At 35.1% G+C, this 63,617-nt stretch overlaps 1 protein-coding gene across 4 annotated transcripts; it reads left to right on the top strand.

The window, feature by feature from the left end:
- The first annotated feature begins 3,019 nt into the window (after positions 1-3,019).
- Positions 3,020-58,690, top strand: LOC134844633 (protein still life, isoform SIF type 1-like). 4 transcript variants are annotated; one of them, XM_063861412.1, is made up of 21 exons: positions 3,020-5,393; positions 13,599-13,663; positions 13,932-15,273; positions 16,137-16,344; positions 37,358-37,565; positions 38,784-38,996; positions 39,310-39,436; positions 41,279-41,425; positions 41,608-41,962; positions 50,178-50,397; positions 50,715-50,801; positions 51,430-51,810; positions 52,057-52,243; positions 52,551-52,790; positions 55,114-55,382; positions 55,555-55,623; positions 55,862-56,096; positions 56,232-56,713; positions 56,912-57,064; positions 57,502-57,650; positions 58,027-58,690. In XM_063861412.1, the coding sequence occupies exons 1-21, from the start codon at positions 4,808-4,810 to the stop codon at positions 58,529-58,531; spliced, it is 6,228 nt and encodes a 2,075-aa protein (XP_063717482.1). In that variant the 5' UTR covers positions 3,020-4,807; the 3' UTR covers positions 58,532-58,690. The 4 variants fall into 4 exon arrangements, with proteins under 4 accessions (XP_063717482.1, XP_063717483.1, XP_063717484.1 ...); XM_063861413.1 differs by lacking the exon at positions 3,020-5,393 and adding an exon at positions 13,220-13,262; XM_063861414.1 differs by lacking the exon at positions 3,020-5,393 and adding an exon at positions 13,491-13,515.
- The last annotated feature ends 4,927 nt before the right edge of the window (positions 58,691-63,617 follow it).

The raw sequence follows: 63,617 nt of genomic DNA, 5'->3' as shown, positions 1-63,617 counted from the left end.
CCACATCATTGCTACTTTACTTTGACCTTCTTTGCTGTTATGGATTCCACAAAAAATACTTAAAACACTGTTCCGCTCAAAATCGCTCCAAAAGTAGACAAATTTGCGGAATCCGCAACCGTATTTGAGGAATCCAAAACAGTTTGTGTAGTCCACAGGCAAACAATAAGACATGTGTATTGTTAAATTGAGCTGTTGCGGAATCCGCAACTGTAAGTGGAATCCGCAAATTGTAAGTGGAATCCGCATTTTGTTTGCGGATTCCGTTTACATATATGTATATATGAAGTAGCGTTTAAAATTATATCTTTCAATTACGTGATTTGATTTCACTAGAATAGGAAATTACTAGATCAACGTTTGTAGTTAAAAAAATCTCAATTACTGACCAGTATTTCGTATCGATGAAATCCCAAACACTGAACTAATTCGACGATTTGCTATGCGTTGGGTTTCTAATCACTCTCAATCTAATGACACCAAATAAAGAATTTCTTCCATATTTTTTTTCATATTATTCCAGTTTTTGGGATTCTATCAATCCCAAATACTGACCAGTATTTGGGATCGATGGGATTCCAAATACTGACCTAATTTGGCAATATCCTGTGTGTTGTGTCTCCATTAAATCTCAACTCAATGACTCCAGTTATTGAAGTTATTCGGTGTTTTGATTCCAATATACTAAAAGATGATATCCACCGATTTTGATAACTAATGTCTTAAGACTTGTTCATGCGTTCCGCTGACAATGGTTAAGTCCTTGATTTTAAATTCCGCGTTGCTATAGATAAGACTTCCAGCTCTAGCTTTTAATTTTCATATGCAAGTTTAGTATTGAACAAAATTTGGAATCCACTTACAGTTTGCAGAATCCGCTTAGATGCGCGGATTCCGCTTACATTTTCAAAAACAACTAGCGATTTTCGCGGAATCCGCGACACAACAAGTGTGTCGACAAAATTTTGCTTACACTCATATGTACGCGGAAACCACGAAAGTTTTGTAAGTGGAATCCCCTTACATTTTGGAACATATTTAAAGATTAGTTTTTGGAATCCAGGAAGTTACAGACACAAAATTGTGCGTCTATCCAGTGCACAGTTTGGCCTCGTAATGATTTTTTAATTCTGTCAAATTTTGTAGAGTTTTCTTATTTCATTTTACTTTTTTGTATTACACTGTTCTTCATGAAAAGCTTTGGCCATTTTAACTAGCCTTTTTCGGCAATAATTTTATTTATCATTCGAAAGTTATTGTTGTCCTGAGCTCAAATTTGAAAAGATATTTTACCTGTGATCATTTTTTGTAAAGTTACGGGGGTTTAAATATTGCCATTTTGGGACAATTAAGGAGCGATATATTTCGCGCTATTAACGCGTAAGCGGACAGTTAATCCGTCTTAGAAATCATTCCAAATTGGTTGAAAGAAGCTTATTTGCCATAATCTATTTGTTACAAAGAGCTAAACCTATCCTTTTGTACTTTATATGGCAAGTGGAGAGATGATTTTCATAAATATTTTCAAATTTTAGAAAAAAAAATTTCATTTTGTTTTATCTCAATTGTTTTTTAAATGTTATTACTGCCCCATAAGCCTTAAAAGACAGTCGGAACATTCAGGGCTTTGTCTTGATAAGAGCAGTTTTGTTTTTTGTTTGAAGTCAAACGATATGAATTTTCAAATGACATAAATTTTTTTGTATAACAAAATTGTATAACGCAGTTATTTAAGTAAACACTTTATTAAATAATATATAGCTCGTTCTTGTGCAAGTAGCACAGAGTTAAACAACCGTAATCATAAGAGGACTATGCAAAAAGGTAAAATATTTTCAATTAGGCATACGCGACAACAATTGTCTTTAAAAAAGAATAACAAGCAGAAAAATGAAAATTGTTTCTTAAGTTTGCAATTTTTTTTCGGTCTCTATTTTTTTGTGCCAGGAAAACTCTAAAAAAAGCTTTTCAAGCAAGTTTTCCTTGAGTAAAATTAGGTTTTTCAATAGGTTTTTCACTCTTTCAAAATTAGAATTGAAATTGCACTGGTTTTTCTTGAGACTGGGAAAAAATTTTAAAGTTATGTTTAACGTCGTTTGAATTATGTTTAACGCATAACTAAAACCGCTTTAATATAGCATATCTCTTGTCCCATTTAAATGATTATTTGAGTTAGCTTTTTCAAAAACGTAATAATTAATTTTTAAGTAGATTAATTTTTAAGCATCAAAGCATCGTAGAATAAGTCTTTTAATTTCAGGAAATCTTTTTTTTCCAATTTCATTGCAACAACTAAAATTTACCAATTTTTGTATTAATTTTTTGTTTTGTTGCGGTTGATTTTTTTTTCTCATTTAGTAAAAAAAAAATGAGTTTTGTCAGATTGAGCTCTTGGATCAGTTGGCCAGAACGGGATGGAGTTTAAGACCATTTTATCCACGGGGGAAAGGACCAACACAAGAGCTGTACAGCTCATCACGGCGAACCGCTGTTGTGCCCCTGTTTAAGAGCTACATGCAATTTTTTTGGTTATTTTTCTGGGCTGGGTTATGTTGCTTCACCCTCAAGTAACGAGCACGGATCATGGTGGGCCTCGAACATCCGACCTTTCGATTGAGAGGCGGAGACGTAACCACTTCACCACCGCTCCCCTGAACCGCTCCCCAGAACCGGATGGAGTAATAATTTTTTCATGAAATTTTGAGTAGAAAAAAGTGATCATAATTGAGGGGAGAGTGCGAGGTCAAGCTCTCAATCATTTAGCAGCGAACATGCAAAATGCTTGATATCCTGCTGCTTAAACCCGTACAAGTGAGCTAGAATCGAATAAAAACCTAAACATCTTTTCTGATATCACTTTTGAAATTTACTCCCTTCAAACCGAGGTAAGTTTCTTTTATGTCCAATCATCTTTTATAACTAATCCTCGCAAAATCAACTTGTTTCAAACTCAAATCATCCAGCTATCTTTTATTTTTTTTTTCATCAATCATTTTTGAAAGGCAAGGCGGGATTGTTCCGACTTATTTCCGTTTTGAAATAAATTTTTAATTAATCACATTTGACTTTCCGTTTCTGTGACCACCAGGACATTTAGTTATTTCCGAATTTGTACTGTTTCATACCAAATTGAAACTGTTTGTGTGGTTTTTGGCTTCTGGGTTGATTCTCCAATGTTATGTTTTGTTTGTCTAGGGACCCCTCTTGGACTATAAGGAATCCTTGTCATCTCAAACTGAATTTCAGCATAAACCACTACCAATAAAACACCAATTCAATACACGATGTCATAATTTTCCTTATATCTCCCACCTTTTTCTATTTTTTATTTATATTTGCTGTTTTGCTCAGCCGCTTTTGTATCAACAAAGCCACTTTTCAAAATATGTCACTTTCATCGACCGTTTTAAACAATACTTCGGACCATATGGTGTAGTGTAGAGTTATTCGATCTTCGTTATGACGTATTTATGTTTTTATTCTACCATTTACCATGGCTTGTTTGAAATATGTCCGGCCCCTTTTTAAATAGGCGAAAGAAGGGGATTTAAAATCGAATATAGAAGCTCTCTTAAATTTTGCCCTGTAGGGTATTTGAAAATACGTCGCTGTTTTCTTAAATTTTAGACACTAGTAGCAAGTGCGTTTTGATACTGAATAACATTTACTAACGCGGGGATGAGTTTATTTGTTCAAAAAATCCGTATTTTGACCACCTTTTGACCCTATTTTCATGCGGATATTTTTCCTCAAATTGAGCTCAAATTGTTTACTTAAATATCACTAAGATAACAAAATGTGTATTTTGCAATAGAATAATAACTATCCAGTTGAAAAGGAGGAGAACCTTTTTTCTACCTCTTCTGAAAATGGTCTGCCTCGTTTAGATAGATCCGGGCTAATATTTTAAATATCGGAATTGCTTTTTGGGTGAACTTGCAAAAACTTCTTAGTCGCCAATGCAACTCTCTTGTACTTCCTTTATAAATTTATCATTTCATGATAGAAATCATTATCTTCAAATGAAAAAGTTATTGAATGAAGCAATAAAGCCCGGGGCGTCAGGAGTCTTGATGCAAACTTTCTTTCCAATAAACAGCTATTTTAGTCCAACACTGAATAAAGAAAAATCCGCCAGACAAGTGTTACGTATTCAATCAAATATCGACAAGAATCAAAAACGTCAGTTTTTGTTTTAAAAATTTTGAACTAGTTTGTTTTTTAAGCCATTTACCTTCCTATGTGACCGCTACGGTAATTCCTTATTAGTTATCATTTTTGAGTGATTTTCCCAAATTAATCTCCTTTTTAAAATTGGATTACGGTGTTAGTTGATTAGCTGTTATGGTCTTGTGCCACTATGTTACTTTAGTATCGATTTTCATATTCCAATAATAATTGGTAAAGTTGAGCTAAAAGGTATATGAGAATAAAAAAGCGTGAATACAAATGTTGTCTGCTGTTCTTCTTCTCCGCCCTTGTCGTCCTTAGCTCTTTTTACTTTTTACCTGTTCATGATTATGTTCACACATCATTTCCGGTCGGCAGTTGGAAAAGCTGTGCACTGTCCCCCAGAATTACTTCCTAAAAGCTCAAAACTCCATTAATTCTTCCCACGAATTCTTATCACACTGTTAAAGCCGTATGCACTAACTAAAATAACCACTGCTAAACGCCACCTACTCTTACAATGGTTTACCTCAGTCGTCGTTCCCTCGATAACGAGGCTTACATCAATTTTTACTGTATACTTGGTTTTCAACTGAACTCCACCTAACTGATCTAATTAGTACCATTTACGCAGACAATGTCTGATAAGGCTAAAGGAAGTGTTAACCAAACGAACAATAAATTGCCTCCAACATACGAACAATACCAGCAACAAATAAAAATGGCTTCACAAAACATTCAAAGTTACGGCCAAAGGTCAATTGAGTCCAATTTTGAGAATCACCAGGAATTTCAGAATGTCCAAGGGTTTCAGAATCGCCAAGAATCCCAGAATCTTCAGGAGTTTGAAGATCACGAGGAGTGTCAGAATCACCAGGAGTTCCAGAATCGTCAGGGGTTTGAAGGTCACCAGGAGCTGCTGAAACATTCCGCAGCTTCTCGAACTTCATCTTTTGTTGATAGTTCTAGCGCTCAATCCCCATTACACTCTCCGTCTATCCTTTCTTCGTCTCTCCTCGATTACAACCCCTACTTTTTCACCCCCATTAACAACGAGATTCGGTTCGAAGGAGATTTTAATTTTGTTCACACTCAAGAGGCGCGACCACAACGTACACCGGCGGGGCGCGCTGTCAGAGGCGGCGCTGTTGCTGCTTCATCCAGATCCCGTGCACCCGGGGAACAAAAGTCGGTATCTAGGTCGACAAGATGTCGCCGATCTCGTAAGTTAATAAAAAGAAAAAGGACTACAAACTGCTTTTCATTCGATGATTAGGTAAATTGATTCATATGTTTCTTATTACTCAAAGGTTTCATTTGACTCAGTTTCTCATAGCTTTATGGATCTAAAAGTTTTCTAACATATTGAACCCGTTGTTTCGTGTAGATTTTTTTCTGAATACTTATGAAACTCATTAGCAACGATTCAATCAAACATTTTTTACGCTGCTGGAAAAACTGAGGACCTATAGTAAAATTTGGCATTTTCTGACCTGGAATCATAATAGAAAGACCTTGAAAGTTATTAGTGGTACTTGCTTAGAGGTCATTTCAACTATTTTGCTGCTGCTGTCGGTTGCTGTAACATTGCTTAAGCATTGTGTGAAAATTTGGGAAAACAGCTCTTTGAACAGAGAAAATGAAGTGTAAAAGTTATTTTTGCATTTAATTTCGCATTTGAAATAATTTTGCTTTTATTTCAAATGTTTTGTTTGTATGATAAAACGAATACAATTTGAAATGTTAAACGCGATTTTTTTTTCAATTGGATTGGTTTTAAGAAACATGAAGAAAACAAAATTTAGTTTGATTTTCATTAAAATTAAAATCGTGCATTTTATTAAACAAAATCGGACCCAAACATTTATCCTGAAACCGATCCTTCTTGGATTTTTCTAGTCAATAAAAATTTACGCCGGAACTATCGCATCAGTTGCTGACAAAGTTATATAAAAGTGAGCCTCTTGAATAGTCCAACAAAATTTATAGAAAATTAATCTCAAAAAATAAACAAATTGTTATTGAAATGTTTTTAAATAAAAAATTGGTGTTTCTTAGAAGAAAAATGACACTTTTCACTTATTTAGCAAAAGTAAATAATTTAAACAAGTTTTAGAAGATTATATCCGTCTTTGTTGGAATATATGCATAAGTGGTTCGTTTTGACATATTTTTGTCAGCAATTGATCCGATTGTTCATAAATTTGTTTGCTGTCAAATTTTTCGACGTAACGAAACATTCCGCAGCTTCGTATGTAAGAAGGTCTAGTAAGAAGACCGAAACGTTTTTCATGGCTCAGTTTGTCAGCATTGCAGTTAATGTACCAATCGGACGATGCAAATCAAAAATTAAATACAAAAAATAGAAAAAAGAAAAAAGAGCCCAAAAAGGAAATGGAAAAACTGAAAGAGAACTTATAAGTTTTGTTCATTTTGTCCGGATAGTTTAAATTAGCACTGAATAACAAATTTTACAAATTTTTTTGATAGATTTTATCCGTGTCTTTTTTTTAAACAAATATATTTTTAAGATTTTTCAGCTACGCTTTTGTTTATATGTCATCAAGCAAGTCATCTTATGATGCATGGGTGTTAAGAGTCTATGTAAGCACTCATGATTATTGTCATCTAACCAAATTTTCTATTAATTTATTTCTATTTGATTCAAACGACTCGATATGTTTTTGAAAAATTGGTTTTTACAGGCGTCGAGCAAAGCTGGTTTGAAAGATTTATTTTTAGCACCAATTTTAGGCAAACAAGGCCAGCTAGTGAGCAGTGAACAAAGTTAATTAGATTGCAAAAATTGAGCTTAAAATGTGGAAACTGAGGTAGCAAAAAAAAATCAATTTAAAAACTTCATTGGCCCGAGCCTTGCGCCATTTGTATAGGAACTTGCTACGGTTGTTTGGCCTAATATCTTACAAAGTTTTTTTGTTCAATCTTTCATTTCGCTTTTAACTGTTATTAAAAACAGAAAGAAATATTCAAAAAGAATTCAATCTTATATTTGAACTTAGTTTTCTAGTTGAGGTTAATCTGAATCCGCTGACAGTCCACAATTTTATGTAGTTCAAGGCTAAAGTTTTGTTAACTTGATATGATTACTTATATGATTTCCGATTATTGAAAACTGAAAAACTGACTTGAAACCACCGAGTTTTTTTAAATTCCAATTCTGATAATAAGAAAAAATTTTCAGCCCTTTTTGCAAAAATTTTGCTCAATCGCTAATAAATATTCTCAGTATTAGAAATTTATTCGCTTGCCCAAACTTTAAACGACAAAAATGTTTTAAACTGATTTTATTGATTAAAATTTATGCATGCTTCATGAGTAGCCAGATGAGACTAAGTTATGCGCTTTTTTTGTTTCAAATATAGGAAAGATTTGAAATCAAAAAAGGTTTTAATACCTTTCTCTCATCTAGTCCCTCATCAAATTTTCATTAAAGTGTTTTAATACACGCAAAAAAGTTTGATATTGAACGCAGGGCTCTAAATTGTTGCACGGTGCTTTTATTTTGGTCATCGACCAAAGCTTTTTTGTAAAATTGTCCTATAGTTTGTTTTTTTTTACAATAAATTTTTTGCCCTCAAAAAGTGGTCATTGCTTAAAGCATTGAAGCATATTGAGTGAAGTACCGGCGACTTTTTTACCTTGGTTTTAAGGATGAAAAAAATATGCTTAAACTGACCCGTATATAGTTTTGGATGGTGCCTTTTCCTGTTTAGATTTGAAAAAACTTATAATTGCTTGACGATGCAGTAACTTTTCAGTTAGAACTTGGTCATAAAATTGAAATAATGAGGAATAAAGCTGTCAAGTTGCCCTAAATTACAAAAAGAATGCCTTGGAAACAAGACACATGATCCGATTTCGGATCTGTACCGCACAGAGATGACTGCCGCCTTAGCCGTTTGATTTATTCATGAAGCCGAGATTTCTTCTCGCAAAATGATCACAAATGTCAAATATAGAACTTTGGGAGCATTTAATTCCAAAAAAGTCGCTGTGTTAGAAAAAAAAAACTTTTTAAGAGCCTAATTGTTGTGATAAACTTATTCAATAGTTTCAGAGACAGAGATGTCTAACGCAAATCAACCAATTGGAAATGATGAACAGCTTGAGGTATCCGAGGAAGCAAATCTACCGAACCTGAGATACCAAGATCAGACTCCGATACCAAAATCATTATCAAACCCGAAGAGACCAAATGAAGTTATGAGTCCATTAAACGAGCAAGAAAGTAAGAAGCAGAGTATTGACATAGAAGAAGCTGTCGAAAATGCCATCAACACAGCACTCCCAAAAATTCTAGAAAAACTAAAACTTGATTTGAAGAACGAATTGCAGACAGTCATAGGAAATGCAATAAGAGCCGAATGCGCAAACCTTAAGAAAGAAATCTGCGAAGAGCTTAACGACGAAATGAAAAACAGCGAACTCAGAAGTACCTTAAGGACCCTGTGCGAGACTGAACAGCAGGAAACATACAACAGACGTGACAATATTCGAGTACTGGGAATAAACGAAACTAGTAGAGAGCAGCCTGAAGAGACAATCAAGAAGATTATATCCATCTCTAAGGAGATTAATGCAAAGGTAGAGGAAGGCGACATTTCAATTGCTCATCGATTACCAGCCAAAAATGTAGCAGCCCGCCCTATCATTGTGAAGTTCTCCAGGCGCATAGCCAAAGTGGAAATTATGAGGAAAAAAAAAACCTTGCGAGACAAGCCCACCACTGAAAATGTTAAAGTATTTGAAGACATCACCAGAGCACGAGTGAAGTTTCTGAAGCTTATGAAAACTGACAAGCGCATCGCATCAACATGGACCAGAGAGGGCATGATTTTATACACTCTCCAAAATAATGATCAAGTGTATAGATATCAAAATATTTTCCATGCTGCATCAGATCTTGGTTACAGTTACAATGACACCATGAATTGTTTTCGTGACTGATAATGTGAATCCCTCAATTGTGCTTAATAATGAATTATCCCAAATTACCTGTTATAATAATCAATCTGGTCATAAAGCGGATTTCTTTAATTTTTCTGTGCTACACCTAAATATCATGTCTTTAAAACCACACTATGAAAAATTGGAAGCACTTATTTTAAGTCTTGAGTCTCCACCTGATATAATTTGTTTAAGCGAAACATGGCTAAATGAAACAGATGAAGGTAAAATTTACCTGATAAATGGTTATAACCAATGCCTTATGCAAAATCGAAATGGCATGAGAGGAGGAGGAGTGATGGTTCAGGTACATAAAAACTGTAATTTACTGAAACAACGAGATGTCACATTTGAAGAGGCTTTATTCGCGGAGGTCGAAAAAAACAATTACAAATTAAAAATAGCCGTCATCTACAATCCACCAAGAATAAACAAGTTACTCTTTACTGACAAACTTGAACAGTTTCTTGAAGATAATAGCACACATTCTGACCCTTTCATTGTATGTGGCGATTTCAATATAAATACACTGCAAGAAAATCAACTCACCATTAATTACCTGAACGCTATAAACTCGAATGGGTTTGAGTATTTTGCATCAGAACCTACTCGTGTATCATTAACAACATCAACTTGTTTAGATCACTTCATCTATCAAAATATTGCAAATCCCAATTCCACGGTGTTAGAACAAGAAACTATATCAGACCACTATCCAATCCTCTTAGATTGGTCAATAAAGCAATGTAAAAAAGATATATCGATAACATTCCGTGATACATCTTTTCTGAGGAAGGCTTCAAAATGTAGAGAATTTGAAAATGAATTACAGCGTGTGTTAAGTGAACAGGAAGAAATTCTCATGGGTACCGAAGATCCCAGTGAGTCTTTTAATTTATTCAAATGTATCTTTGAAAATGTCCTAGACAAATTCGCTCCGCTAAAGGCAATTTCACCAAGAAGCAAAACTCAGCCACCATGGTTCAACAATGATCTTAAAAATCTGCGAAATAAGCGCAATGCAGCCCATCGAAGATGGAAAAATAATCCTGAAAATCCAGAAACCCTAGTGAATTTTAAAAAACAAAGACAAAAGTTTGAAAACGCCGTTAAATGCAAGAAAAGAACACATTACATGAATAAATTTAGACATTGCATTGGAGACTCAAGACAAACATATAAGTTACTCAATGAATTAAATTGTAAGAACTTAGCCCAATCAAATATTCCTGTTCTAGATTCATGCCTTCAAGTCCAAGAAAATCCATCTAATAAAGATATTGCTGACAAATTCAATGATTTCTTCACTAACATTGGAGAGAATTTGAAAAAAGAGTTGCCTAAAATAGATCCACCATGCTTACCCAAATTAAATCACTCCATGTTTCTTTTTAAGGTAACAGAACCAGAAATACACCAAATCATCTCTCAATTGGACGATAAATCGACATCTGGGGATGATTACGTCAGTAACTTAATTGTCAAATCTTCTAAAAATGCTGTTGCTCCTTTATTAACAATACTTATTAATGCGTCTTTTTCTAAAGGTGTTTTCCCTTCCGAACTTCGTAAAGCCAAAATTGTTCCAATCCACAAAGAAAAATCGCGGCGAGATGAAAACAACTATCGGCTAATTTCTTTACTAATAGTTTGGAGCAAAATCTATGAACGCGCAATGCACAACAGATTATATTCTTACTTTGAAAATTTATCCCTTTTATACAACAAACAATTCGGCTTTAGAACCAAACATAGTACAATAGATGCAGTAGCTGAATTGACAGAAAATCTAAGAATGAGAAGTCATACAAATGAAATTTATAGTTTTTTCTTGGATCTTAGGAAAGCCTTTGATACTCTCGATCATCAAATACTACTAAATAAACTGGAATCTTATGGTATAAGAGGAAATTGTAACCGGTGGTTTCAGACCTACTTATTTGAACGGACTCAACGAGTTTTAGTAAATGGACAATTCTCTGATTGGAAGAAAATAACATGCGGTGTTCCTCAAGGCTCGATACTGGGACCTTTGCTTTTCCTAATTTACGTAAATGACCTTCCATCAGCATGCAAATCAGTTGAAGTAACACTGTTTGCAGATGACACCAACCTGACGGCAATTGGTTGCCAAATAACTCAAATTAGAGAAGATATTGGCAAGCTGGATCGTTGGCTTCTCGCCAACAAGTTAATAGTTAATAGTGATAAAACAAATCAAATGAATATAAAAAGTGCTTCCAATTATCGCTTCAAGCTTAATTCTTCTAACATTATACTAAAACCCGTATGCAAATATCTAGGAATTTATATAGATTGTAAGTTATCTTATCAAACTCATATTAATAATGTTAAAATGAGACTCGGTAAACAATGTGGTATTATATCAAAACTGAGGCATTACGTGCCGCTTTCACAATTACTAGAATACTACAGAAGTAATGTTGTTCCTATAATACAATACGGAATTCTGATTTACGGTTGCTGCAGTCGAAGTTCACTGGAGTGTTTATTTCTTTTACAAAAGAAAATAATTAAATTTATGTTCTTTCGAAAGAAAATGTACTCCTGTAATGACATTTTTCTTAAATACAATTTTCTATCGGTTTTCGAATTGCATGTATACGAATTGCTCAAATTTGTTCTGCGCTCAATTAATTCCTTTCATTCAGAGAGTTTCCTTAACAATTTGTTTGTTTTTAATAATCGGCAGAGACAAACAAGAAACTCAAAATACAATTTACTATTAGAACCTCTTTGCAAGAAAAGATTTGAACGTTTTTCTATCCGATATCGTGCTTGCAAGCTTTTTAACTTATTGAGACTGCAAAATATAATTCCTGAAAATATTGAAAGTTTTTCTGAGACAAAAGTAAAAGTGTTTTACCATAATTTCAAAAATACATTTTTGTTGCAAAACGACGAACTAACAAAACTTATCTACGATTTGTAGTACTTTTTCCCTTTTTCCTTTTTTCTTTAAAATGATTATCGTTGGTTAAATGCTACCAGGCAACTGCTCTAGCTTCCGATTCTCGTGCTAAAATATGAAGCTCTAAATCCTTGTAGTTTAGGAGATATGGCCATTTTTACGATTTTTCGAAAAATATTAAACACTTAGTAAAAAAAAAAAAAAAAAAAAGGAGGAAGAAAAAAAAAAAAAAAAAAATTATTTTTCTTAAAAATTATTTAAAACTCACCTGCGACCGTGAACCTGGTTGTCTTAAGTTAAAGTTGATGGGCTCTTTCAGTAACGCCAACAAAAAATTTTAACTTACGGAAGTAAACCTACTTCAAAACTTTTTTTTTTTTTTTTTTTTTTTTTTTTTTTTTTTTTCAAATTTCGTTTTTTTTTTTTTTTTCATTAAATATTAGTGTTAAATCTTTATGTTTGAACAACTTAAGGGTAGACCCTGGAGGACCTTTAGGTCCCGTTGTCTATCCTCTCTAAGTCGCATCATTTAACTTAAATTATAAATATATTCAATGTTGTATTTAATGCTGACTAGAGAAATAAATTCTTTCTTTCTTTCTTTCTTTAAAATTTTGACAAAGACAAGTTTCTTTTAACAACCGCAATTTTAAATCAAGTAATATAAAAAAAGTGTAGTCAACTAGAGTGAAACTTAAAGAAAAGAGGCACCAAATGTTTCAATCTCAGACTAGATATTTCGGTCTCAAAGAACGTCCGTTCTGAATTCGCACCAACAATAGTGAAAGTGAGATTAAAAAGACAGGTCACTATTTGGGATAGAATAGAATAATTGTATATGGCTACAGTTTAGTTGCACCTGCGTAGAAATCATTAAATTTTTTATGATTGCTAAATTATTCAGAGCTGTTTCCTTAAATACAACATAACACTTCTTTACAGCCTCCTATGTATTATCTGCATACCATCGAGAGAAAAAAAAAGAAAAATATCCTTTTTCACGTAATGTCACAAGAAAACTAGAGCACAATGGGGAAAATAATGTGATGTGAAATAGCACCATAATAATTTCCTTTTTTAGTAGTTACGCCATATTTGTTTAGTTTTTTTTTACTTTTGTCCCTCTATTGATTGAACGTATTTCGATCTACCATTTCCTCAATTAGTGCACTTTCTCCAATATGTCAATTTGGTAAGTATTTTTGGGAACTTCAAACATTTTTCAAAACAAATTAATTCACTTAAATAAATCATCTAAGCGTACCCTTCCAAACTGCCGATGTAAGATCTAAAACTAGTTCGTTTTATATAATTGCGATCGACTGAAGTATTCTGACTGAAATTTGGACCATTTCACTTTTCAAAGTAGACTTTTCAAAAAAAAAATTGAAACTCGGAAAATGCAGTGATACTGCTGCTAGAAAGTATCACTTTTCGTAGAAAAAGTATGATGTTTTCCTCATATTATCTTTTGTTAATTGTTCCAGCTGACTGATTGTTTTTACGTGTTTATTTTGTTTGTTTACAGGTAGTGTCTGGGGTCTGGGATTTGGGAGTGAAAAAGACGCCCTAAGATTTCTCAGCTGCTGCACGGTAAGACAACTCATCCCCCCCTCATTCATCCCCTGCCCGAACAAGCTCTATGTATCTTGATTGTTGCATCGCACGAAAGTATTTTTCTTCAGATTACCCCTCCCCTCTGTGTCAAATATTTATCTGTTTATTAAAAACGTGGTACTTTTTATATAAATTTCCAGATTCAACTTGTTTTTGCTTCATTCCTAGCCAGTTCGATTTTGAACTAGAGAATCAAATTGAGCTAAGTGAAGAACAAAGTAGCCTGCATTTAGAATATTTTCAGCCTCCCAATTTCGTGCCCTCTAGAAACAACCCGCCTCTTCAACCCGCATCGCACCAAAGTAACCAACAAAAGCACCACGAAAAACAGACATGTTCAAACCCCTCAAGTAACAAAAAATCTTCTACTCCATCTGCAGACCGGCCTAAAAGCGTGTCAAATATGGAACACTTTTCGACCACGTCACACCAACAACAACACAACTCACAAAAGGCTAATATGAACCAACATCGACCGCATATTGTGCCGGTTCAAAAACCTCTTTCCCGCCCAATTACCGACGCTGTATCTTCAAAACGACCTGCCGGAATGTCTCCTGTTATGGGATCTTCGCCAAGTGGCCCGACGCAGCCTTCGACTCCAATGAAAGTCGCAGGAGGTCGGCAACACAACAACAAAGATGTGCACCAAGTTCATATCACGCCATCAGGTCACCACGGATACACGACTGCTGTTCGGGTGCCAGACGAGAGTCAGTACTCTAGTATCACAGTTGTCCCGGGCTCATCACAAACAAAGCGACCTTTAATGAACCGGTGCGGTGCTCGGGTGAACATGCAACTTTTGGACCAAGAAGCAGCATTGAAGTGTAATATACCTGATGAGAAGCTTCTTTCTGCACTCGGATTAAAATACACAAGTGACATCACAGAACCAGCGCCGCCTACTAGTGTAATACCTCAACAGCAGCAGCAGTTTGCCAGAAACCAAAATAATGGCCAGAAATTTGCTCAAAGTGAAAACACAAAAGCACAAAACATGAAAACACAAAAGCAGCAGGTGATTCCGGCTCCGATACCTCCTCGATCCAGAAATGTGAACCAGCAGGGATTTTATGAAAACACTGGTGACGCACTCTATTCCGAAATATTCACCGTGCATCAATATGGCCATAAATTTACTATACGACCCAATGAGATCCCGCGTGAAGTAAGTTCCGAAGATTCGTCTCCGACCGAGTCAGTGCTGATGTCGCCCGACATCCACGACTTGATGACTCATACCAGTCAGGCACCTGACAACTGCCAAGACTTCGGTGGGATACCAACATTACTAGAAACTGATTTGGAGGAAATCGGAGAAGCTGATAGCCCTTCAGATGATGATTTCGAGTTTCAGAAGACGTTGTTTTTCCCGACCACTCGAAGATGTCGTCTGTCACAAGCAGATATGAATGAGTTTGACCCACTTAGATGTCACAATGGTGACAAAGAGAAAAACAAAACTGAGGAGGAATTGTCGCCAGGTGTTGCGGCGTTACCTTCGTCCGTTACTTTCGAGGAGATTTCAATTAAGACCAATCAGAGAAGCTCTGTTTTGAGTCAGACTGACAGTGGTTTTGATGGTGAGTCCAGTATTGAAAAATTGATTTCAAAAATCAAGCAATTTCCTTGCCACTATCCCTGATAACTGCTCATAAGTTTTCGTCAGAAAAAAATTAGTCCACTGATTTTGGTGAAAACTGTCTAATTGTTCCGACAATTGAAAGCGTTGAGGAACTTTGTACTCGGGTGTGATTTATTTTTTTTTGTTTTCAACGCAAAATTAGGCAAAGTTAGGTAAATTATTTTCCACGCAAAATAATTTAAAAGTTCCCATAAAAATCCCAATGACGAGAAAAACCGATTTAAAATTTTTTTTTCGTCTAATTTCGACCGAATAAAGTGATGATCACTTGTTAAATTGGTCGTTTAGGCTAAAAAAAATTTATAGGGAAAATATTTTGGAAGTTATATTTGGCACTTCATTGGCAAGAAATTTATATAATTTTTAAACATTTTGTTCAAAAAACAATAAAAATTTCAATTTTTTTTTTGAAAATTTTATCATTTTTTGTTTGTTGTTCTTTTTTTTGAAGACCTTATTAGGCGATTATGCTAACTTACTTAATTTTTTACGCGTGTGTATAGTTTTATCATCACAAAACGTACAAAAACGACGCTAATTTAAAAAATTTAATTATTTGCGAACTTTTATTTGTAGTTTTAATGAATATGGTCGGAACATTCTTCACTCTGTGCTTCTTGCACAGGAACCGGCTATTTTTGTTTTGATTTGCAATTGTACCTGTAGAAAAAGTATAAACTTCGCTCACTTTTCAGGGGAATTTTCGAACCGTTTAGCAAACTTACACTAAAACCTTTAGGTGAAAATTGTCATTTAAGTTCTATCAATTTGTTTCATCAAATGTAACAGTTCATGTTTTAGGAAACTGTGCTGGAAGTGCAACATCTGAACAGAGCGTTCGCAATTCTGACCAATCGGAGGGTGCCGTTGCTGTGACCCTCATGCAACAACAACAACAACAACAACAACAACAACAACAACAACAACAACAACAACAACATGCAGTTGTGGGGGTTTCCATGACGAACTCAGCGTCTACCCCCTCCCCCGTCAATCTACCAAATCCTAGGTAGGTTTCAAAAACTACAAGACAGATACGAGTACTTCTTGACAAGAGTGTAGTTAAAATTAGTTAGTTGTTGAAGAGAAAAACACTTATCGTGGTTTAATTTTTCAGGTATAAAAAGTACTAACCACCATTAATTAATATGATGAGTTTGCACGACTGCAATCTTTTAGTTTTAATCCAAGCGTGACTTATCCGAAGTTGAAAGTGTACACCTCACTAAAACGATCCGTCGGAACAATCAGTAGCGTATACATTGCTGAATGCGACAAAACTGACTTGAACTTTCAACAAAACCATGCAGACAATGTTTTTGAGATTCTGTTAGTTTCAGAGCAAAAAGTATTTTCAATCTGCTTTTAACTTCAATAAGTGTCCATCAATGATCTTTTTGACACGAATTTTCTAACAGTTGCGCGAGGCGTATATGCTTTAAGTTTTCTTTAAATTCGCCCACCATTTCGCAGAAATCTAACTATGCCCTTCAGAGGACGAAGATAAATTATGAACTTCTTATTTTTTAAAGCAATAAAAACTAAGGAACATGATCAAGGAACCAATTAGAGGAAAAATTGTCTACCAATCCAGAAAAATCTAATACGGTAATAAGACTGATAGTATCATGAGAAAGCCCCAAATCTTCCGACCACGAGTTTTGATAAACTTATTTATTTTAAAATTTGATATTGAATTTTCAATTAAAAGTTACGGGTCCTCGCCCAACAGCCATAAACAGTTCACGTTGCGCATTTAGTATCATAGATAAAAAATTAAAAGCGCATATGAATTAGGCAAGGATTATAGTATCAAATGGCAAATTTGAAAACCCCCAGAATTTTATCAAACATGATTGCACGTTAAAACATCTTTTTGAATTTGAACGCAGGGAGTAAATATCTATGTTAAGCAAGGTTCAAAAATGTTCAATGAAACCTTTATTGCCGAAATTGATTACGCAACAAGTCGAAAACAGATTGTTTTACGTAAACGGACGTAACATTGCTTGTTTTCGTTCATCTTCTTTGCTGTTTTGTATTCCGGGAATCAATAACTAGAGCGCAGTATTGCTCAAAATTGCTCCAAAAAAGTCAATTTTTCGCATGCAACGAACTTTACTGAATCTGGAAAAGTTTGTGAAATTCACAATTAAATAAGAAATGTTTATAGTGAAACTGCGCTCTTGCGGAATCCGCAACTGTAAGCGCAATTCGCAATTTGTAGGCGAAATTCGTTAATTGTAAGCGAAATCCGCAGAATCCACAACATGTAAGCGGAATCTGCTGCATCTGCTTACATTTGCGGCATACGTTTACATTTGCGGAATTCGGAACACCTAGCTATATTCGCTTTTTGCGGAGTCAGCGACAAAACTAATGCGCCGACAAAGTTTACATTACAAGTATTTGAGCGCGGAATCCACAACAATTTTGAACATTGTGAATGGAATCCATATAAAGCTTGAATAAAATTTAAAGACTTGTCTCTGAATTTCAGCGACCTAGCGACACCAATATCAGCCCCTATATAGTGCACAGTTTAGCCTCGTAATGAAAAACAACCCAGAAAACAAACTTCGTTACTTTATATGAGAATTGGAAAAAACATCGATCTGCGTTTTTTATGATCTGCGTTTTGTCGGATCTGTGTACCGATATCCGCCAGCTCATACAGATCTAGTCTCTAAAGCTACAAGGACGAACATGTGCATCCACTTATCAATAAAACTGAGAGCTTAAGCACATTATTAAATGTGTGGTTGCAACTTGCTCTTGCAGACAATCTTATCTATTGTGGAGCTAGTTGATCTGATAATAAATGAGTTTTAACCTTGAGTACTTGATTCTTTTTGTGGGAAGAGAGCACAAAAAAAAATAAAAAAAAACATCAAAATTTTTTATCATTGGAGAACTTTATCAAGAGGACAATCAACTCCACATTACCTCAAGAGCAGTTAAAATTTTAGGATTTTTGCCCTGATGATACGACCAGCCTTGTTGTTCCGGCTTTCGAAAAAAGTGTTTTTAAGGTGACTTTTGAAATGTTTTTTTTTCACGCACATTTCTGCTAAATATCTATCTATTTTTGACGGAATTTTTTTATTATAGAGTATAAAAAAGTTTAAAAAAATAACTTTGTCTTGAGCTCAAATTAAAAAAACAAATTTCAGCTGCGACAATTTTCATAATTCTATAGTGCTGTGACTTTTCTTCATAAATAGATAGGGCTATGAAGTTACATCCCTTTGTGCATTTTTGAGATTTTTATAAATATTTTATAAATAAATAAAAAATATTTTTTATTATTTTTTTAAAATTAAATTATCACGAAAGTTGAATCTTAATTTACTTGACGCAACATAGACTACCGCCGGAACAATTAAGGCCTTGTTTTGATATGAGCAGTCTTGTGGCTGCTTCACTTCATACTTTACACATTGAGTGGGTGTTAAATTTTCAATAAAAATTTATAAAAGAGTCATTTTTCCCCAATTTTTATTGAAACTTTTTCCGGTTTCATATTTTTTGAAAGTTGGAAAAGTTTTTGAAAAATTAATTTCTGGGTTTTAAGGGGCAGACAGAACAATCAGCGTTTTGCCCTAATGTGAGCAGTATTTTTGTTTCATGTGAGTTCGTAAAATTTTTTGATGCTGGAATAATCAATGCTTAGTAGCTTCAGTGTTAATTTGCCTATATTTATTCGCCACATCGCGAAGGGATTCCCCCAAGTATGCACACATTTCGCCCTTTGCTAGGTGTTGATAGAATAAACCATCAAATAAGGAATCAAATAAAGAATATTTGTCCAGGGTCTGAGATTGTTCAGCATAAGTAATTTTGAGCTCTCTTGACCAAACCCCGCCTCTTATTAACACATTTGCTCAAAACTGAATCTAATACTTTCAATGTACAGCTAAAAAATGGTCCAGTAAAATTTTTTATTCATGCAGGTTTTAGGAATTCAATTGATAAATATACTTTTTTTCATCAGTTTGATTGACCAAACTACGAAGTGCTAAAAGTGTTGTTGCTGGTTATCTGCAAATTTCTAACGCTTTTCATCGAACACGCAAAATTCCAATTTTGAGCACATATTTTTCTTCAGCATGGTTCAAACTTCACTATCACTATTAAGAGTGAACGTGCAAGGGTACTTGGTTAGAAGTATGGTTCCTTTACGAATCTCGCTTACAAGTATGGTCCCGTAAGGTAGTTTCTGATTTTTATTAGGTAGTTTATAGGGCGATGGATTTTATAATACGGTTATATTACGTATAATCTTTTTGCAGTTTCTAAGTTTTGTCAACGAATTGATGCATTTCATAGTTTTTAATTGTAGAAAACTTTAAAACCTTCGTAATAAATCCATCAAAAATGTTTTTGAGACTAAATTAGACAGAGGCTGACAGAAAAATTTGATTGGAGATTGAATCCGAATTCGTTTCTACTACAAATTTAAATTTTTTTTAGCTACAATCACTCATTCGCGCATTTTGCACCTGATTTATTGCCCTTTCTAAAAAAAATAACACAAAATTTTAGACTATAAAAAAAAATATTTTTTTTTATTATTACCATGGCAATCAACAAGGGGTGTTGAAATTGGGTATCAGATTTTATTCACCGTTAAAAGCTTTGTTCATAGAGTGGTAAATTTGAAAAAATGCTAATTTTTCTTACGTAGATAAATGTGGTACACTTAATGCTATGCAACATGTTCCTCTATCCCCTAAATAGGTTTGGTTAGTAATATATGGTCCATACAAGTTTTTGTAAGGTGATTTTTTGCCAAAACTTGCGGATGATTTTCAGCTGATTAATTGTCGACTTTAAGACTGTCGGGTTAATTTTTTATTATTCTTGTTTTTTTTTATTTCTGTTCATTTCCTAAGTCAATCTATTTAAAAAAGCTTGACATTAACATCACCGACCTTCATTTTAAAAAATTCAATTTTGAATTTCACAAAAAAAACTGTTTTCGGGCGGGGGGTATGCGTTCTTTTTAAAAAAATTCGAAAGTTTTGACGACCTTTTTTTAGGTTTTTAGTTCGACCAAATTGATTTTCCGAGCTCTCCTAAGCACTAAAAAGATACTGTTTTGGCAGTTTTTGGGAACTTTTTGTAAAATTTTGACAAAAAATTGCGGTTTTTTTTGGCGCGCTCCCCCTCAAACTTAGTATATATTGGCGCCAAAGGCGCCTTTAGAAAAACTTTAGGGTCGGTCGGCCAAAAACGGTTTTCTTAAAAAGTACCAAAGGGGGGACCGCCAACCTAAATCCGTCCCTGCAATTTCCTTGGTATAATTTTTTGATTCGTTTTTGTATCAAATGATTTTATATTTTGATTTAAAAGCCTATATGTTTTTTACGAATAACTATTCTCACAAAAAAATTTAAATCTAGAATGACATAAATGTTATCATATCATTTTTACAAAAATAAACTTTTTAATAAGTTCTGATCATAATTCATTATTTTTAAATTTTTTTTGTCATGTGTTCTAATACACTTATTGCTTATCTTTGATTTTAGTGAGGTCGCGGTCCTGATTTAATTTAATTTACAGTTTGTAAATAATGCTTACGTTTTTTCTTTTCACCCGGCTATTTTTTTTGGTAGATTCTTGCCCAACGGCTTGTGTTGAGTTTTTGTCCCAGTTTTTTTGCCTCTGTTTTTGCAGTTTAAGCTCTCAGATCTCTCAATAATGATAATTATTGTTTCAAATTGATCCAAAAGTAATGATTCATTGAGCTCTTCAGAAAACGTGCAACAACAAAATCTAAAAATTTATTGTAATTTTTTTGTATTTACAAGTCCCATTTTATCTGAATCTACTTATGATGTCGGTTTAGTTTCATCGGCACACCTTTTTTTGACAGCTCAGGTTTTTCTATCGTTGACGAATGCTTTATCTGAAGCGTCAAATAGTGAACGTTTTAAATTTTGCATAGTTTTTGTTTCTCTCTTGCTTGGGTTTTTTGATTTAAGAAGTGTAATCATTACCGCTCTAAATTTTTGACCTTTTTTGCACTCTACGGGCGTCGACTCAAGTTTGTTTGCGTAGTTACCACAAATGCTGATGTTTAAAGTTTGTTTGCGTAGTTTTTTTGATAATGCTTATTTAATGCTGGCATTTATCTTTGCGACCTGGCATTTATCTTTGCGAAATGTGTTTGGTTTGACACAAACATGAATAATTTTGGTTATGTTTTATCTGCAATTTTTCTAAGGACGCCGTTTACCAATCGTTCTTTATCAATGAAGCCATTTGAACTCACAATTAAAAAAAATTAATTACAGGGGGCGGAACTAGGTTTTTTTTGGGGCGGGGGTAGAAGCGGATTCGTTGACCACTTTTTTAAGTTCAGCAATATTTGTTTTTTAACTTTTCAAATTGACTTTAAAGACCCAGTTTTAACAATTTTCTTAGCCGCAATCAAATAAAAATAACAGAAAGACATTCTGAGCTATTTTTTTGGGATATTTTACGACCAAATTGGCTTTTTTGTTTTCTGTTTTTAATTATCTTCTTGCAAATTTGCTTGCACTACAAAAAAATTTGGCAAAGAAGGTTTTTCTTAGGGATTTGGAAGATCACTTGCTATCTTCGAGAAAATTCGAACCTTTTTATTGATATGGAAAATCTCTTGCTTCTCTTGAGAAAATCCAAGATTGGATTCTGGACATAGCGATTTTCACGCGAAGAGCTAAAGCCAAGTACGAACGAATTACACTGTTTGTTAGTTTTGCCTTCGAATTTGATTGGCTTTTGCCTTTTCCTTCACAAAACACTGTGTTTGATCTTAAATATTATTTCTCAATTGAAACTTAATTTTCAAGAGACAATTTTGAAAGAATGAGTTTATGTTTGTTCATTGACTTTTTGGTGTCACGGAACAACTCATGTTTCAATATTTTCTCATTTCGATATCAAAATCTAACAAGTCTTGCTCAAATTTGAAAAAAAATTATGTTAGTTTTTGTTTGCAGTTTGACTTCAGAATTTAAAACTTCTGCTGACCGAGTTCTGATTGAGTTTTTGATCGATTATGTTGAATACTTTCCCAGTGAAACAATACCTTGCTTGCTTGATTGAATTCTTTCTCTTTCTGATTTCAATCCAAATAAAATCTTGATCGAACGCAATTGGCGTAAAAAGTTCAAAGCACACGTGCAATGCTGAGTGACTGATATAAGTTAGAGCTAAAAAAAAGTTCACCTTTTGGAAGAAACTTTTTTCAGTTCGCACGCGTTAGTTTAGTCACTTACCATTGCAAATTGGCTCTGCAAATTAAATACCAATTGCGTGCTAGCAGACTTTTATTGGGATTGAAGTGGGAATGAGAGAGAATTCGATCAAGCAAGCAAATTATTGCTTAATTGGGACATAATCTATCAAAAACTCTATCAGAAATTGGTCAACAAAATTCAAACCGCAAACAAAAATTAACATGAAATTATCCAGATTTGAGCAATACTTTATTGATTTTGATATTAGAACGAAAAAAGACTGAAACATGAATTATACCGCGACACTGAACAGTCAATGAACAAATATAACCTTTTTTCGAATTGCATTGAACAAAGATTATGCAGTTATTTTGAATTAACATAAAATGGTCTCTCAAAAACAAGGTTTCAATGGAAAGACAAGATTTTAATTAAGACATAGTTTTTTTGTGAACAAAAATGCAAAAGGCAATCAGATTCAAAGACAAAACTAACAAAAAGTTGGATTCGTTCGTAGTTCGCTTTAACTCTTCGCGTGAAAATTGCCATTTACGGAAGCAAGTGGATCTAAGATTTTCTATAGAGAAGCGAGAGACTATCCAAATTACTGAAAACACTTGAATTGTCTCAAAGGGAGCAAAAAATCTTGCAAATCATTAGAAAAATTGTATTTAACTTTTTTTTTGCACCGCAATCAAGTTTTTTTTAAATATATCCAAAAATAAGCTTTTTTGAGCCTTTTTGTCGCGTCTTTTGGCGCGCGCTTCCCATTATAATTTAATTAATATTGATCCTTTTAATTTTTTTGAGTCGGTCAGCCAAAAATGGGTTTCCTAAAATAGTAACAAGGTGTTCGGCAGGTGGTTTATTCCCTAATGTTGAAAAAGTGCTTTCCACCGTCGACAATTTGAGGACACTGGGCGTCCGCTCTGCTTTTATTGTTTTGATACTGAGTTTATTCATGTAGATGCTAATCAAATCTGGTTTATTCTATGCTGATCCTTTCTGTTTGTTGTTTGACTTCAGAAGTTGAAATTGATTTTGGCTTATTTCCATTATTCTCTACGATCAATTACGTTGATTAATACAGTGCTGATTTAAATTATCCGGACGAAACGAACAAAACTTGAATTTTCAAACGCGTTTTTCTCAAATTGGGTTGAGATTAGACAAAAAGTGAAGAGGACAAAAGTTGCTTAGGATTTCGCCAGAATTAATATGGTGCCATTTTTTCTCCGAAATTCTCAACAAAATTTTTACCCCAAAAATGGGTCATTTTGGCTTTTTTCAATTAATCAAGAATTACGCTGAAACTACTTTGTTAATTGATAAAAAAATTATATCACAGGAAGCCTTTTACGCAGCTCAACAAAGTTTAAGAAGGGTTAAATCTCCAAAAACCAGTATAAGAGAAAAAGTTTTCACTTGATAGTCAATAAATGTGATTTTTACTATAAAACCCAGAATTTTTGATTAAAATTAAATTTTAAACAATTTGCGCAAACTTTTGAAGATTTAACTCTTCTTAAACTTTGTTGAGCTGCGTAAAAGGCTTCCTGTGATATAATTTTTTTATCAATTAACATAGTAGTTTCAGCGTAATTCTTGATTAATTGAAAAAAGCCAAAATGACCCATTTTTGGGGTAAAAGTTTTGTTGAGAATTTCGGAGAAAAAATGGCACCATATTAATTCTGGCGAAATTCTAAGCAACTTTTGTCCTCTTCACTTTTTGTCTAATCTCAACCCAATTTGAGAAAAACGCATTTGAAAATTCAAGTTTTGTTCGTTTTGTCCGGATAATTTAAATCAGCACTGTATACGAATTAATCATCATTTTGCTTGCTTGATTGTTTTTTCTCTTATATCGATTTCAAATCCAATAAAAATCAGCTCGTTTGGCATGTGAGATGCATATCTGAAAAATCAACTTTAGGTTTTTTCAGATTTCTTTTTTCAGATTGCACGTGTTGTTTCAGTGTGCTCTGCATGTTACATACGAATTGCATACGAGCTGTTATTGTTCCGACTTTCGATACGAAAGTAACGGAATAATTGTGCTCGGGGTGGGTTTTTTTTTCTTCAGACAAATTTCGACTTTTCAACTAGCCATTTTTGACGGAGTTTTTTTACATCATGCGAAAGGTATTGTTGTCCTGAGCTCAAATTTGAAAAAATATTTCACCTGTGATCATTTTTCGTAAAGTTACGGGGGTTTAAAGATTGCCATTTTGGCCAATTTGGGACAATTAACGCGCGATATATTTCGCGCTATTAACGCGTAAGCGGAGAGTTAATCCGTCTTAGAAATTGTTCGTTCCAAATTGGTTAGAAGAAGCTTATGTGCCATAATTGGTTTGTTGCAAGGAGCGAAATCTATCCTTCTGTAGTTTATATGGCGTGTGGGGGGGATGATTTTCATTTAAAAATTTCAAAAATTAGAATTTTTTTTTATTTTGTTTTATTTCATTAAATTTTTTAATGTTATTACAGCTCTATAAACCTTAAAACGCAGTCGGAACATTCAGGGCTTCGCCCTGATACGAGCAGTCTTGTTTAGAGTTTGAAATCAGAATGAAATAGGATACACCAGTGGCCAAAAATAAGCGCTAATTCAATTTTTAATCTCTAAAATGCCTGTTTCCAATGTCCTTATTGCACAATATTCACATCAATTTTGATCAAATTTTAAAAGAGAACAAAAAAATATCATAGCAGCCTTCTATGAAATTATCAGTATTTGGGTTAAAAGATTATTCAAAATAATCCGGGTAGGAAAATGTCATATTTCTTCGTCTGCACTAGGTTTTTCAGTCCGCTGGAAAATGTACAAAGCAGCCAAGTTTAATAAACTTTTCACACTGATTAATTTGATTTTCTCGCTGAGAATGTTTCATGTCGCATCAAAAACTTTATTTAATTCGCTTTTTCGAGAAAGAGTTCAATACACTTCAAAACTTAGTTTGGATGAGGAAACCTGGCATTTTCAGACCCCCCGGGTTGCCTTGATAGGTCTTTGAAGCCAAATAATGATAATTTCATAGACGGTAGATCTGATAATTTGCTTTTGGTCTTTGTAATCTATTCAATCCGCGTGAAAAACTAAGAAACAGCAGAGTTTAGTAAACTTTTCATTCTGATTAATTTAATTTTCTCGCTGAGAATGTTTCACGTCATATGAAAATCTATTTTACTTCACTTATTTGAGAAAGTGTTCAATACAATGTAAAACTTAGTTTAAACGAGGAAACCTGGCATTTTCAGACCAGCGTTGCCTTGATAAGTCTTGAAACCAAAAAATGATAATTTCATAGATCGTAGATCTGATCATTTGCTTAAGGTCTATGTAAAGTTTTTGCTAAAATTGAATTAAATATTGTCCAAATGGAGATTGAAAACAGGCGTTGGAGAGTAAAAATTTAAATTTGCAATACTTTTGTCTACTTGCGTAGAAGCATGAAATCTACAGTGACATCAAATAATTAATGGACGAACTTAGATTGTTTTTTTTTTGTAATAAGTAAACATAACTCAATTTTTTTGATGTAATATAACGCGATTTATTTATTTTCAATGCATTCTTCCTCATCTCGTCTTTTTGATGCATTGTCTTCAAAATTAATTCAGCAAATACTCAGTGAAGCTGAAAATCAGCAGCTTTAAATTTGTATCTTTTCTCTAATATTTAAGGTACAATTTTTAAACCTTGTTTCAAAATTCTTGAAAAAATTGAAGAACCTATGCTTAGAGAGGTAGGATAGCCTTTCATAGGTCCTCTGCGAATCCCAGAAACCCCAATTATTGTGCTGGGTTATTGATGATTTTCGAAAACTGTCGAGTTCCCATGATGGCAATATCTATGTTTTCCTGTGTCAGTCTTGCTGTTCTTCTTTGTATAGACTTCCCCGAATTAAGGTTTTCAGAGAGGCCAACGTCTCTGTGTAATTTGTAATTTCGACGAACAGATCTAGCAGGAGTGGGCCTACACTGTTTCGATTTGATCGAAATCCAAGCTTCAACGACTGAACTGTCTCGATACACTTGGTAGACACGAAGACTGAAAGAACCTTTAACTCAGTGTGTTGTCAAAGCGGTGATGTCCCATTTGTACCAACGTTCATTTGTACCAAAATGAAAAATCAGTCAAAGCATTGGTAAAAGGAAACATCTCAAGTGTCCAAACACGTTCAGATTAAGTTCAACACTTTCAACGCGTTTTTCAGCAACGAGATTTTAATGGTACATCTATTTTTAGAAAATTTCATTCTAAAATTTAATTAGAGCTAAGCGTAACTTTGAGAAAAGAGAAGTGAAAATCAGTATCTGGTAAATGATACATTTTAAAAATGGCTTCGAAGTGATGCAGTAGGGTTTAATTCTTTTTGTTTCTGGGGAATTGCTTGGAGTTAGTGTTTCATTATTGGTTTGCTTCTTACAGATTAAGTGGTTTGTATAGCAGTAATTTTAGGTATATTTGCAAGCATAGAAAATGCAAAAAAAACTTGCACCACTTGGTCATTAACTGAACACGGAATAGGCTTTAACTTTTTTGATGCTAGTATTTTTTGGCGATTGATTACTTAAGGTTTTGCTCCATTCCGCAATTCAATCAAAAAGTTATTGGTTTTTGAGTTATTTTTTTTATCTGATGTATCAAGGTGAGAGTATTCAATGTCTAAATCTCAAAAATTGGTCGGAGGCTTAACAGCTTGAGTATTTGTACTTCTAGTGTAGATGAAAAACCTACACAAATGTTTGATATTTTTTATCCGAGACCCGAGCGACAGAAATGAGAGCTGTTTTTGAGCCCTCATTCAATAGATATATGTTGCTAAAATAGAAAAATTGTTCACCATTTTCAATTTACGCAGTTTTTGTACCTAAGACAAAACTTTAAATTCTTGGTTGAAAATTTATTTTGCCCCCACGCATTTAATATTACTTGTAAAATTTTGCTAAAAACGACCAATTATTATCAGAGTTGTTGTGTGAATTAATTATGCTATTACAAAAATATTCAGTGTTTCTATTCATTATATTTTCATTACATATTCACATTCTTTTGTTTTAAATTATTTTGAATTTTTTTAAATTTTGAATATTTTTCTTAAATGTTTAATTATTAGTAAGTATTATAATCAAAGCAATTATTTAATAAAAATTAAACCCTGATTAAATACGTGAATCATAAAATTTCGCAGAGTAGCAGAAACCACAGTGACACAAATATGAACTTTTTGTGCAATTTGCAAAGTAAGCAGTTGAATTTTTTTGTTGAATGACAGAAACATTATAATTGGTTTTCTTTTAATACCAAATAATTCATTGATGAAGTTATTTTTTCAAAAGCGACTGAATAAATTTTCGAGCTTCAAAGTTTTAGTCCGAACCATTTTTTAAGAAAAAAACTTTTTTTCCATTTTTTTTGCATATGTGGTTTTACAGTTTTCAAAAAAAGCTTAGTTTTGAAAAAATGCAAATTTCAATTTGAATTTTTTAAATAGCTTGTTTTACGAGGGAGCAGAAAAAACGATTTTTTTTACAATTTGACAAAAATTTAATACCCTGTCACAATCAGAAAAAAAAGTTTCCAGAAAAACCAGTTGCAATTTTTTTGAAATGAAAAAGTTTGTACCGAAAACTCTCATCTCACTTTGGTGGGGCAAGCAATCTTGCCAAGTGCTTAAACAAACTTATCTTTGCTCCTCTGTGAAACAAGCTGTTTTGTAGCTAATGAAAAATTGGCATTCTTCTTAGCTAATACAAATTGAATTCTTCTTGGACAACGAAGCTAAATGAAAGGAAATATTATAAACTTCCTTTTTCGACCACATTTTTTTCACTCACTTCACTTCAGCTCGTAAAAAATTTCAGCTCGTAAAAATTATTCTTTATAATCTACAAAAACGTTTTTGGACCAATTATTTTGCTCAAGGTCATCGACATTGTCAACAATTTAGTAGTATTAACTACAAAAAAACGAGTGAATAATTTTTGTTCAGAAGGAATTACGTTTTTTACGGTTGAAAACTTTAAAACCGCAAAAATATTCGTGAACAACGTTTTTGGCTGCAAATTTGTTGAACTATTCTGAATTGCTATAAAATGTGTTAACTTTAGCTCGCATCATAATATGAAATTTAACAAAAAACTTTATAGTTGATGCTATATTGTTGGCAGTTTTATTTTTGGTCAACGAAGCTGAGTGAAAGTAATTATTATAAAGTTGCTTTTTTGACGTCGAATTTTTTTCACGCATTTCAGCTCGTAAAAACCGAGTCAAAAATATTTTTTATAACCTAAAAGCACCCTTTTGGCCAATAATTTTGCTCAACGACATCGACATTGTCATTAAATTGGTATCAATTATAAAACAACGAGTGAATACTTTTTGTTCAGCAGAAATTACGCTTTAACGGTTGAAAACCTGAAACCGCAAAAATTTGCGTGAACAACGTTTTTCACTGCAGATTCGCTTAATTTTCTTGAATTTCTACAAACCGTGTCATATTTTACAAACCGTGTCATACAGTATCAAATAGCTCGCATCATATTTTAAAAATTATTATAGAATATATTAGTTGATGTTAAATTGTTGGCAATTTTCTTTTTGGTAAACGAAGCTGAGTGAAATTAATTATTATAAAGTTGCTTTTTTGACGTCGTATTTTTTTTTCACGCATTTCAGCTCGTAAAATATTCTTTATAACCTAAAAGCACGTTTTTTGTCCAATTGTTTTGCTCAAGATCTTCGATATTGTCAACAGTTTGGTATTAACTATAAAACAAAAGTGAACACTTTTTCTTCAGCAAAAATTACGTTTTAACGGTTGAAAACCTTGACACCGCAAAAATATACATGAACAACGTTTTTTGCTGCAGATTTGCTCAATTTTCCTGAATTGCTGCAAACTGTGTTAACTTAAATTCGCATCATATTATAAAATGTAACAAAGAATATAATAGTTAAAGCTAAATTGTTGGCAGTATTCTTTTTGGTCAACGAAGCTGAATGAAACTAATTATTATAAAGTTGCTTTTTTGACGTCGTAATTTTTGCTCATAAAAACCGTATCAAAATTTCTTTACAACCTAAAAGCACCTTTTTGACCTAATAATTTGCTACATCTTGTCCTATAAACTCGACAGTTAGTAATTCATCTTGTCTTAAAAGTTAGTAATTCAAATCGTGTCAACTTAAATTCGCAGCATATTATAAATTTTAGCAATTATCTGAATCACTACAAAATTTAAAGTTTATCTGAATGTCTGCCGCAAAGGGCAAATTAAACCCCGCAAAAAACTATTTCCATTCCTAATTTAAAAAAAAAATTTTTTTTAGGGAATTTCAGCAAATCTGAAAATATTCCAAAGATTTAGTTTTTTTTTTGGTTTTGTCTGTTTGATTGACAAAACTTTTGCAACAATTTACAGAGCAGCCAGAATATTCTGAGTTTTGCGTTCTTAATGTTTTGTCAAACCTCTTGTCGTCCTCACCATTCTCGAAAGAGTGGTGAAGCACTTTTGTGTGAGAGGATGTTTCTGCCAGATTTTAGATGCGGCGCAGGGTTTCAACTGATGCATCACATTGAAGCCCTTCCCACTGTGATTTCGGCCCCAAAAAGCATATTTCAACGTCACGATACTTTCAACGTCGGCTGGAAGTTTTTGATTTTCAGACCCAAATGTTGTTAAGGCCTCTTTATTTCAGCGACGAGCAATTGTTTGCAACAACATCTGAACAATTGATTATTGTTTAAGATGATTGATTTTATTGATCCGTTTTATTAATCCGAACCAAAAATTAATCGCTGGTAAGAGAAATTATTGAGAGAAACCATTTTTTGCTTAAAAAATCTGAGCAGTTGCGTAATATATTATATAAGTATACCATTATCTGAATTACATACTTTTAAAAAACAGAAAAAAAACACTGAATAATTTTGACAACTCTTCTTGATAGAAAGTCTAATTTTGCAAGAAAACTTTTATTTACAGGAAAAAATTAATTTCTGCTGTATACTTAAACAAAAACTGTGGTCGGAACATACTTTCCTAGTTGGATTCTTTTGTTGGCTTTTTTTTGATATTCTGAAAGCCAATGTTGCTAGAGGCCAAAATCGATGAACGCTGATGAAATAAAACGTCGTAGAAACCAAGAAAGAGCCTTATTTTTGATCAAGGAAAAGCCTTATTTTTCCACAATTAAATCATTTCGCTTCAGTGAAATTATCTTTTAAACCGAGCTATTCAGCATGCAAAATTATAACATCTTTTTTGCCGTTTTTAACTCATTTTGTATCCTGTATTTGCCATGAAAAATAAAAGAACCTGATGCTAAAATGGTTGTCTTTGAAACTATTTTTCCGTCATTTATTTTTTCTAAGCTTAAAAGTGTGCCGCTAGCTGTACAATATACCTGCCTGCTTTTTTATATCTACTTGAAAGGCCCTTTGTAAAAACAGTGCTGGGCTTCCAATTTATCTAAAAAGAAGAGCCTTTCTTTTCCCATCGCTCGTCAAACGTAGTTGTATTTTTACCTTATCTATATATTTTTGTCTGTGATAAAATAGATAACGGTCGAAATTAATTTTTCTCCCTCAGCTCCAAAATGTGAATGAGGGTTTTTTGCATTGCAAGTAATGGTAAGAACTTACCATTTTCATGGCCATTTTATACTTTTTTATTTTATCTTTTCCTCTTTATGTTAGTGCTTTTCAACCTCATTACGACTGCGATTTATCTTTTTAATAAGAAAAAAATGCTATTTTTTTCCTTCGCATAAAATTTCCGCCTTGTCTGTCTTCAATTCTGACGTCAGATGAATCTAAGCTGCACACAAATAAAGCTCGATTTTCGATTCTTTTTGATTAAATGTTTAATTATTCAAAAATTTCCATCCGCTTTTAGATAATGGAAGTTGTAGATAACCACGGAATTTATTTCCCTTTTTTTTCACAGGCAACAACAGGGCAGTTAAGTTATTCAGCTAATCAAGCTAATTTTTTCTACCATTCAGACTTCTCATCTCAGTTTTTTTTGCGGAGCGGCAAAATACTTACTTAACTTGCATTGCTAGTGATACTTATAATTTTCCTTGTGGTAATATTTACTCTAAAAAAATTGTGCCACCAAGTTGCATTGAAGTAAGAAACCGGCGGTTTTCCAGCAAGCAGTTCAAAAATTTGCGCTATTTCCGTTCCAAAACCGCTGCCAACTTGTTCCAGCGTGAAATTACCCCTCATCTCCCCTCTCCCATTTTTTAATATTTCCCTCAGGCCAGAGGAAAGCCTTTTGGCACAGAGGCCTGTGGAAAAATTTAGTCTCGTTCTTTTTTATTGTTTTTGTCAATAACTGAGCTGAACTGAATACTAAATACCATCAGTGTACGTTACGTGTCTTTTCTTCTGCATGGTTAGATCAACCTGCTCAATTTGTCCTGTTTTTTTAAACAATTTTAGTATTATTACCATTGAGGCTGTTGAAACACGGATTCATCCTTTTTAATATTTTCCTGAGTCTTTCTACCCGTGGAAACCATTTTTCCCCAGCTAAAAACATACTTAACTGAGAAATGAAAATTTAAATGAAACTGAGTTTTTTCCCCTCATAGAAGATTCCGACTCCATTAATGTTATTTCTTCTTTTCTGTTATTAGCCACCCGTGACGTTATTGTTTCTTCATTCAACTGTTTGAGTTCGAGGGATACTTGTTGAGTCGATTTCATTAGCCTGAAGTATTTTTAATGATGTCAGAATATTTTTCAATGTGATTAGTCATTCATTGTTGCGTTGCATGAAAAACCTAACACTTATGTTTTTCCTTTTTTTTACTTAAGTTAAAGTAAATGCATAACAAAGTAAACTACATTTTAAACAACATCTTTTTCATGAATTGAAAATTAGATATTTTACAATTAAAAACGCTTTATTTTCAAAGCATATGTCGCTGCTGTTTCAGTTGCCTTTGTTTTGAAGGAATTCAATTTGGCAACATTTGTTATCAAATGCGGTTGCTGTCTAAAATACAATGCTGGATTGAAAAAAAAAACAAGAACAAAAAAGCCGGCGTTCTCTTTTGAAAAATATCGTTTTTCTATCCGTTCGTACGGCTTGTTTATACGGCCTAATTTTGTTTGAAAAAATTTCCAACATAAGTTCATCTTGGCTCAAATTTTATGCAAATCGAATTTTGAAATTAATGAATTAATTTTAGTTAATTTCAATTATTTGATTCCTCATCATCATGGATTCGTGTGTCTATTACTATTCTTATGGTACAAAGTAAGTGAAGTCAAATTTATCATAGCTCGTTTCATTTTTTGTAATTACTGTTCTTACTTTCAACCGAAGTAATTAAATATTTACTCGATGTGATTTTTCTGCAAACCAATTTTGACACTTTTCCGACTGTCTATTGGCTCTGTTGTGATCTTGACCAGCAATGACTTCAAAATAAATGCATCAACGCAAGCTTATTTATTTAATTTTTGCGTTGATAGACGCAGAAGGTATCACTTTCTTATTGATATTTTTTGAAGAAACTTTCGAAAAAAAATATTCTCTCGAATAGTTTTATTTTGTTTTCATCAAAAGTACTTCAAGTACCTTAAACGGCAGACTTAACATTCAAGGCGACGTTCTGGCGCAATCAGTTTTGTTTTTTCTCTCCACATTGAAATTCGCCACATAAGAAGAATCCATACAATTATCAGTATAGATTAGTTCCAGTAAAGCTTGAGAATTTTGTCACTATAAGTAACAAGGTATGTGGTGAAATCATCAAGACTGGTTGCACCAGAACAAAACTTTGTTCAGACTCCTTTCCGAGCTATCTGCAGTAGTCTTCTCTCTACATCCAAAAAAATTTATTTGAAAAACTTGGAATGTTTGGAATATTTAAATTGCCTCCTCGTATCAAAGTCTTGAGTGGAAATCAGTTATGACCATCGGTAAATCATACGTTTTCCACGTCTGCAACAGACCTGTAGCATTTATTTTTAAAAGCTGCTTAGGTCTGATGCAGATCTGCATCAGATCTGATATATATCACCTTTGGGCAGTGCTGATCAGACCTGATTCAGGTCTGAGTCGATATGCATCAGATCTGACTCTTACATGCAGTAGCTCTGGACGCAGCTGAATGCGACTCAAATAATATCAACTCAAACTATTTTAAACACGACTCAAAAAAGAATTTTTTATATTCAAATAAAAGTAAGTTAACTTTAAATATTACATATCTACATTCACATTAAACAAGTTTTAAGGACAAATACGAACATGGGAACATAATGTCTGTAATTATCCTGGAAAATCAAGCAGCATTTCTGGCTCCCAATTGTTGTTGCAACGTTTAACTTGAACAAAAACTTAGGTTATTGAATTAGATTTTACGAAATTTGCCATCAGGAATTTGTAACCCCTGACCACTCAAAGAGTCTTCCTCTAGTAATTTTTTGATTCATCCAATTTTTTCGCCGCCTCACCCTATAGTTTTTCAAGTAATTTAGTCACAAAAATGTCCTTTGTTACAAAAATGCCCAATAAGTTTTGAGAGTTCGGTAATTTAACTTGGTCGAATCTTTCGTGTTCCGTGAAATTCTGAGTCGAAATAATAATTTTTAATTGATTCATTTTAGTCATGTTTATCTAACAAATTTCATTAACCAAACGTAACAACTATTATGTAATGTAAAAATGTAATACATAATCGTAAGTTAAAACAGTCTGCAAAACGTATTTACTCATCAACACATGATACAAGACTGCTCGTATCAGGGCGAAGCCCTGAATGTTCCGATTGCCTTTTAAAGTTTTATGGAGCAATGATAACATGTAAAAAATAAATGTAATGAAAATAAAATTAAATTTTATAAAATTGGAAATTTTTAATGAAGATCATCACCCCACACGCCATATAAAGTACAAAAGGATAGATTTCGCTCCTTGTAACAAATCAATTATGGCAAATAAGCTTCTTTCAACCAAATTGGAACGATTTCTAGGACGGATTAACTCTTCGCTTACGCGTTAATAGCGCGAAATATATCGCGAGTTAATTGACGCAAATTGGCCAAAATGGCAATCTTTAAACCCTCATAATTTTACGAAAAATAATCACAGGTAAAAACTTCTTTCAAATTTGAGCTCAGGACAACAATAGCTTTCGAATGATAATAAAAAAAATTCCGTCAAAAATGGCTAGTTAAGAAGTCGAAATTTGTCTGAAGAAAAAAAAACCCACCCGAGCACAAATATTCCGGAACAATAACTTGAAATTAGAACAGCCTGCAAAGTTTTTAAACTGCAGCACATAAAATAGTTCACCTGAAATTGGAATAGTTTGTGTAACACGCTTTACATGCAAGCAAATTAACGCTTTATCCGCCAGCAAAATTTTTTTTAAAAAGGTAAACACAAAAGAAAACTGAGCTCAGCGAAAAAACTGCAAACTGAGTCATGTCTAGCTATTTTTTTAGACCTGCATCAGACTTGATCAGCCCTGCTATAGTGTTAGAGCTGCTAAATAGCTGACAACTCCTGACTTTAGTTCTTAGGTAGGGGAACTATTTTTGAATGATGTGATTTGCTGCACTCGCTGCGCGTTAAAGCAAAAATGTCAAATTGCGCCCAAAAATATTCTAATTAGTCATCAGGGCAATTTAAAAATCTCCCTAACTTTACAAAAAACGGTCGCAGGTCTAAACTCAAGCAAAAGCTGTCAGTTAAAAAATTTGAAATTGGTCGAATAAATCAAAACACCTCAAGTATCTATATTCCGTCACTTCCAAAAAATACTTTATCTTCAAGCAGTGATTCAGGTGGCTGCTTGCGCTAACAGGCTATAATATGTAGTAACCCTAGAACTCTAATAAATCTTACTGAAATAATAATAGATAAGACAAAAAAGTCATTTGATTTTTGGATTTATTCTACTTGAAAGGGTTTTCAAGCTAGACATGGCTCATTAAAAAAAACTTTTATTTCTGTCTAAAATTTTCAAAGCAAACGATAACCGATTTCTAAACTAGCGTATAAATCTGAATGACGTTACATGCCTCTATTTCCTATATGTATATTCTTTTTATGTTCAGAATACTTTTTTTTTTTTCATTTTCAGAATTGAACATATCTTAATTTCTCTATGAGAGAAACACGTTGGAAACTTTGGGCGCTATTGACATGAACGCCTACTTTTGTGAAGCATTTATATGTGTATCTGCATATATCATACAACTTTTATACCATGTTTATAGCCATCGTAAATTTAACTACCATCCTGCGTGGCTGGCGCTTGGTGGCATAAATTTAACTTTTTTAACCGCTCTGCGCAGCTAATGTTTATCCCTCTAATCGATATCTTTAAACTTCCTGGCCAAGTTGCCCAATTTCTGCCCTTTTTGTTTTGAAATTGGTCGATTTTGTTGCCCTAGTTTGTTGACGTTATTTAAAGCCACCACTTAGCTGCTGTAAAATTGGCAAAGCAAAACTGGGTCTCAAAATCGATTCAAAAACGCTTTGATTTTCTAAAATTTTGCTTATTGTTAGGCAATAATTGCCTCCGTTTTTCATTTAAGCCGACCTCCGTATAAATTAGGGAAGATTTTTTGGCGCATGTATTTGAATTAGAGTGGTGCCACTGGCCTTTGTATGTCTGTTCTAGACAGGCAATTTAGCGGGAAATTGAATCAAAATAGCCGCGAGAACATTTTTTGAAATCAGGCAAATATCCCTCATATGTGCAGTTGCGAACGTGGTTAGCGTTGGCGTTGGTGTTGGTGTGTGGACTTGTACGCCGGCCATTTCCTGCGTTTTCTGAGGACTTCAGCTATAGTTAGACTATTCTGCTATGGCTATACATGCGACTTCACATTTCACTAGTTCCAAAACCTGACTCCGATTTGCTCCGGGGGACAAGAGTAGCATGATGGCTACTTCTTTTTGTTTACCACTTGTCCCAGCACTTGTTACACTACGATAACTTGTTTCTCTACCCTAGTTTGCAAAATAATATTACACCAACAAACAAATAAGTGTCCTTATCGGCCCACAACTAGCCTGGAAGTTAGCCATAACCCCCTCCCCTTCCTCATCCCTCTCTCCCCTTTGCTCTGTCTCGCTCTCAATTCTAGTTATGCTTCCTTGTTGCGTCCTGTCCGCTTTTGCCTCCCGCTCCTTCTTACCGCTTACAGTACAGCGCTGGTAATACTAACCAATTTATAATCAGGAGGTGCTAACTACTTTTCCTGACTAGTTATTCCCTTCACAGCGCTACTTCAAACTCTTCCGCGCACAATTTGTGCCCGTGTTGCCAAGATTGAAGCACCCGTTTATTTGCATAAATAACAAAACATGGAAACAGTAAAGTTTGTGAAAACAATCTTGTTTACCAGTTGACAGGTTCCCTTTGAAAAAACAACTAAATTTCCTCGCAAATTGTCACCACAAAACTCAAACATTCCCACTTTCCAATCCAACTTTTCATTCCAACCTCACGCTTCTTGAGTGTCATAAACTTCCAACTGCAGTTAATAACTAAATTTTTATCAAATAAACCAAAACATTCGGAGAATATCAATACAAGTTACACTTTATTTAATTTCTTCTGTTGTAAGCTAACTTCCCAAAATTAGCTAAATAATTAGTCGCAAATGAGTTAATTGGTTATGGACAATCGTTACTATATGACACTGGAGCAGGTCCAGGACGTTCTCTCCAACATCCAGAATCGACCATCGACTCCTAAAAGGCTTCCGGTTAACTCCGAGCTCAAACTTACTTGTTTTAGCGAGTACATTAACGTCCAGTGGCCTACGAGGGGTCCAAACAGCAATCCAAGTGGAGCAAGCTCCTCCAACTGTGGATCCCTGGACCGACCTGGGGGTTGTCCCGAGCCCAGAAAACCCAGTATTGATCAGGGAAGTTTGGGAGGGGGAATCGGGCCCGGTCTGAACGAGGATGAGAAGTTGAGGAATTTCGTCGAAACTTCTATCGATGTGAGTAAACCTCGAGCTAGTTTTAACATTCAAATTATTACTTTCCTAAAAGGTAATCGTGCAATTTTTCCTTTCAATTCTAACTCATTTAATACCAGAAACTGTAAGATCAGTTGACCTTCTCTCTTAAACTTCTGCAGTTAAAAGATGCTCAATGGAAAGGACAGTATCGAATTTGATCAAAGAGCATCTTTTTTGACGGCGGCGCGCTGCTCTTTGATGTCTTTTGTGTCAAAACTCGTGTCTAGACACGTTTTGGAGTTGATTGACAGGTTCTAGCCATTCGAGTGACGTAATCCTACAGTGGATTTCGAATGGTGCAATTTGGCGTCTTTTCATGCTGAGCGAATATTGAGTGCTAATTAAATTACAAGACGTTAAATCGTTACCTTATGAGATAAAATCTTACAATCTTGTTATTATATGTTTAAAATCACAGGCACGGATTAAATTACCTAAATTCATCTAATGTTTCAAAATTTCACCTTCAAATTTTCTATTTACCTGTTTCCATTCATATTTTTGATACAGATATCTCAGTTCTTTTTTAAATTAATATGGTAGATTTATTGTATGGATCACGGGAATTGTTTCCGACTTACAACGAATCGCCCATTTTGAGTTGCCGACAAAACCGGTTCACCCGAAGCGTATCATACTCGGGTTTAAACCGCTACCGAATTCTCAAAGAGAATAATTCAGAAACAACGAGAAGACGCCAGTCTATAAAAGAGTCGCCAGGCGGCGATGAGAACGACGAAAGTGGAAGTGCAGGTCTATTGGGTAAAATCCGACAGATCTCGGAGAGGTTTACATCACCGGGCAAAAGGTCCAGAAACATCATTCGGTTTAAATCCAAACTTCAGGTGCCAGAAACTTCAACTAGTTATCACACCACTCGACGCGTGCGCAACATAAGTTATTGTAGCCAAATTTTTTTCTTCAAAGTGGGCGTAACTTAGCTTTCTTAAATAAAATGCAGTATAGGATTACTAATTTTCCAAGAATGAATTTCCAAGATTTGAACAAGACGAGCTTTTCTCAAAGAGAGGAATCTTAAGTTGTGCTTTCAACTTTGCAAGAATAAAAAAGCTTGGTACACCTTGCTTTTAGGAAAAATTAGTAGCAAATTATTTGGCGAAATGGTGGAAGTTATGTAGGTCTTGTTATCTGTTGATAAATTGAAAGTAAAGATTAGGAAAAAAGATTTCGTTTCAGTTGCCAACTGATGATACTCAATCGGAAATAAGCGAAGATAATTTCTCCCTCCCGTCGAATAACACTAGCGACAACAACGCCCCCTCGCCCCTCGCCCGAGAAGTGAAGTCGGAGTCCTCGGTGACATCTCAGAACTTCTTCGGGGGTGTGACTCGCAAGGCGGGATGGCTGGAAATCAAACATATCCTGTTTCTGCGCAAGAGGAGACTGGAGGTACTTAACATGTTCACATGCCCCTTTCTGTGTCTACATATATCTTTGCCAGTTTCTTATTATTGTTCATTTTCTCTCAAATTACAAAAAATTGTAACCAGACTACGTTTCCCTGCTCCTTGAATTTTTTTTGCCCGTAGCAATGCCCAAAATAAACTTTTCCTCACGAAAATTTGATTCTTAGAAAGCTTTTACACCGCCGCTTTCTTATAACAAAACGTTATAGACCCAACGCAGTAGATTTTTGTATTATTGGGGGAGCATGAATGAGAAAGAGTCGGTGCTCTTTTTTTAGTTTGTTTTTTGGTTTCAGACTGCGAGTAAGAGGAAGTGGCACAAGTACTGGTGTTGTCTCAAGGGTGTCTCTCTCTTCTTCTACTCTGTCGCCCAAGGGGAGCAGCCGGCCATAGATGACACTAGTGAACCTGCATGCACCCTTAGTGAGTAAAAGGACATTTGAAAATGTGATTGGGACCAAGTTAACGTCCGCTAGAAGGTATAGTGCGGAATGCCGCTAGAGTGGGACGATGCTTAAGTTTTAATGAACGAAGTGAATTATCACTTATACAAGTCAAGTCGTGCTAATTTCTTTTTTTTTCGTTTTTTTTCAGGATTTTTTTAAAAATTTGTTCATGCTCAACTTCGATTTTTGACTTCTGATTGTTTAAAATTTCAGTTCAAATTCATTTGCAGGATGGAAGGCCCATTCATTACACTCCCTAATAACGAAGTGCAAATGGCGCAAAAAAAACTGGCTGACTTTTAGTTTATGAAAGGGACTTTTATTATCATGATTCCCAGTGGAATGAAAAAGTTACTTATTCACCCAGTTTTCTGTATTATCAAAAAATAGCAATCATAAAATAATTTTTTTCTCATTCAAAGAGCTATGGCGAGGAAAAAGAGAAGGAAAAGACTTCCCTAATGGCCTTGCAATGCGAATCTTGCACAGAATCTTGCAAACAATACATTTTGCATATTCCCTAAAAGATTCTTTCATCTTCCGTGATTTGCAACATATCGCCAAGAAATGAATTAGCATACCACTAAATGATTATTTTTCAATTGTTCTTGCTGGTTTTGGCAGGTGCACTGCGTTTACACCCGGAGGTTGCTTTTAAAATGCTTCCCCAAGACAACTGACAATCAAGCAAAATGCATGAATGTACTTTAAAACGTTTTAAGAGAACTCATCATTTAGGATTTTTTTCAAAATAGTTTAATGAGAGTTATACTTTGGAAAAAAATGGTTATTCATTCAAGTCATCAGATGCTAATTGTTCAAATTAAAAAAAATAATTGGAGGAAAAAAGTTGCAAATTCATTTTTTGCTTCTAATTCATATAGTTTATTTCATCAGTAATTTTTTAGGTGGTTAAAAAGCGCGAAGCAAAAAAGATAAGTTTAGTTACTGTGCAAGAAGTGCATATAGTTTTTTTGGCCACATTCAGTAAAAAAAGAAAACAATTTTATAAAGTATTGTAGTCAAACTTGTCTCGTTTTTTTGTGAGTGGTATAAAAAGAGGAACTAGACGAAAGCTCAGAATGAAAACTAATTCGGAATAATCAGCAACAGTTAATTTCAAAAAATGAAAACAATTCAAAGTGTCGTTTCAATCAAAATTGAAAGGGCCGATATATGATACGTCTCTCGTCTCATTCTGATGATTGTTTGTGGGACCTAGTTTTGCGCAATTTTTAGTTGTCGGAGCAGAAACTAAAACCGTAGGCTGGTAATGATCTCCGCTAAATCAGCTTTCTTGGACCGCACAATAAAAAATTATATTTTTGTAATGAAAGTTATGTGCAAGATTTTGCATTCCGAATGCAGAAAACAAACACTTCGTGGAAAATTCGTGCATTATCTACCTTGCATTGCTAGAATCTTGCAAAATTTGCATTCCAAAAACGTTAAATTGTTCCCAAATTAAGACTTTATCATCTTTAAACGGTCACATTGTTAAACGGTCTCCATATAATATTTTAAAAATTTAATTAAAAATTTTTGATCCAATTTTGGTGAAAAAAAAATATTATTCTCATTGTGATTTTTGTATCCTAATTAATTCCTATGAACTGCAAACTAAACAAAAATATAAGGCTGAAGTTTTGCAATCCTCTAAGAATGCTCTCATTAGATGTAATGGATAGTTTGATGCGCCGCCACTTTACAAAGCAGCGAAAACAAAACGCTGTACAAACCTCATAATACCTTGGGCAATATCCCCCCGTTCATCACGTCGAAATGATTATTTAAAAAAAAATTGTCTTTTTTATTTTAGATATCGAGAACTGCATCGGACAGGCTATCCCAGAACACCCGAAGAAAGAGAACATTTTTTCATTGAGCACCGCCAACGGAGACGTCTACTTGTTAGAAGCACCCTCACAGATAGAACTGGAGAACTGGATCACTGCCATACACTCCAGTAAGTTATGCATGATTTGCAAGTTTTAGCTTGACTGAAAACTCCTCCGTGAATTACAATATAAAAGAAGGTCATTGACCTAGACGATAAAAATGCTTTTTTCTCCTTTTTGTCCCTAATGTTTTGTTTTCATATGGATCATGTGTTGAACAAAAAGTTTCTTATGTATTCTTCTTTTCCAGGCTGTTCGAGTGCCTTCGCCATCTCAGTTCTGGACAAGTACAGCTCCAACGGAACCGCACAGAGAACACCACAGCAATCTTCGCTCTCTGCGTCATTCAACAATGGTAACAGTATCAATCATTACATGAACAGTAGTGGCAATGGTGGCCATCAGCAGAAGCCTCAGGACACTCTGAGTTGTCTGCGGGATGAGATCAGGAAGAGGGAAGATGCGATGGATAGAGACAGCAAGATGAGGAAGATGGCCCAGTTGCAGTTGAGTGTGACCTCTGACTCCAAGAACAGACAGCCCATCCTGGCCCAGATTGAGAACTGGGAGCAGAATCTGGAACTGATGCAGTGCGACCTATATCGGTGAGATGACAAACACTATGAAAAAAAAACATTCAAAAATGAGAAGGGAGGGAGCGTGAACATTTTGAAAGTCTTGCAGCATTAGATGAGAAATGCAATCAGGGCAGATGCAACAATTTTTTTTCAAAGGCGAGCATGGCTCTAGGCTAGTGGTAAACTTTAAATGTCGAAAATCAAAACAAATTTCTGTTTTGAAACTCGCATTGGAAAAACATTTCCACGTGCAGCTCAGATTACCATGTATCATAACAAATTAGAAGATGATTTTTTATTCTACTTGCGAGAACAAATGTCTTGTAACCGGGAACGAGACTTCTTTTCACGTCTCTCTTTTCAACAATTTTTCTTTTTTCAAAATTTTCAAGAACTTGCTGTCGCCTTATAGCTTCTTAGCACCGTCCAGGCCCCTTCTCACTTTGCCTGGAGGTTTTGCGGTTGCCTTTTCGCCTATTGTATGAACTTCGTTTTTTCAGTGTCTAAATTGAAATGTTTTCCGGGAAAATTGAATAGTCAGGTTATAATTTGTAAGTTTATCTTTTGTAGGTTTAGTTGCATACATCGGATTTTTTTTTCATTTTTCCAAGTATTGTTGCTATATCTTGAAATTTTTAAAATTTTTGATCCCTGACTAGCATATTTTAGTTTTTTTTCTTAGTTTTTTCCCTTAGAAAATTTATTCGGCCTCAATAATTTTGGCTCATGTTTTATCGGTTTAGTGATTTTTTTGCATCGTTTTAAAGTTAAAATGTGATCATTTCAGTTTTCAAAAAAATCAGATTGGTAGGTAGTATAAAAGTTAAAAGTTAAAACATTTTAAACGCTCAAATTTTTTCGGCAACACTTTACTTTCGATTTTTAATTTTTGGTTTAATTGGCGTTTAACCACATTTTATCAGCTGATTGAGTGGTCGATAAATGCTATGCACTTGTTTATTGCTAGTTGTAGTATTGCTTGTCGCTGTATCGGAGATTGAATTTTTTCGTTTTTCCGAAAAAATTATTGATTTTAAGTTTTTTTTTTCGACTTAGCTATTTTCATCTCAATTTCTATTTGGTAGTTTGAAGTGCTACGCTATCGTTGTATCGTGTATTGTCAACATTATGAAGATGGTAAACAAATTTCAGTTAAAAATGGTGAATTTAAAATTCAAGTTTGTCTGAATATACCACTCCAAGATTAAGTATTACATCTATTTCTCTAAAATTTCAAACAATAAGCAAACTGTCTCGATCAGGATGAAAAAAACAATGGTCCAAAAAAAATAAAACAAAGTCATTTTACAGAGCTTATCAAAAATGAAAAAATCGATAGTAAAGACACTGAATTTGACAAAAAATTTAAAGTTTGTATTTTTAACTGCAGTTTTTAACTTTTCAATGACATAAAATCAAACCCGAAATAAAAACTTTTTCCTCGAATTTTTTGGTGCTGCTGGTGCTTTACATGGTCTTTCATGCTGGATAATCCTTCAAATATGTTTTACATTAGCGAGTACTTTGGGATAAATTCCGGAGGCTTATGTCATTTAGGATATAATGCCCTGCATCTTGACTCTTTGCTTAAAAACATAACATAGAATGGTGTAGCACTATGAATACAATCAAAAATTGTTTTTTTTTCAGTAAAAGGCAATGTTTAAGAGTAATGAACGTAGTGAAGACTCTTATATAGGTCTTGCTGTTTTTTTTCAGGAAAAAGTCTTAAAATATTGAGTGTAGTCGGTATATATGCACTTTTTGAGTTCAATTGTAATTCATCTGCTGAAAGTGACGTAAATAGCACTCTCCAATTACAAACGTGCAATTGGGGCAAAAAAAATGAACGATTTCCATTTTCGAAAATGGAATTTAATTTTTGGATTTACTGCGGAATAAAAAGTTGATCTGTTGATCCAGTTTTCTTAAGTTGGGTTATTGTTATCAAAAAAGCACCCATCATAAATCGTTCTAGAATTTCAAAGATCTTAAAGGGCGTCTCTTTTTTCTTTGAAATTTGAAAGTTGAGATTTTTTCAACTAAGTGTTTTTTATGTTTAATTGCGTTCATTGCTCTTTTCTAATCTTCGATTGGCTATGTTTATACTTTTAACCCTTGGGATTTTTTTGAAAGTAAAACATGAAATAATCTGAAATTATTCAACATGCTTTGAATTTTGCAATGCAACAGATTCAGTAAAATGCCAAATTTAGACATCACAAATAGCTTAAAGAGTAGATAACTAGCTAGTAAAATGGGTGTTCTGAGACATTTTTCTAATTGACAGGGTTTGGTTTGTTGATCTCGATTTGACAAATTTGTTAGAGTTTCCTGGTTGTCTGAATATTTGAAAATTAGAAATAGATCGCCTGATTTTTTTACTATCTAACCGTAAAATTTTTCCTAGAATTTGTATTAAAATTTTATAAAGGAGCGAAATCGTTTTACACTTTTTGCCAATATATTTTACTATGATCATTTTACATTGTATTTAAGTTATCACTTCTACAACAATCGAATTATTTTGATTATAGGTTTTGACCGCCTTCGATTGGAGTAGGTTGTGGCGGCACATCAAGAAAACATAATTTTTGGACCATAGTTTTGCAGCACCATATTTTTGGACCAGTTTCAGCATTGCTAGTTTTAATTCATTCTTTTTTCACTGATGATGGACAGATGGACTGGTGTTATTTTGCATCTTATTACTCTGAGCTTGCTCAAGCCTAAAATTCCCGCTAAATTTGTTTCAGTGAAATTTTTTGTTGACGTTAAACTTTTTTAAATTGATTTGGTGCTCAGAAAACAGCTTAATTTTTTGAATGAATTGGTTCAAAAAAGTTTTTTTTTTCCAAACTCAGAGGTTGGAGGAAATAATGATATAGGCTGCTGTCATTTTGTCACGAAAAGTTACGTAACTCATAGAACACTCTCAGGGCATCAGGTATTGTATACTTATTAATTACTTGCTCAGGAAAATTTGAAAAAGTTAAATCTCCCGAGAAAAGAATTCGAAAAAGCTCCATTCTTATATATTTTTGGACTTGACCAGTGTAACTCAATACTGAATGAAAATGCAATGCATCAAGTGTTTAATTAACAACTATCTTAAACAAGAATATGACCTAATGTTGCTTAGTAAGGGTGAGGGTGTTGCTGCTGCTGGTTTTGGGCTGCTTAATCAGTCTCTTCAACAGAGTCTTCGAATCTATCCTGACACTAGTGTCTTCTAAAATCATTTCCACCACTTCCTGTTTTCCTTTCAAGTTCAAATCACTGAACGAAGAATCGTACCTGGCCAATACTTTACTCAGCTGCACCGAAGACAAAGTGCGCTCTCTGAATTGACAGATGTTCTCAAGTAGCATCTGATCAAACAGTTTTCCTAAATATTCCTGCTCGTACTTAGATTTCAATCTCAACCTTAGAGATTCTAGACATGCTTTGATAGTCTCGCTTTCGATTTTTGCATACTCGCTCGACTTTCGTTTGGCCATCACCTTTAAAGGCACGTCGGTGAAATTTGAGTCTTGATAAGGCAAGCTCAGAGATCGCTTTTTCATACTTCGGGACGTTTTGCTCTTTTTCGGATCTCTTCTTGAGTCGTGACTCTGACTCGAAGCTTGAAACGACAGACGTCTCGGCTCTTTCCGTGCATCAAAGCTGCGACTATGTTCTACGGTCGTGGACAAGTCTTCAGGTCTTATTTTCAAACAATTGAGTCGTATAAACTCTCGCTCGTTTTTCGCCAGCCATTTTGTGACATATTTATTTTTGGACCTTTCCAAAGTAGCGGAGCTTCCAGGAGCGATTCTTGGATTTTTCAATGTTCTAGCGGGAACCGGTGGTACACGAAGACTAGCCGAGAGACCTTTTGGTAGAAGTTCCTTCGAAGCGGAAGGTTCAAGGGTGCGATGCAACTCCTCGTGAATAGTTCGATCAGTTGATATGTCGAGTGTAATTGAGCTGAAGTCTTGCTGTGCTAGCATGCTTGAAAGTGAGTTGTCCATGTTTGTTACCAGTAAAGTAGTTCGGTCCACGTCGCCTTTGCAAGCAGGAACCTTGTCAAAGCTTCTTTTCTCTTTCGACCCTGGCTTTCTTGGCTTTGAGGTACCAGGTTTCTCTATACCATTATCAGGCTTCAGAGCCATGTCGTCGCTTCCTCTGAGGTTTGGCTTGGAACCGTCTCTCGACTTTTTCCAAGATTGTACATCAAGCATCTCGATCAAACACTCGTCTTTAAGCTCAGTTTCTAGTGCAATTTTCTGCTTGCAATCGTTTTTGCGTACTAAAGAGCAATGCTCGTCGCCTTGCATTGGGTTGGTACGAGTGAAAAACGACAACTCTTCTGTGATGTTATATCCCAACCGTTCAGTATCCGCTAGGTTGTCTAGTTTTGGCATCAGTGGTAGCGGAGTTGAAAATTTACTGGGATCGTTCAAGTTCAAGTTTAGTTGTGTGGTGCTTTGAAGAAACGAAGTATCTTTATAATTTTGACCTGGAATTTGACCTGTGAAGACTTCAACATGTTCAGTTTTGACTCTTTTAGGCTCAAGTTTAGCTGGTAATGTCTCCCATTTGGTGGATAGGTTATAGAACGGATGCAAGCCAAACAGAGCATCGAATCCGTTGTTTTTAATAAACCATTGATAATACGACTGTGTCCTGACAAATCTAAACGGATAAATTGGCCGAATAATCCCGGATAAGTCTTTATTGGTTTCCTCGAATCCGTCATAAAAAGAGCAGAAGTTGGTCTCTGCAACTGATGTATAGTAAACTAAAATCATAGACTCAGTTGTTGGAACTGGTATCTCAAATTTGTCTAATTCCACGTAATGGTTGTAATGCATGTCCGAAAGTTCCTCCAAATCCACCGATTCTATCATCGACTCGGTTCCAGTTAGGGGCGCGTAACTGCTGCAAAAGTTATCCATGTCAATGTTTTCGATGTTTTCATCAAAGGACTCCAAATCTTCGAGATTAAACCGCTTGTGATCATCATCACTCTTTTCATTTTTCTCGAAACTGACGTTGTAGAACTCAGAATGAGAGATGTAACTGGGGTCACCGAGATCGCCAAAGTGGGCAAATCGGGTCCGGATTTCGGACCTTGAAACTGTCTCCGAAACTAGATCTCCTAGAAGACAAATTTGGTCCAAAATATCCCCGGTTTCGGTCAGGGTCAGCGCCGCTGTTTGAAGAGGTTCGGCTGTTTTGATGCGTATTTCAGGCGAATCATAGAACGCTCGCATTACAGACATGCTTCCTGAAACTGTAGACAAATTTGGATCATCTTGAATGTCTTCCACTGATAACTCGTCAATCATCTCGTTAATTGACAGACAAAAATTGTCTTGCTTTAACCAGATTAAGGGCATATTGTAACGAACCTCTGCAAGTGATGTCGAAATATAACTCCAAGAAGCTTGGGTTAAAGCTGAAGTAACTGGTAAATTTGAAAATGGGAAGAAGCTCAAATCGTATTGAGTGAAAAGATTCAAGTTTTCTTCGAAGTTCTCGATGTTGACTTCTTCACCAACTAGAACACACTGGATTAAATCTACAGAGCTTGATTTGTTATTACTGTTGAAATTAGCAAGTTCGGCATTCATCAGATCAGGCGACACTCGAGAAATACAACTGCTGTACACAATTGAATCATTTGAAGCCGAAGTTACACCAGTGTTATAACTTCGAACTCCCGTTTCTTCTTGTCGGGAGACGCTCGTGTCGTCATCAGCCTCGACTCCCTCGTCGGTTCTAGCCTCGGCTTCTATTGTAGTAGTCGTATCGTCAGTTGTGAAATCTGAGAAGTCACTAGGCAACTTCCCTGCTCTTCGCCCGCTGCGCAGAATCAGCTCATCGTCAAGGTCAACAGTCTTCTCGGTGTTTTTCTCTTCTTCGGTTCGGGAACTGATGTTTTCGAAACCGCTGCTCACATCACTCATCTGCTCGGTATCCAGTGACAGCTTATAGTGATTTCTGTTAACTAACGAGATGCTCTCGGATTCTCCTGTTTCCGTTGCCAGCTCGTCTTTTGTCATTGGCTCTTCATTAGACGTAACATCGTTCTCGTCGTGGCTTTCAACTTTATCAACGGATTCGCTTTGAACTATTTCTATCTGCGTGTTCTGAACAAGATCATTGCCATTTATATTATCAAAAGGGTCAGTATCATCTTCGACGGTGACGATGTTTTCAACATGCTTGTCTACTCGCATAACCGACAGCCTGGCGTCATTTTCTGAACTGCTGTCGTCTACCGCCGAGAACTCAGACGAGTCGGTGTTCAGTTCGGGCTCAAGATCTTCGGGCACATTTTCTCCGAAATGCACATTTTTTATTCCGTTTTTACTCACTTCATATTCAGTTTCTTCTTCTTTAGCACTTTCTTCGTGTTTTGTATCACCGGCGTTTTCGTCCATGTTCAAGTCCAGCAGTCTTTCGATTATTGTATCAGCAAAAAAGATCTTGAGTTTTGATGTTGCCAGTTCTAAGTCACTGTAAATCCTAGGATATATATTTTCAAAGGCGCGGTATGTTTCGTGTAACCCAAACCCCATTTAATTATGATCCTGAGCTGGGATGTAAGATTTTCTCATGTGGTGGGGGCAGTTTTGTCAAGTTTTTTTGGTTTAGATCAATCAAATTGAATTTCCGAGCTGTCTCAAAGCACACCCTAAATAAACCTTTTAAGCCAAAGTTTTCTGCGCCACATGCAAATTTTCATAAAACAGGAAAAAGATGAAGATCTAAGAAGTCGAATTTTAAGAGTGGGAAAGTGGAAAAGAGCCCATTTTTGTGATGTAATTAATTCTCTTACAAGATTGTGCACGCAGAACAAATTTTTTCAAATTTTAATATGTGCCAAATTTCATTACAATCGGAAAATCCGACGCTAGGGAAACTGGCATCAATCAACTAGCTCCTGACTACTCTAATTTGAGGTGGTGCAATACTGTTCGCTTTTTCGTTTGTTCGTTCTCTTCTCTAGTTTGACGTTTCTCTTTTTCTCGATTGTAACTTCAATGAAGTGACGGTGGCGTGTATTTTTCATAAGAAGCCGCAGCTGCGAAGTTAAGTCAGTGGATTAGTCATCATGAGCACGTGCTCTGCTTTTTCTATTTTTTCAATATATCACTTCCTAGAAATGGAGGTTGATGATGAGCATAAGTCACCATTACGTCACAGCAAACTATTTATCGAGAAACTAAAATTCTTTATTCAAGCTGAAAACATCACCGATCATCATATATTGCCTTTTTTATTTTTGCCCCCACCTGCGAATTTCAGGAGTAATTTTTCTGTTGACATTGTTCGGCTCTTTTTCCTTTTCCCCCCACCTGCAAAATTTACATGTAAATTTGTTGACCATATTGTCCGATTGTAATCAACATTTACATACGGACTAATAAGGCCACGACAAACATATTTGGTCTCCATACACAACCTCGTAAAACCACTCGTTACACTAATATATTGAAGTTCGTGTGTGAGGTGGGGGGGGGGGGGGGTATGGGGGTTTGGAAGGAAAAAGAGCCTATTGTTCGAGTGCTACAAATTTGGCATGCGGACTAATTAGGCCATGACAAACAAATTTTTTAACCCGTTTTTTTATATATATTTTGGCTACGGCCCTAATTCTACGCGAGTGGACAAAATAAAACACCATGTCAGGTATTTACTATCTAACGTCTATGTTCAATGACCCTTTCGTACAACTTTCACTCTGAATAGCAGCAAAATTTTTAGCAAATGATTCCAGCTACCCTCCTTAAAGGTTCCAACTTTTGGTTTCAAGGACTTGCCCGTTCATTCCGGGTTTGAAAACAAACGCCTCTTATCATTATCTGCAGTAACTTTTAAGCATGAAAACTTCGTTATCGAAGCGATTCAAATTATTTTGTTCATGCATTAGAACTAAATCGAGCAAAAAACCGCGTTTGAGTGAGCTATTTTTAAAAATAGATATACAGAGACTTTTCACGCTCTTTAAAAAACTTACTACAGATAATGAAAAATGACTTTTTCAAACCCGGAACAAACTGGTAAGTCCTTGAAATCAAAAACTGATACTTTTATAGAGGGTAGCTGGAATCATTTGCTAACCGTCGAGTGAAGATTTGGTGATATTAAAAATTTAGCTGATTTTCAATTTACTGAATGTTGTCCAAACTGTTCATTAAAAAGAGCCATATTTTTGCAAAACTTGACTCTTAGTGTGTTTTTGTTTCAGCCTGAAGTGCTATTGTGCCTCGATACAAGGTTCTGAGCTGCCAAACCCCAAGGGTCTTCTGGCAGCTGTGTCCAAAGACACCAAGAATCACCTGGCTAAACTGAACTGCTTTAACGTATCCTCAATCCACGCCCTTCTATCTGCCAGGAGCAGAGACACTCTGTCTGTAGACATCGCAGCCAGTAGTTCCCTCGAAAGAAGCAAGAAAAAACCCAGCATGGTCAGTGAATAACAATAAAACAAACAAAAAAATAGAAAATGTACGGAAAATTACCATAAATGACATAGTTTACATTAGATCCAAAATAGCCACTAACTGCATAAGCTATTTTCCATTGAGGCTCTTCTACGAGTAGTCTTTCAAGTCTTTTATTTATGCCTTCTTAGTCGCAAATTTTTGGCCCCTCAAAAATCGAAAATCAATGCTGCTAAGCATTAATTATTGGAAGCTGTTACCTATCAAATTTCATTGAATAATAATGATTTGATAATGTTTTATTGCAAGCCATTTTTGAACTATTATTTCTAACTTTTCAGTTGTCGGTCCTGAGGCCAAGGGAAGATGCGAGTAGTTTCCAGAGGAACATGAAACGAAGAAGCTGGAGACAGAAAGATAACGAGGAGGTAAATTACATGTATTTTCATTCAATTCTGGCCTGCCTTGTAAAAACCGGCTCTTCTACTGTTTCCCTAAGTCTGCAAATTTATAAATTGTGTTCACCTTGTCCAATTGTCATAAATATTGGCTTGTGGTTTATTTACCTAATTACAAACATATATATTTTTCCTCTTTTACAACTGCGTTAAATCAATGGTTAAATCGTAAAAAAAAATAGATGTTTTTAACGGTAGAAGAGCCGAAAAACTTAACGAAACTAGCCGATTGAAAATTTTTACGAAACTGACGCCTGCTTAAGCATTCATCCCCCAGACAACCCAGTGGGCATATATTTTTACTGCGTCCATTTTGATCGACGGACTCTGAACTTTTTAAAATACTCCTTCATCGCCAATATATAATATATGTGTTTTTTTTTTGCATTTCGGGCGAGCTCGCAAAATCAGTTTGTTTGACCTTAAAAAAAACATTCGACTGAATTTTTTAGAGTTTCCCTCAAAAAATCCAAGTTCACTGCCGGCATTTATGTGTATACGTTAAATAAGAACAGTTCAGTGCATTGTATCCACTTTGAATTTTTCTACTTAAAGGTTGGACGAATATTTCGTTGTACACAAAACTGCTTTATTTCAGCCGATCAAAAGTCTGCCTGGTGAAGAATGCCCTTTTCCTTTCGGATACCCCGGAAACCAACTCGTATCCTCCTCGAACTCAGGCAGCCCAGCCGAGAACAACCTGTTCGGCAGACTCATCAAGGTCAGCCTACCTCACAACCAGAAGACAGTGATTCCCATAAAGCCAGGAGTGACAGTGCATGAGCTGTTGATTCACTGTTGCAAGAAGAGAAAACTGGATCCGAGAGACCATTTCATCCGAATCAAAACCGTGTCGGCAGTCGTGAACAGTCTTGTGTCCAATGCGGCTGCCAGTCGAGATCTCCAGTCGCCGACGAGTGGGGGAGAAAATAATAATAATAACAGTTTGGGTCTGAAGTGGGTCATTCCTCCCTACAAGGTCAGCAAATTTTGGATCTTTCTCAAAAAACGATATTATGCTAACTTCTGCTCAAATTTTTCCAATTCTTTTTTGCTGTTTTCTTTCTGTGTAAGTAATCAATCAAAAATAACGATCCTGGTTATGGCAAAACACGTAGGGTTTTGGTCAACAATTTTGTTTTTAGAATAGTCGTTTTTTAGCTGCTATCTTTGGTGTGCAATGTTTTTGATTTTAAAAGAGTCTTACTAGTTTCTTTGTCTAAAGGCTAAGATGGATGACCTGGACTGTCGTGATATCCAACTGTGCATCAAGGAGTACCACTCAATGCAACTGATCCGTCGGCCACACGAGCGCTTCGGCATAGAGTACGAGACGATGCAAGAGTGTTCGGGCAATGAGATGAGGCTTTATGTGGTGGATGTGATCCAAAGCTCAATTGCTCAACTTGGAGGTGAGAGCAGAAAAATGATTTCTCAGAGCGACAAGAAAATTGGCGGTCTAAAATTCCAAGAATTAGTTTTTTGCCCTTGAGATGACCTTGATTTCACCACTATAGCCACTTGTAACTTTTGGAGCTATTGAAATTGTTTTTTTTTTCAAATTGCAAAAACAGTTCGGGCTTAAGCAATTTTCAAGTTCCTTGGATAGCTTTCGAAAACCAGTTTACATCCAGATGGCAAAGCAAAACTCATTTAATTCTTAAACGTACGAATGAATTGACTCTCTTGTTTTTTTCTCTGTAATGTTTCATTTTTCAGGTCTACTGCCGGGCGACGAGTTGATAGAGGTGAATGGGCAGAATGTAGCTACAGTTGACCCCTCTACTCTGGATATGATTCTGAAGACAGACTCGCTCACTTTAGTAGTCAGGTCCATGCGTCCCTCCACAGCCCCCTGTCTCCAGTGCAGTGCGGCCGCTGCCGGCGGTCATGGCCATGGTCATGGACACGGGGTGGCCATGCATCACCCGGCGGCTGCGATGCGAGTACCACACTCTGGTAAGTTTGATGATTTTGTTCTAAACATTTTATGCGTGATTGCGTTCTAATGTCATGTAGCATAGGAACCGGGAACACAATTTTTGGTTTTTTTTGCTACTCATTTTGAAAGTTTGAATTAAAGATGAATGTTTTTGCTCAAATTACAAGCGATAAAATAAATTTTTTACTCATTAGAAATTACTAAAAATTGAAAATAACATTGGGGTTAAGCTTCAAATCGGCATCAAGAAAGACTCTACAAAAAAAATTCTGCAGCAATTAGCAATGTAATTAGCAAGCGTTGTTTAATGAGAACATCCGTTTTTTCTGTCAACAACTTGTCTAATAGAATCAGTGAGCCATTTAAAACACAATAACGTCAATTAACTTGAAAAATAAGTAATGAGATAACAATTTGATTGAACTTCTGATTTGTTTAGTTTTCTATCTAATGATGGAAAACCGTAGTTGTCAAACATTTAATCAATTCAATGGCATTATACTATAATCACATTTTTATTACTAGCTTAACGGCACTGAAAAGGGCAACTGGTAGCTGTGCAAGTATCACAGAATACTCCGACCACAGTAGCAATGCAAGAAACATCATAGAAACTGAGAAAATCATAATTTTCAAAAATCGGATTGCCGAGAAAACAGATTTTCAGCTTCTAAATTAACCAAAGAACTTCTCCAGTCAGTTTTCTAAACAACCTTATGATTAATTTTTGGAACTCGAAGAGTCTTTGAAAGGGGTATGTTATATCACTGGACCCTGAACAAGATCTACGTTTGGTGTGTTATTTTGCGCGGAAAAAACCGATTGGCCATTAAGGTGGTTAGATTGTAAATATATCTGCAACAGGGGCGGATTTAGGAGGGGGGGCGGGGGGGGGGGGGGCAGACGCCCTCCCCCTCAGGGATTCGACCCCCTGCCGACCCAAAGGGTCCCCCCTTTGATACTTTTTAAGAAATCCATTTTTGGCCGACCGACCCTAAAAATTTTCTAAAGGCGCCTTCGGCGCCAATATATACTAATTTTGAGGGGGGAGCGCGCGCCGAAAAAATGCAATTTTTCGGTCAAAATTTTCCAAAAAGTGCCTAAAAACGCCTTTTTTGACCTGTTTTTTCAAAATTTTGCCTGCGGCCCAAAAAATTTGGCCAAAATAAGGACAAAACCGTGCTTTGGGAGAGCTCGAAAAATCAATTTGGTCGACCTAAAAAAAAAAAAAGGTCGTCAAAATTTTCGAAAATTTTTTGAAAATCCGCCCCCCCCTCGAGAAAATCCTAGATCCGCCCCTGATCTGCAATATGAATTGTTTTCAATGAAAAACTGCCCTTTGGTTTTTATGCCTCAGAAAATTTGGCTCAATTTTGCGCTAATTGTTCCGACCATTGAAAATTATTTTTTTTCTGTATTATATTTTTTTTCTTTTTTTTTGCTTTTTGTTTTCCACCCAAAATGAAGTACCACAAACGATAATCGGACTGGGTTGAGTGATATATCATAATAAAGCCTTTTCAATCCTGATGTGAACCATTTTTAAAAATTTCCTAAAGTTTTTCTTGCAGTCGAGAAAAACCGGTTTGAAATTTTTGATTTTTCGTCCTAATTCGAGCAATTAAAGCAAGCCAGCAGGCTGACAACAGCTGAATTATGCCTAATTTAAGACTTTGAAGCCTTAATTTAAGCCAGTAAACTCTTTTTGGAGTTTTTTAGCTTCATTTAGAAACAAAAACCAATAACTCCAAAATAAGTTAAATTTTTGCGGTTTGACGTTTGATTTCCTTTTAAAATAATTTCATTTCCTTTGTTAAAAGGAAAACAAACTCCACCATCAAACAGCAAAAGTGTGAAGATCACAATAAAACGTGATTGATTTTTAACTTTTAAAGTGGAATTTAATTTTCGGATTTCCCAGCTAAATAAAATTTTTTAGATTGATTCAGTTTTGTCAAGTTGGGTTATTTTTATTTTTATCAAAAAATGTTGTAAATTAAAAATTGCGCTGGAAATTTGAAAAATTTAAAGAGTTTTAACGCCATGTATTTTTTTCTTTCCAATTTGAAAGTTGACTTTTTCAAAAATAATGTTTCCTTGCGCTTATGACTCCTTCCAACTGTCTGTTGGTATTGGTTAATATGTTCCACTTTAAAAAATTTCAACGGTTGGTTGATATAATTTAAAGGAACTGTAATCTAAGGATTTATCAATGTTGAGTTTGCTATGATGATTTTGGTCGAAATATTCTGTGCTACTTGAACAGCAACTGGTGACTCAGTTGAGCTTGCAAAGCATTTTTTTTGCATATAGTTTTCAAAATGTTGCTGTTTTTTGCAGAACACAACGATCACCATCGCAGATCGCAGGTGTCTGAGGCCAATTCAGACCAATTGAGTAGCAACGGTAGCAGTAGCGGCTGTGGAAGTGGTAGTGGAGCTAGCGGAGGACACCTACCTGACACCACAGTTAGAGGAGGTCTGGCAAGGAAGGTGTCCTGCAATCGAGACAGCCAATTGGTGCCAGAGAACATGATGACGTCACCGGAGACTTACAAACTGGCATGCACTCTTCAGGAGTTGCTGAACTCAGAGGAAAAATACATCAAAGTGAGATATCATTTTTGTTTATTTTGAAGTTCTGCAGTGCGGCAGTCATTTTTCTCAGACGAAACAACCGTTCGAATATTTCAGATTAACTATAATTTACTATTATAAATTGTCAATGAAGTTTCAGTTAAGTATTTATCAATTGACCAAGTTAATTCAAATTGGTTTTCAGGATCTGGACTATCTTCTGGAAAAATATCTGGAGCCCTTGGCCAACACAACTTTTCTACACTCGAGTGAGGTGAGTGGTTTGTCTATTTGATCTAAACTGGGATTTGATGTCCTTATATAAACTAAAAAACACAGACTGAAATTTACAATCAGTCTTTTCACCCCAGTCGAAATAATCAAAGAAGAATTTTTTCTTTGAAAATTTTTGATTCGCTGGTAAAATACGCAAAAGAATACATTTAATTCACATAAGTGACGAAAGTGATCCTTGCTGACCCCATAAAGTTTATGAGCTTGATTTTTTTTAGCTTCTGGTGCTGGCCAAGAACACGCGTGATATCGTGTCATTTCAACAGCAGCAATTCCTGTCCCGGCTGCGTTCAGTTCTGACGTCGCAGGACCTGTTCTCTCTACCTGAGCTGGCATCCTTCCAGAATATTTTGATGGAGCTGTGTGACGTGTTCTCTCAATGCGTGGACGGATTCAAGATGTACAGTTCTTTCTGTGCAAACCACTCTAAGGCGCAGAAGGTCTTTGATAGCTGTGAGTACTTTTTCTTTAAAAGATTGAGCGCATGAACGTATAGTTTGATACGCTCATGCTAAAAACGTGGCACACTCCGCAAACACCACCTATTTACTTCAATAGCCGCGTTATGACAAGTCTTCTTTTGTTTAGCGCGAACCATGCCCGAATTCCTTTTCTTTCTGGAACGAACCAACCCTGAGAACGAGCACTCAAAGTCACTTGAATCGTATCTTATTAAACCCATCCAAAGAATTCTAAAATATCCCCTCTTGCTACGAGAGGTCAAAGCTTTTATACCCGAAGGGTGTCCTGAGCAGGGCGCCCTTGTGATGGCCACGAATCATATGGAAAGTGTAGCTGAATTGATAAATGATATGAAAAGAATCCACGAGGAGTATGGATCCATATTCGACGATCTACTAAGTGAACAGCGAGTTGACATGAACTGTGATATACCTATGGACGAGTTACAGATGTATGGCTCCGCTATATGGCTCAACTGCCCTGAAGAAGTCATACCGAAGAAGATTAGAATAGGCAATGGGGAGATCGAGGTCATCATTTTTGTGTTCAAGAGAGCCATAGTTCTCGTGGGCTACAACAGGGAGAAAAATAGGAGTAAAAAGCGATCAGTGAGTCATAACTGTTTGCAATTCAGATAATTATTTCAATTTGGTCTATCTGTATTTTAAGCTCCCCGTTTTCTGAATACGACCATTTTCAAACAATTTTCAATGAAAATTGTTTACTTTTGCAATGCATCTGGGATTACTTTCTGGCAAGCTGAAAACGGCATTAACTGAGATTTTTTAAAACATTCTTCTTCGCAGATGCCGTCCAAAGAGTCCAAATTTGAAGAGGCAGTCTCAAACGTGCAGTTTCTACTGCCCATCTCAGCTGTGGAAGTGCATGGGTCTGTAAACAGAGAACAAGACCGCCTGTTCCTGTGGGACTTAGTCGTCCACAGGGGAGCCCAGACTCAGGTGGGTTGCTGTTCACGCCAACATGTCCTCTAAAAATCATAATGCAATTAGTCAAATTACCATAATTTTGAGTTTATGATTGATGTCAAATTACCATTGAAGTTGATTTTTATCATAACTCTCAAGATGTTTAAACTACACTACATCGCTTTTGATCGATGAAACGAACGAATGATCCGTGACAAAAACAAATGGCCTTAAAATTGTCATCTGAAGTTCAATTTGAACATTAATTTATTAGATATAAAACCATTATAAAAATTGTAGGTATTTCATGTTGTAAATGGGTCGATAAACGAGATAAAGGCAAGCAATATTTCCATAGTTATGACAAATTTATTTTATCTATTTATGGAGGGTGCGTACTAATCATTAGACCACATGTTATTTGGTAAAACTTGATCTAACGGTTAGAACATAATCTGTTGTTTTTATAGGTGCTGAGAATGGCGAGTAGGGCTCTGAACACAAAGGAGTCGTTTCTCAGGGCCATTCGCTCTTCAATTCGCGAAACTCAAAGATTGAATGCGAGCAAGACGAGACGAAGCGTGAGTCGTGTGTCGGAAACTGCAGTACCCAGATCCCTGTAAGTAAGCACATGTTGACATATGTTGCTAAAAAGAGAAGCAGAGGCAAATTCTGTAGCAACGTCGTTGTTTAATCAAGTTCGATAACTTCTGAGTCTGAATCGTTGTTTAAGCAAGTTCGATAACGTCGTTGCTTAAGCAAGTTCGATAACTTCTGAGTCTGACCCGTTAGAATCACAACCGACTGTATCCTCTAGCAAATAAATGCAATTAGGTGTTCAGAAATTTCGGGGGGGGGGGGGGGGGGGGAATTATCCTCTTTATTCATTGAAGCTTGCTTGAGTGCTGCTCAATTTTCGATTAAGAGAACAAAAAAAATTGAAAATGTTATAACTCAGATCAAAATTTTCAAAATCAGTTCATTTTATTTTTTAGAAGCCAGAGCAGCTACAACAATAACTCAATCCAGCCTTACAACAACGCTGTGTTCAACACCGATTGTGACACACCCGTAAGACGATCTCACTCGCCCGGAACCTCCCCTCACCAACTGCCCCACCCACAACAGCAACAGCAGCAACCCACGAAACCGCAGCGAACTCAGTCGTCAATCAGTCCGGACCGGCTGGCCAACCTGAGAATAAAACCCAACATGATGAGTCATCAAGGAGGTCCTCCGATGCTACAATCCCAGTTTTCGACGACAAGCAATCACGAGACGGGCGCCTTTCCCATGTTTGACCTCAACTCAATGATGCAAAGTAACAGTAACAGTTCCTCGTCTTCAATCTCGTGGGCCACTCAGCAACAAGCTTACTCGCCGGCCAATGAGAACAAAGGACATCAAGCCGACTCGGGAATTTTTTCAGACGACAACAACGAGCACTCTATGAATACAATGCTAGCAACTACATTAGAACTGTTTAATCCTAGACAATGAAACAAATCAAAACAAATTATGAAATGATTGTAAAAAAATTCAACATTTTCGGCAATTTTTGTAAATGACAATGTTTAATGATAAATTATCAGTTTTGTAGCAAGAAAATGTGTAGCTTGGTTTTAATGTTTTACATTAAATTAAAGAACCTGAAACTTTCATGTTTGCTAAAGTCCTGAGTCTGTTTCGAACTGCTTAAACACCAGCTAAGAATGCGATAGGAACCATAATAAGAATAAGTTTGTGTTCCAAACGATATCTAGGTAAAGTTCTATAAAAAAAACTACAAACATTAATTTGAACAGTATGGCAGAACACCATTAAGTCAGCACCGCCTGTTTTCAGGCGTCTCATCCAGCGGAGAACCAAAATCTATTTTCGTAGATCCAATTTATCGTTCTACTGGTAAATTTTCATTAAAGGTACACCCTTTTATACCCTACTTTCAACCCTTTTCATTGAAAATTTAATTTTCTTCTCTTGGTAGACGTCATCCATAAACTAGAAACTAACAGAAACAAGTTCTATAAATTCTTATAAAATCTCGAAACATGCCCAATAAAGTCAAGTTTTCTGGAATATAGAAAATTTATGAAAACTTCCAAATATTTATAATAAAAACTGTTCAATCGATTGAGAGAAGCCCTTACCAAAAAGGAGAGAAAACAATTCCTTATTAAATAATATTTGAATTTAAGATCTAAGCAACCCTGTGTTGAGTTCAATTCTATTTAGACTTAAGTTTTAATTTGATTTTCTCGTATATAGCGTGCTTAACTGTGGCGCAGTTTTGGCATATCTCTCGGGAGCGATCTTACTTGTCGAGTTATTTTCCAGGTTAATTTTAAAGTTTCGTACGTCAAAAAAACTCTGACGGTACTAATTTTAATTTCATCCATATTTCAGTAATTGAATCCATCCTGCGTTTATAAAAAACTTATTCCAAATAATCTTCTGATTTTCATTTCCAGTTTAACGATTTGGTTTCGTCTGTGATTGCATAAACTAAAGCTCCATAATAGATGACTGGATGATGTTAGTTTTTGTTAGCCACTATAAATTGCTGTACCTTTAAAAACACTGTCATTTAAAAAAAACTTCTCCACAGAACAGAAAAACTAAATTTCTATTTGATCATTAGGCTAATGAAAACCCAATTTGATGTCGAGATGAATTCCACTTTATTTAAAACCTGGCTGATGTATGGGTGATTTACAGTCTGCTTTTTGTGGATTTAAGAACAATCTCATCTGCGTACAAAGTTGCCATTGTGTTATGTGACTATTTGATGAAAACTTATGTATAAAAGTATAAATTTGGTCCAAGAGTGAAAACCTGGATACTCCGAAACTTGAGAGTTTAAATTCGGTCTGAAAAGAACTTGTCTCAATGTACTGATGAATGTTGTCAAGATCACTTTCCAAAAGTTTCAGCACAGGCTTTCTCATTCAAAAAAAAAATTTTAAATAGCAATTCAGAGTTATCAACTGTATCAAACGTTTTAGTGAGATCTTGATAAGTATACCAAATAGTTGGCTTTTGGTTCTTTAACGATGATAAAACCTCTTCCAACAGTGTGATGATGACGTTGTCAACAAGGTACCTTTTTGATTTGAAACCAAACTGGCCCACGAAACTGATATATAATTCTGAGCGTCATCGAAGTTTCCTCCCTCAAATTTTGAAGGTTTCTGCACTTTGTAAATACTTTAGCTAGGCTCCTGGTCTTACGCAGTAATTAGATGCTTTGGTCAGAGGACGTGCTATTTAATTTTTTTTTAATTGTGTGACGAGAGCATTTTTGAATTCATTTAAATATGTAAATCATTAAATGTTTAGATTTTCGATGACTTTAATGACTTCAAAAAAATCAGTTTTTTAACTGAAAAAGGACAACTGCGGCTGATGGATTACACTCTTTTTCGAAAAAGATGTTTTTTTTGTGCAAGTCTTGCGCCAGTATTTGCAAACTAATTTTGATGATCTGAGAAATCCTGGAAGATAAAACTCGTAGTTTAAAAATTTAGAGAGTGGTTGTTTGAAATTACCTGATCTGCTAAGCGTATGCAATTGATTAAGAATTAATTCTATTTTAATTGCAGTCGCTTTATCAACTGAGTTTCAGCAACTATCACAACCAGTCAACTTTTTGGAACAATGTGTTTAGTTCCATCCAATAGGTTATGCGGATTTTTGATGGTTTTAATTTTAGCGAGTTTGGTTGAATTTTCATACAGTTGATTACAATTTTCTGATTTCATCTCCTTTTTTGACCACTGACAAAATATTTTTTGTAGTTTTTTTTTGCTTCCGTTTTTCATGTTCGGTCCAGTGTTGATATAGATGCCAATACCCCTTATTGTCTTAACTCTAGCACAATTATTGAGAAAATTGTATTTTTGAACTTGAAAGATCTTCTTGTGAGAACTTTGTAAAGCCAACTGCCAGTTAAATAGATAATTTATGGAGATTAGGCAAATTGCTCTATTTCTATTTCATAATATTCAAAAGATCGGATGAAAGGTCTCGTGCGTTTTAGACACTGAGAAACTTTTCTTTTATGTCTTTGTTAACAAAAAAAACGCTGTTTAACATATTTTTACTGTTTGGCTTCTTTACTTAGCTGAAAAAGTTTAATATAGCGAAGATCTTCCTTTTTTGTAATTTAGTTTTCTCAACTCTAAAAGAATCATAATAGTCATTTTTGTTTGTGGAATCCGCTTATATGGCTTGTCAAAATGTAACCAAGCCAGGGCAGAGATTGCACAAATGTTAGGTGGTTTCATCTTTTTGCTTAAGTTTGTTGTTTTTTTTGTGCACTAAAACGAATATCGCAAAGTTTTAGGTACAAAACGCGAATTAGATTCTTTCATCCCCTTCATCGCTTCCTTCTCTTGTTTCTTGCCTCCCAATTTTCTCATTCAGTTTTTCTTTCTTTGTTGTAAATAGCTGGTCGTTTATACCATCGTCATCTTAAGATCGTAAAGCAACGCTGAAAATACACATGCACTGAGAACTACAAAAAAAATTCAGTTTGAGTTTCATAAGAAGAACGTTATTCAATAAATATGACCATTGAGAAGCCCCACAATTACACAAACTGTTTTATGGTCTTGCTTAAAATACTAATTGGGCCGTTTTCCTATTATAAATTACAGTATCGCAGCTGGAAACGCACACAGACTGACCTGAAGAGGTTTTGTTGGAAAACTGATTTGTTTTGTTCCCTCAGATAGCCTACCTAAAAAACTGAAAGCTAAACGAAATAAAAGTTTGATACTTAGAAGAAGACAAAAAGAAAAAAAGAACAAGGATAGCCGGTTGCCGTGCAAGTGGCACAAAATGATTCGTCTGAAGCCTCAAAAAAAATCAATTTTTTTTTTATTTAAAAATTTTTTTTTGCGTGTTGTCATGAAAGTATCTGAAAACAATATTGTTCGGGCACATTTGATACTTGTAGTAAAATAAAACAAGTGAAAAAAAATTTTGAAGAAAAATGACCCAACTGTTCGCTGATTTTTTGACGTTTTTGAATTTTTGAATATCAAAGTGGCGTTAAAAACTCCAACCAATTTTTTCTTACTAAAGTAAACTTAAAATTAATTTTGAATGGGCTGGGTTGTTGTTAAATGCTTAATTTACGCATAAATAAGCATGCTCGCTCGCATTATTCGGTTGATACTAAACAAAAACCTATGAAATTCAAACCGGTTTTTTCACGACACTGAAATTATGGGAAATTGTATCAAGAAAATTGAATCAAAACTGCAAGGGTGTCAATTTGGGATGATTATATGAGACACCTGCTGTTGCGTGGAAATAAAAAAGAAAAGCAACTAAAACAGACTAGATTACAATTTTCCTTAGCATCGGATCAAAAAAAAATGGTCACTTTTTTCCTTAAGTATTTTAGAGTGTAATACTAGAGTAATAAAGTTTTTTTGTCATAATTGAAACCACCCAGTTTGGATTAAATGGCAATTCATTTAATTTCTTAATCATTTTTTCTCAGATATTAACACGCAGCCCACATTTTCCGTTCAGTTTCTTCTCAATGAGACAATTTTTGTTTGCAGGGGATTTCCTCATACTGTTGTCATGACGAGAGTCGGTGTGGACTCCTTTTTTTGTTTAACAGCATCATCGTGGACAAGCACTGACACAATAGGGCTTTTTACCAAGTCCATTCCATGGACCGCTTTCCTATTTGCTGCCAGTTCTTCGGGAAGCTGTTCCGTATGTATATGTTAAATCTGTTAATATTGTTTTCCTGGTAGATTAGATTCCTTGTGGTCTTGTAAATAGCTAGTTTACTGGCGGATAAGATAAACTTGAAGATGATAGTGGGCATAAAGTTTCTTTAATTCCTCAAAAATATGAGAAGATTATTAATTCCCACATAATGTCAAGTGTGGCATCCGTGACCTCTGTTACTGCCCCCTGAATCGAACGTTGAATTCAATTGATTTTCTGGTATATCTTTCAGTACTCGCAGCCTGGTACTTATAGTTATTTGACTCTGTTTCTGATGCTTAGTTTTTTACTTTTGTTTTTCATTTTTTTCCCACAAAAATAACAGTTCCGATTCCAAGTTAGTCTTAATTTTGCCTCCCGTAATTGTACTTGCGGATACCTACCGGGTAGCATTTACCCCCTGATGCTGGTTTTTACTACAAATTCCCATCATAACCATAAGATGTGATAACGAAAATGTGATAACAAAAAAAAATTATATATATAATTATATATATATATATATATATATATATATATATATATATATATAATAAATTGCTTTTTTTAGTTGCATTTGCTTTGGAGCTGATCAGAGTTTTCATGAATTTATATTGAAGTCATTACGCAAATTTAAGGTTATGCTGTTTCTATGATACAATTTGTAGCGAACTTGTGGCTGGAATTATATCTTGTAAAGATTGTTATTTCACAGAAACAAATAAAAACCAAAACAATGTCCAATGTTTTGCAAAAGTTGCTAATTGCAGTTTTAACAAGTGAAATCAAACGCTTAGGTTTTTTAAACGATAAATAACGATCTTAAAAGACAAAAATGATGAAATTATAAGAA

The sequence above is a fragment of the Symsagittifera roscoffensis genome, chromosome 4 (assembly GCF_963678635.1).
Source record: "Symsagittifera roscoffensis chromosome 4, txSymRosc1.1, whole genome shotgun sequence".
Lineage (NCBI taxonomy): Eukaryota > Metazoa > Xenacoelomorpha > Acoela > Convolutidae > Symsagittifera > Symsagittifera roscoffensis.
This window is presented reverse-complemented; position numbering and strand designations above follow the sequence as displayed.

What these genes read in the sequence shown, in the direction of transcription:
- LOC134844633 (XM_063861412.1), top strand. Translation starts at nt 4,808, where the DNA reads ATGTCTGATAAGGCTAAAGGAAGTGTTAACCAAACGAACAATAAATTG. An exon ending in GCAAGAAAAAACCCAGCATG is followed by an intron (nt 50,398 to 50,714) that starts GTCAGTGAATAA and finishes CTAACTTTTCAG; the next exon opens with TTGTCGGTCCTGAGGCCAAG. An exon ending in CTTTTCTACACTCGAGTGAG is followed by an intron (nt 55,624 to 55,861) that starts GTGAGTGGTTTG and finishes GATTTTTTTTAG; the next exon opens with CTTCTGGTGCTGGCCAAGAA.